The sequence below is a fragment of the Helianthus annuus genome, chromosome 3, assembly GCF_002127325.2.
Source record: "Helianthus annuus cultivar XRQ/B chromosome 3, HanXRQr2.0-SUNRISE, whole genome shotgun sequence".
Classification (NCBI taxonomy): domain Eukaryota; kingdom Viridiplantae; phylum Streptophyta; class Magnoliopsida; order Asterales; family Asteraceae; genus Helianthus; species Helianthus annuus.
In genome coordinates this window covers 167,285,379-167,357,467 of record NC_035435.2, presented here as the reverse complement: position 1 = coordinate 167,357,467, position 72,089 = coordinate 167,285,379, and the positions used below count along the sequence as shown (strand labels likewise).

Here is a 72,089-nt window from a genome sequence, read left to right as displayed (position 1 = left end):
ATTAATTTGGTGAATTAGGTGGTTAAAAAAAGTAAAACAAAAGTTTGTGTGCACATTACGTATAGAAAATGATGAAAATTTGGATGTAATCTTTCATTGCATGGCTTTTTTTCCCTGACGGGGAATGAGAATTTATTTATGAATTAAGAAGAAGCCAGAATATACAAATAATACATTGGCATGGCCAAGCCAGACCCTTACAAACGGAAATTAACACCAACCCGTCAAATTCCGGAAAGAGAGATTGTAATCAAACCTGAACAAAAGCACAAACCCGAAACCCCAAAACATTTGGAACATGTATTCAGGTATGACTAGTTTTAAATTGCTGCAGGTATAAGATTAGATGATAACTGACCCAATTATCCGAAAACAAATACATGATAACCCGAAACATACACTTAGAAACTTTTTAGTTTTAAATTCTGTTTAATTTTCCTTTAACCATGGTATAGTAATAGTATATTTACGTAGTTTAGTTTTGTGAAAAATAAAAATAAAAAACTTCTCTTTAAAAATATGTATTTAGTAATATTATTTGTATTGAAGTAAACTCATCTTTTTGAATTAATATCATAATGCATTTTATATATTTTTAGATATTTATAGTGATGATGACACATAAGTAATTTATCTTATTTCAGATTTTGTAATTCTTACAAAACTTCAAATTGCCCTATGTATTAATAACTAGTTGATGCCCCGCTTGCATTGCGGGGCGATGGCCGAATAATTCTCAATCAATTAAAAAACATTGCGATAATTTTGCTAGGAAAAAAACTAAAACGATAATAAGACCATAATTTTGGGCTCAGGGCAAAACTGTAATTTTTCAGGACTAATGAGTGAGTGTTAGGCAGCACATTCAGACGAAAAAAAAATTAAACTGAGTCAACCAATTAAAACAAAAAACTTTTATCATTTTGCTAGAAAAACTAAAATGATGGGGGAAAACGTAACTTTGAACTGAGGGGAAATCATAATTTTGTTTAAGGGATAAAATCGTAAATTAAATGGACCGATGGGGGAATGTCAGGCAGCTGCCAGCATGACTATAATTTTACAATGGGGGCAAAATTGTAATTTAACCAGAAAAACAAACAAAAACGATGGAGAAAATGTAAATTTAAGTTGAGGGCGAAATTGTAACTTGGCTGTGAGAGAAAAAAACTAACGGCAAAACTGTAAATTTAAACGGGGCAAAATCGTAAATTTAAACCGAGGGCAAACTTAAAATTTTTAGCTGAGAGCGAAAGCGTAAATTTATTTTTAAATGGGGAAAACATAATTTTGAACAGATGGCAAGATCATTATTATAAGGAAATTGAAGGCAAAATTGTAACTTGGCTGCGAGAGGGAATAACTAATGGCAAAAATGTAAATTTAAACGGGACCAAATCGAAATTTTGAACCGAGGGCAAAATTGAAAATTTTTAGCTGGGAGGAAAAGCGTAAATTTATTTTTAAGTGGGGGTAAAAGCATAATTTTGAATTAATGGTAAAAACGTAATTTTAAAATGGGATAAAATCGTAAATTTGTTGAGCCAATAGGAGAGTGTAATGCATGATTATAAATAGGCAAATTGGATTTAAATAATCCCAACTCACTGTTATTGGCCAATAATAATCCCAACTCATTTAATCACCAATAATAATCCGAACTATTCACTTTTGTTTGTAAAATACTCCCAGTTAAAAAAACACTAATTAGGTTAAAAATTAGCTGATATGGCTTGCCACGTCACCTGCCACATCAGTTGCCACGTCATCAAAAAATGTCACATCAACTGCACATCAGCTGTCACGTCATCAAAAATGCCACGTAGACTGCCACATCAGCTGCCACGTCATCAAAAAATACCACATCAACTGCCACGTCATATGACACATCAGCTAAAAGGGCCATATCAGATGCCAGATCAGCAAATTTTTAACCTAGTTAGTGTTTTTTTAACTGGGAGTATTTTACAAAGAAAAATGAATAGTTCGAATTATTATTGGTGATTAAATGACTTGAGATTATTATTGGCCAATAACAGTGAGTTGAGATTATTTAAATATAATTTGCCTTATAAATATAAACGGGGCAAAATCATAATTTAGAAAAAAAATAAAAAAATTGTGGGTGACAGTGGCCGCCCAACTCAGCCAGTCCCACAAAAACACTATTCCTGGCCACCCCTTTTTGTATATGTTTGAATGAATTGAATAATACAATCATTTGAACAGTAAAGTTATAACAATATATATGTTGTTTAATAGTTTTATTATCTTCTTTACTTTTTAAGTTAGATAAGTTTTTGTCAACCGGTACTGGTATAAAAGATATCAGTATGGTTATCAGTACATAAAGGTAAAAACCTACACCAGCCTGGTACAAAAAATACCAAAAGTCGGTATCGAATTGATTTTGAGAATTCTTTAGTTCGGGAAATTCGGTACTACTACCCGATACCATTTACGTATCCCTGATCACGAGTGTCGTATGAATAACAACGGTATCGTGCAACTTTTTTTTTTATTTTCTTCAACTTTTAATGATTTCTTTTTTTAGTTTCAGGGGGTAGGGATGAGCTTGGTGACAACCAATACCGAATCGGTACTGGTACCGAAAATACCAATTACGGTACCTATATATGAAGGTAAAGAACGGCAGCGAATCAGTACCAGGAATGCCAAAAGTCGTACCGAATTGGTACTTAAGATCTTTCGGTTCGGGAAATTTGGTACCGGTACCCAGTATCATTTGCTCATTTCTGACCACAGGTTTCATACGAACAACATTATTACCATACAACTTTTTTGGTTGATTTTCTTTTAGTGTTTTTTTCTATATTTTCTTTTTATTCTTGTCAGCGGTTTCCGTGCGCAACGCGCTCGTAGTGATTTCAAAACACATGTAAACACATACTAAACAACAAAATACGTTCGTCGGAACGCAACGATAGTAAAAAACTAGTTATATGAAAACTATAATGTTAAGAATAAACAATGAATCTAGAAATTCTCACGGGTAGATTTTAACAAACTAACCGGTATATACCTAATCTCTACAGGTATGCATGTTACTTGACGAGTAACTCCTACATATACCCAACAAGTATCGGGTGCCGGCCCAAAGGGCTTTAGACCCTAGGCCCAGGTCTAGGCCACCCAAATTAAAAGATCTGTTAAATTTGGTGTGCTTTCTTTATACTAGACTCAGTTATTACAGAGATGATACATTAAACAACCCACTAAAAATGCTTACAACTGAAACAACCCATTAGTCCATTACCCAAATTGAAAGACCTACTCATTAGCTAGCTATTATATCAATCGAAAAACTATTTTTAGAATAGCTTGATTACGATAATTTCATCAAACAATTTGCCTGAATGAAAGTTAGAAAAATATTTTTTATTTGAACATATACTACGCCAATTATTATATCTATAAAACATGTAACTTAAAAAAAATTTAACTACACCAATTATAATTTTTTTTTTGTTTTTAATTGCTTGTCCCAAGTCCGGGTAAAGAAGGTGGAATTTTTTACTAAATATGTTGAAAATGATAATTTTGCAAAAGGGCTTTCACTTTTTAGTTCGCTTAGGGCCTCAGAAAACCTAGGAATGAACCGGAATTTGGGCTGGTTTTACAACACAATATGGGACCTGGATATATGCCCATTCAAATCTCGTCTGACTTTTATCGCTACCAGGGAAAAGGATTTAGTCCTATTCTTTATCCAAATAAAGAATGAGTTATTATCTCCTTTGTCACCTTATTCGTTGATGATGTTTTGTGTTGAATATTTATCATTACGTGGTCGCCGTACACAGTTACACACAAGAAGAGGACCTGAAAATTCTTAACAATAGCCTTTTGTTTGAGTTAGCGCCTGCAGGCTCAAACATCATCATCATACTCAGTAAATCCCACCAATAGCAAAGCAAAGATAGGGTATGAGGAGGGTAAGATGTAGACAGCCTTACCTCTACCCCGTAGGAATAGAGAGACTGTGCTTCCAGTGAGACCCCATGCTCGATTTGTAGGCTCAAACAAATATCTTTAAAAGTAACCAAGTTTCTATGAGCAATAACAATTGTGATCAGTGGTAAATGGTTATTAACAATAACTTTGGTGATCAAAAGTAACCAACTTTATACTAGCAATTTCTTGATGATGTAAACGAATATATAGCTGATTATAGTTTAACCGCGAACTGACATACACATTCATGTAAAGCTATGACGGTTCAACAAAATGTTGTGATGATTCTCTATCTATGTAAGGAAGGTCTTTGGTAATTAAAAAAACATGTTTTATGATACTGGCGGACCCAGGATTTTTGGACAATGGGGTCCCATTTTTTCGATGTTCAAATTTTTTGGATCGGTCGTTGTTCGGGTCGGGTCGAGAAACATAATAGAAAACAATATCATAACTAAACTACACGTTTCATTTACTACACATTCATTTACTACACATTCAGCTGTTAGAATACCCATTTTTAAAGTCAAGTTTAAAAAAAACGAAAGAAACAAGTATTGAACCCAGGACCTTTTGTATGAAAACAAGGGGGTTTTACCAATGCACCAGCTCACTCTTATTGTTATGGGGTCCAACTAAATTACTTTATGGGGTCCATAGAAAATTTTATATACCGTTTCTACTACTTTTTATAAAAAGATTGGGGTCCGAGGACCCCGTTCCGCTTAACGTGGGTCCGCCCCTGCTCGTTCTTGCTTTCTATCAGAGTTTTCCGATCAAAGATTTGGAGTACAGAGTACCACAAATATGTATTAAGCTAACAGTGATACAAACACAATTCTAAAAGATATTCATGTATTTACAAACTATAAAACCTACAAATACTCGAATTCACAATGAAATCAGTGATGATTACCAAGAAAAGTTTATACAAATATCGAGCCAGTTTTTTAAACAATGGAAATTTGGTAAAATATGATATATAATCCTCTTCATTATTATGTTTCTAGAACGTATAATAATTAAGTTAACCTGTAAACTAACTTGACATCTACATGCACTTTAACTTTAGTTAGTTAAAAAGTCCACTTAGTGAAGTATGTATTCTACTCACTGTTTTAGCTCTAGAAAGCAAAAAAATTGAGTAGCGCTTTAGTTTGTCCAATTAATAGCATGCACATACATATGGAAAACTAGCCAACTGTGCCATGTTTTAATTGTTGCCTTCTCTCAAGAGTTCCTTTGGGTTGGGGTGGGGTTTACATGCACCTAAGCTTTTAAGCTCTTTCAAATGGAACCTTTTAACTGAGCACGTTTTACCTAACCGCACTGTCGTGTCTTCAGATGGGTGTTTACGGGCTTTGGCCCTATGTGAGGGTTTTCCCCGGTTCGGAGGCAAGTGTATCCCGATGTGGTGAATTTCGCCACTAGCCAATTTGAAAGATTTGTTGGCCGTTCAAAAAAAAAAAAAAAAAATAGTTGAAACATGAAAGATTGTCTGAAAGGTCTATACATGATTTGCAATGACTTTATATATTGTCCCACAAAGAGATCTTATTAAGGTATGGGCATGAGTATTACTTCTAATGTGTTTGCCTCATAATGAAATTCCATTCACATTGATTTATTTAAAAAGGGTATCAATCTATTCACATATAACAAACCAATCCTGAATTTCAACGACATTTTTATTATTCATACGATTTTTAGGACCCAGCACTAATTCTTTCAATAATCAGCTATATATGACATCTGTTTAATAATGTATTTGAAATTGATTATATTTCACACCTTGAAAAAGTGTTACTTATTTTATAAGATTTTTTAACAAAGATTTTATTAAAGATGGGCGCCTAGAATCTAAAGACAAACCAGTAAAGCTACAATTGATGATTGCATGAAATATCTGGGTTAATTACAAACCCATTCATTCCCACCAGCCCAAATTCACCATCAATTGACTATCAGAGTATTTCACCTTCCTAAACACAGCAAATTTCTATATGAATCACCCAGTCTATATTGGATTAGGACTGGTAGCGATCTGAATCAGTTGAATCAGCCAAACTCTTAACAATAACTTACATGAGGAATTGACAAAGTCAATTCCCACTTGGTGTAGAGTGAGACATTGGTGCCTTGGTGGACAATGATAGGAGACCCAGGGAAACCTGAGTTGGATCCTTGAGCCAAATGGGTTTTCCCCCGAATTGGTGGTGGACCCGGGTTACACTTAGAGTACTCCGTTTGGTCTAGTGGGTGCCCCGAGAGTGCTCGGCATTGATTCTGTTGGCCGTTAAAAAAAACAATATCTACAATCAACCCCCTTGTATTCAAGAGTGGCACAAGATGCACCAAAAATTGACATTACTGAACAAATTAGATAGAAGCAAGTGGTCTATGAAATGGCACAAGTAAATTCGCCATAGTTTTCACTACAGTTGAAGTTATGGGCTCATAACACATATATGGACAAAAATGTCTTAAGGGGGCACACGTTTGGACAAATAGAGGTGGGTTACCTCTGGTTCAAATTAATTCCTCTATTTTTGTGATTTGTTTGCAATCTGTAATTGTAAAAACACACACATCGATTTTGTTAGTTTAGGCTTTTAGTTAGTTATCTACTTGTAATTGTATATTAAACTAGTTGGTATGTGCGAGAATTTTGTATATATATATATATATATATATATATATATCTACAATCGAAACTTTCAAAACACGTGTAAAAACCGTTTACAATACTTAAAAATGCTTTATTTTTTACAACTCTATTTTCAATAAAATTTATGGTGAAATACCAAAAAAACATAGTTAAAGTTGTCTCGCGCAATACATTGGGAATTTTATATATGTGTATCTACAATTAGATCTACCAAAGTACCAAACTCGTTTACGGTACCAAGAAAAGCTTTATTTTATATACAACTCTATTTCAATCAAATTTATATTGAAATGTTAAGAAAAAAAGGTTAAACATATGTATGTATTTAAAAAAAATAAATAGTTAAAGAAGAAAAGCTGTTAAAAAAATAAAATAAATGAAATATGAAATAATATTAAAAAAATAAATGGGTTAAAAATTTATATTATTTATACCCACATTGTTTTTCGGGCTTGCAAAATATTTTAATACGAGAAAATATATTATCCATGACCTCAAATTTGTTATTAAGATTTTAAATTTCTGGGTTTTATATAATGTTACCATTGTTATTGCAAATGTAAAGGTCATAAGTTTAATTAAACAACCATTTCTTTATTCCTCAAATCTACCACTGGTTTTCTCATTTTTGGATCAAGAACTATAGCCGACGATCAGAGGATCCCATTGCCCCATTTTAATCGAGCTACACGACTTCTTTGAAGCTTCATTCATGGCCTTCTTTGTAACACCACTGTTGCATATGTTTGCAAATGTTCGAGTATGTTTCAAGCCATACTGAGTCAAGGATCCACAGTGTGTCTCAAATGTTCGAACCTGAAGATTGTAACAATTCACTTCAAGAAATTAGCAACCCACTAAAAGACTCAACAAATAAGATTATTGTACAATAAATAAATGAGAAATTGTAAGTTTTCTTCACCATAAATTTCAGACAGTCCCAATCATCCACAAGGGCCGATCTGTCACCTCTCACTGGTCCATCTCCACTGCCTAATAAATACCGTTTGATCATATCGACACTGCTATCCAAATGTGCCCTATATGCGGTTATTTCCTTGATTTTCTGGAGTAGGTTTTCCTTCTGTTGTGTTTCTTCAGCTGATTTCTTGTACTGTAGATAATAAGAGATAACATTATCCACTATCATATTCAAATGTCATGTATTTTCCTATATATGAGAATACATACCCTTTGCCACATCGAATAAAGATCCGCATCTCTTTGGTCGATAACACCCATGGAGTCACGTGTTTGAAATCGATCCGTAGAGATTGTCCTAGGAGCGGAACCTTGATAATTTGATATAGTCTCTTTGCTTATGCTTAGGGTACCGTATTGCATTGCATGAGATCCGAAGCCTGTCACCTTGTCAATCGCAATCCTCTTCTTTACCTAAAAAATTTGTGTGATTTTTTTTTCAATCAATACTACTAAATTTAAATCAACAAAACTAAACTACAATACCAACATTCAAGTATTGTTGTTCCAAGGTTTCAAGCCTCAAATCTTCCAAGTCACTAAGAACCAAAAGTCAAAAAATATGGCCAAATCAATAACTTGAATAAGAAGTACAAGGAAATGATATTAAGTTGTTAACACAAGAGAAGGTTGCTAAACAAACTGCTAGACAATATACCTGTCTTCCATCCATGAAACACTGTATAAGTCACCTAAGCAAGTGTAAAACTCTGGAGGTACTGTAGGTTCTCCTATATCAGGACAATATGTGGCCCAACTATTCTCGTACGGATTCGCGGCAGTTGTCACATAAATGTTCAGACTTTTTGGTAACAAACCTTGGAAAATACTTCCACTTTCACATGCTTCCACATATATCACCTACGATCACCATCCAAATGATTGTATCGATTCCCACAACTGATAATTAACTATAAGATAAGCAAGAGCAAATGTGTCTCACTCACCATCTCATCATATGTTCCGCTCGCATGCTTTGTTTTCAAAACATTGATGAAATCATTAGCGTAGAGATTAGGCATGTTCGGCATCCCTAATGAAATTAACATAATGTCATCAAGGAAATGAACAAATTAAATTCAAAGTGTTGATCTTGCTTGAAAATAACAAAGCATGGAAACACAATACCAAGTACTCCAGGGCCGCCATGATCGGCGTAAAACACAAAGATCCTGTCTTTAGGTTCGCTAGCCAGCACTTTCCCGCTTCCACCTTTCACCGCGGTTTTGTTGCCAAGAAGCACAGCATAGAAATTCGAGGTGGTCACACTTTTTCCTGTATAATCCTAACACAATATATATATATATAAAGTTTTTTTATATTAAACATTATTCCTAACAAGAGGCTAGAAGTACAAAGTGAGACCGTCAAAAAAAGTTTGCCAGCCATACTAGATCGCTAGAAAACTATTTCAATTAACTTAGTGACCTTTGAAACATTTATTAAACTTGAAATTGATGTAAACTTGTAAGGGTGGGGGGTATAATGTTCGGTGAGTTAAGCGGGGAATGGGAGTCACCGATCGGTGACCATACCCACTTGATTAACTTGATCGGTGAGTGGGTGAGAGTATACCAACATCGGTGTATAGTCACCGAATGGATTGAAGAGTGATGGAGGAGAGAGAGAGAGAGAGAGAGGAGAGAGGAGAGAAAAACCAATCAAAAAATATATAACTCAAACACCCTAGGGTGATTAACCATACCCCTGATTGAGTGCAAAATGAGGAGTGGAATGGGAAGTTGACATAGCATAATATTATTGGGTAGGATTTCACTCAATCATTTTAAAGTGATTAACTATACCCTCCACCCTAAAGGATACACTTTAATTTGGGAAATCCAATTCAATTGAAATGATACAGAGAAGATTCGCATAAGTAACGACTGACATGTTTGAGCCTAGAATATCTAAACTACCACTCTAAATTATTTATGCCCATCAATATCTGGGTGTCGATTTGTTTCTGTTTTTTTTTAACTATAAATTTTGATCACTGACGGACCACTGGAGTATTATCATGTCATTAGTGGAACCACTCGATCATATCCATCTCCACTAGGCATAATGCCTATACACCAATTCAGGAGGAAACCCAATATGGGAAAACCCCCTTGTGTGAATCGAACTCAACACCTATTGGTCTTAAATCCTTATCTCACCCCTAAAATGTCACTAGGCTATAAAGCCATAGACAAATGTCTATTTGTTAAAATTTTGAATCAAATTAATCATAAAAGTAACTATTAATTAATTTATTAAATCTGAATGGTTTGTAAATAACTTTCTCTTTTACTTTGAACAAAGTGTATCGCACAAAATGCCTTAACGTAGGAAGCGTATGCTATGGCAAGTTCACATGTTATAACCCCAGAAAGGAAATCTCGCATGTTAAAAAAAAATCGCATGTTAAAAAAAATCGCATGTTGCTGAAAAAAACCAAAATCGCATGTTAAAAAAATCGCATGTTGATACTGCATCTCGTACACAGCATACATTAAGACAATTTATACAATAACCGGCATCTAAATATTAGATAATAATATAACTTTTTTTTAAAAGTCCTTAAAAAAGATAGTATAACACGCTTATTTGACACATCATGTCCAATATAAGGTCAATATTCATTGCTAATAGAATGAACGAGAGAATGCAACGAATAAAGAAACGTAATGGAGAACGGAATGAAATGAATCATTTCATTGCATTGTGATGTTTGGTTACTTATGTATGTCAATAGAATGAATAGAATGAATAATTACTTTATACAGTTTGATAAACAAAAAAAGACGATATAAAGTAACATAATTTATTAAAATCCACAAAATATAATTGTCTAATAATAACAATAATCATAATCATAATATATTAATGGTAAAAAATTAATAATAAAAATATTGATATTAATATTAATAATTAATATCACTAACAATAATAACTAGTTTTTTATATCGCGCGTTGCAGCGAAACCGAGCAAATGATAATGTAAAACAAACGTGATTTTAAAATAAAGCATGTCGTTTAGAAAGTCAAACCATTAAAACGATTTAGTTTATTATTGCACCGTTTTTTAATACCAAATAAATACTTTATTATGAGTATAACCTCGTTTTTAATAAAACTTATAACGGAATGTCAGGGAAAAAATCAAGCACAACTATGTACTTAAGTTTTCTTAGAAAAAAGTTATAAACGTAGCTTATTAAAGAAGTATCAAATTAATCGATAAATTATTATATGTTCAAAAAAAGAAAAAAAACAATTATTAAAAAAATGTAAAGGAAATATATGTTTTAAAAAAATAAAAATATGTTATTAAAAGTAAATATAATAATAAACTATTATATTATAATATATTAAACAATAAAATAATAAAAATATATATTATTATAAAAATAAAGTTACTATTCATCATCCCTCGAAAACAATACATATATAATATAATACTAATAATAATATATTTCTTTCTATTTATTAAATGAATGAAAAAAATCACTCCCTTACCAAAGAATGAAAATTGTTATATTTGGAAGTAGTTACATTCGTTGTGGAATGCTGTATTCCATTACCACATGATAACCAAACATGTTTTTTATTCCATTAGAATGATCCATTCCATTTCGTGTTCTTTTCCTTCGTATCAAACGCAGCCTACCTAATTAATTAGCAATTCTCATTCAACTATAACTAATAATACTTGTGACAGTGTTCTTGTACCTTTGGCACACCAGCGTACACATCTGACCCTTGGGGGCTGTTAATTATGGTACCATGCCTAGGATTTTCTGGATGGTTTGCAATATCATCATACATAAACACAATTATGTTTTCATCCTTTAACCCGCCTTTTCTAAGGATTTGATACGCATGACAAACGTCTGCCTGAAATATTCATAACAAACACAAGACGTTAGCTTCTATTTACTTGAATATTTTATACAAATACACCGTGAAATGACAAACGAAAATATGAGTAAATGTTCACCTGATGACGATAGTTTTCGTATCCATTTGAACCGGCAACCAGAACGGCCCATGTCGTGCTATTGGCTTTTGGTTTGAAAACTGATTTAAAGGTGTTGAACAAGTTTAGATGGTTAGCATTTGAGCATCCTATAACAAACACAATGAATAGTAACAATGTGAGTTGGAAACCCATGATATGACTCACGGTATTATACATAAAGATTGATAGGTTTCATGAGTTTCTAACAGTTTTATACATATATTTATATACACACATACATACATAGTATTATATATGATATGTAATTAATATTATACGATACAATATGGTTACATATATATTCTCTATGTTCAAAATATTTCCTACATATACAAAAGCAACTTAGGGGCCGTTTTATTATTTTATATTTGTTTTAAAATTATGGTTTCGTCCTTAATTTAAAATAAAATTACGTTTTTGCCCGGTTCAAAATAAATTTATTTTTTAGTCCCTCGCTCAAAACTACGATTTTGTCCTCGGTTCAAAATTACGATTTTATCCCCAGATTACAATTACAATATTGGCCCCAGTTCAAAATGAATTTTTGCTTTTGCCACAAACTAAAAATGACGATTTTGCATTTCCACCCCGCTTTAAAAATTATGATTTCGCCTTCGCTCAAAATTACGACTTTGTCCTCGGTTCAAAATTATGATTTTATCCCCAGATTACAATTACAATATTGGCCCCAGTTCAAAATAATTTTTTTGCTTTTGCCCCAAACTAAAAATGACGATTTTGCATTTCCACCTCGTTTTAAAAATTATGATTTCGCCTTCAGTTTAAAATTATGTTTTTGCCCGGTTTAAAATAAAAGTATGCTTTTACCCCCTAATTCAAAATTACGATTTTGCTCTCAGTCCTACATATACAAAAGCAACTTAGGGGAATAGTGCCACGCAGCTGCGTGGCACTTCCCTATTAGACCAACCGTTTTATTATTTTATATTCGTTTTAAAATTACGGTTTCGTCCTTAATTTAAAATAAAATTACGTTTTTGCCTCCAGTTCAAAATAAATTTATTTTTTAGTCCCTCGCTCAAAATTACAACTTTGTCCTCGGTTCAAAATTATGATTTTATCCTCAGATTACAATTACAATATTGACCCAGTTCAAAATAAATTTTTGCTTTTGTCCCAAACTAAAAATGACGATTTTGCATTTCCACCCCGTTTTAAAAATTATGATTTCGCCTTCAGTTTAAAATTTTGTTTTTGCCCGGTTCAAAATAAAAGTATTCTTTTACCCCCCTAATTCAAAATTACGATTTTGCTCTTAGTTCAAAATTTTGATTTGCTCCGGTTCAAATTAAAAATATAGTTTTGTCCCCAGCTTAAAATTACGATTTTGTCTCTGGTTCAAATTTATAGTATTGCCATCACTTTAACTTTTGCCAAATTACGATTTTAGCCAAGTCAAGAAATACAACTTTGCCCTCAGTTCAAATTACAGTATTGCTATCCTTTTAGTTTTTTTAGCAAAACTATAAAAATGTTTTTTTAATTGGTTGACTGGATTTAATTTTTTTTCATGTCAAAGAGTTGCCTAACACTCGCTCATTAATCCTTAGTTCCTTACAAACTACAGTTTTGTCCTGAGCTCAGACCTACGGTCTTATCATCGTTACAAAACTATAATAGTGTTTTTTTAATTGATTGAGAATTATTCGGCCATCGCCCCGCAACGCAGACGGGGGCATCAACTAGTTATATACATATTATATATATACCCATACATAAGATATAAACCCATACATTATCTATGTAATATGATATGATCAGATTACCAGTCATTGATATAATCAAATACATTCATTTCGAGCATCCACAACAATAAACCACGTCTAAAATCCAGATCTGTCACATCAGCTTGCCACATCATTTTAAACCTACTTTTCTCTCCAACAAAAAATCATTCAAAATATCCGTCTCATTATCTACCTTATTACCTATGTTTACTTTTATTTAACCTATTAATAATTTATTTATCTAATCTATGATTTATTTAAATAATATTATTATTTCTTTTTTATTTAATAAGTTTTATTTCTTTATACATAAAATATATTAAAATAATTAAAAATAAGGGAAAAAATAAAATAAAAACTTATTAAAAAGATGAATTAAGTGCTATTTACGTCCCTGTGTTTGTCCACATTGTCATTTCCGGTCAAATTTCAACCACCCAATGAGGTCTCAGATGAACTTGTATTCATCCTCATCGAACTTGTATTCATCCTCATCAACTATAAAGCAAGTCCAAACTATTAAACCTAGTGAAGAGTCTCAGAAAAATGTCAAATATAAGATTTCAAAACCATAAGTCATTACCAAAAACACATTAGATACCGTGTCATATATTCTTAGCGAAAATGAAAATCACCAAATAAACATAATAACATCTTGGATGACCCAATCGACTTTTCAAAACAAAAAATTGACAATAGAGATGTGTTGGCTTAACATACATGACATACACAACATCAAGCCATCAAACACCGGAAATCAAAAGCGTTAAATAAAGAGGTTAACATCTCGGATAAGACCAATATCATCGCCATCGACCTTTTAAAACCAAAAACAGAAAACAAATGCGTGCTGGGAAACGATACACCACTACGACAACATCTAAATGCCAATGGTCGGCCGTTACATTAGAAACCAAACTAGAGGTAAAACTGTAAAAGCAACAGACCAAAAAAAAAAAAAAACCAAATCAACAACTGTCTAAAGCAAAACGTCACAAAGCTTTAACCAAAAACCCCAAAGAAGCACCGGTGTGTAGAAAACAACAAGCCCATGTGTTTTAAAACGGTGACAAAGCCCATTACCAAATATAATATCCATCAAGAATATGGTAAAACTAATTAAAGCTCAACATAGTAATAAAGCATGAGGTACAACACCATAATGGACAACCCTTACAAATTAATACCATGTAAATATAATTTGTAATAAAATTTTAAAAGATAAAAAGTATAGAAGTTAAAAGTAAAACAAATAAAAAACATAAAAAAATAGTAACAAACTACAAGGTACAATAATTAATGCATAAAGAAGTTGGTAATTACTATTACTATATATAACATTTTGCGTATGATGTTATCTACAGTATATCACTTGCGTGTATTTTTATCATTGGTGTACAATTTAAACAGCACAAGTTGCAACATCAAGTAACATGGCACAAAGGACAACATGGAATGTGCAGGAGAAAGAGGACCGGAGATACCAAGTCAGACCATCTCCGCCTTTTTTTGGCGACCTTTCCACCACCGGCGGGAATAGGGATTCCCTATGATTGGAGGAATGTAGAGATATAATAGTATAATACAAAGAGAGTGTCCGTTTGAAGAGGCGAGTTGTTGACGGTTTTCGATGGAGGAAGACGGTGCTGAAGACGCTGGCAAGAGAAGATAAACGCAGAGAGAAAAAAATAACCGACATGATGACGGTAATTAGGCGGTGGTGCTGTGGTGGCGGTGGCGATGGCGGTGGCGGTGTTGTCTTGTGGTGGTGGCTACGTGGTTTTGTTGTGGTGGCAGTTTTGTGACGGTGGACATGGTGGTTTTGTGACAGATTAACGGGAAAAGTTGTTGATAGGGAAAGGATAGCACCTTGGCTGAAGACTAAACCTTGATTGTGGATTATGATGTTCCATTTTGGTGATAAATCTCTTGGTTGATCAACATCATTTGTAATCCGCTAAAAAAATCCATACTTAATGAAGAAGCCAATTTCGTATTGTTTAATTTAGAACACTCAAAAGAGATTTACAAACCTTTTGTTTTCTTACAACTTTCTTTTAAAACTTTTTTGAACTTTAAAAGTATTATTAACATGAAAAATAACTATATCAATTATGACAAAGAAAATACATTAGTATACACATGTAGACAAAAGATCAAATACAAATAATCTTAACATACTAAACATACAAATTGAAGGAAAACCCAAAAAGACAAGGTGGCATTTTTGTAATTACCACCAACTATTAAGGTTACAACCAAAAATACCTAAAAAAACACAAATTTTTTTTTAACATTTTTTATTAAAAAATCGCTACATTTCGTTAGCAAAAAAAAAAATATTTTTTTTTGGCTGCTACTAAAAGTAGCGATTTTTTAATAAAAATGTTAAAAAATAAAATAAAATAATTTGTGTGTTTTTTTTTATTTTTTTAGATTTTTTTAGGTTTTTTTGGGGGTTTAGTTTTTAGAATTTTAGCTTGGGTGGGGGGGGGGTTAGGTTTTTTTAGGTTTTTTTTTTTTTTTTTTTTGGGGGGGGGGTTAGGTTTTTTTTTTGGGGGGGGGGGTTTAGGTTTTTTTTGGGGGTGGGGGGAGTGGTTAGGTTTTTTTAGGTATATTTGTAGAGTGTAACTTTGGTAGTTATTGATAATTACAAAAATGTCACCTTGTCTTTTTGAGTTTTCCTTCAATTTGTATGTTTAGTATGTTAAGATTATTTGTACAAGAACTTTACCCTACACATGTAAACACTAAAAGAAAAGTAAATATACACGACCTGATAGTTTTATGATTCGACTAACTTAACAATATTTTTGGGTTATCTATTTCCTTTCTTGTAGCGGGTGCATCGAAATCGATTAAGTTTCTATTCACCATGACGCCGGTACCGGTACATTTCGATCAATTCGATGTAAATCACATGTTGATTGCTATACCGAGTGCCAGGTACCGGTACATTTCGATCAATTCGATGTAAATCACATGTCAGTTGTTATACAGAGTGCCAGTATCGTACTAATATTGTAATGAACCGAATCGATACTGACCGAAAACCCGCAGCAAAGCTCGATGGAATCCCACTAGTTAATACATATGTAATGTAATATCACATAGAATGTCATCATTTATAATATGATATGATCATATACAGATGACCACTCAACGATATAACTATATTGATTATATACAAAGGACCAGTCGACACTTTTCTATTGCTCTTTTTTTAACGGCTAATAATACACTACTCTAATTTACACCAAATAATACAAAATACTCTCAACTATAAGGCAAGTGTCTCTACTGAATGAGCTATCCCACATTGAGTTCTGTTGCTATAAATTAATGGCATAATACTTGTAAATTCATATACATTTTCCCTTATTTTTTTCATAAAACTAAGGGTCCTTTTGGTTCACAAAATTTTAACAAGGAAATGAAATGTTTCAAAAGAATTGGAATTTGTGGGAAATTCAATTGATTCCTTTGAAAATTTTTATGATGTTTGGTTGGTAAATTTGTAAAAGGGAATTGGTACGTAAAAAGTTAAAATTACACAACCACCCTTAATAAATCTTCCTTCAACCATTCATCTTGTCCCATCTACATCCAAACCGTCTTTTGCTCCTCCTACGTATTCATAAGGGTGTATGGGGTGGTCACGGCAAAGCCTGCGGGGAAGACTTGCCGCACGGAAGAATCACCACCATCACCAAGATTGCCGCGCGGGAAGAGAATTGCGGTGAACTGTTGCCGCTTGCGGGGACTTGAGGGAGAGGGGTAAGTGGTGGGGCCCATTATCTTATCAACCAATCATGTTTTGGCTTTTTTTAATAGTTTGGGGGAAACCGTCCCTTGTGTTTTTGGGCAAAAGAGGAGAATGAGGGAAGAAATGACATGACACAATATGATTGGGTGGGTGGAAATTTCCCCTCATCTCATTAGGCATGCACCCCTTATACCCTAAGAGCGACTAAGAAAATTTAAACACTACTACAAAAAGGTACCGATAATCAACATGTTGGTCTTTATCCTCGTCTTCGTTCACGAAATACCAATCAACCACCGTACCCAGTATAATCCCACCTATAGCCAAGCTATAGGTAGGGTCTGGGGAGGGTGAGATGTAGACAAGCCTTACCTCTATCCTAGGAGATAGAGACCGCTTCTAGTGAGACCCCCGACTCGTAAACCAAAACCAGATATAAGAGTCAAATAAACATACAAAAAGTACAACAACAACCATACCCAGTGAATCCCACAAATAGCAAAGCTACTTATAGGGTCTGGGGAGGGTGGGATGTAGACAGACCTTGCCTCTATCCCTAGGAATAGAGAGACTACTTCTCGGGAGACCCTCGACTCCAAAACGAATAGCATACCAACATACCAAGTCAAAGAATATAGAAAAAAAAAAGAAGTCACCAACACCAAGAAAGTGATCGGAGTGACACAATATAATGTAAATCATGTATAATAGTGTCACACCCCGATTTCCACGTGTCTCACCGGTGGGCCCGGTGGGGGATTATCGTGACGTAGTTGGCAACAATATAGTCAAACCACACAATATATGAATGCACAGCGGAAGCATAAAGATAATTATATTTCAACCATTGTTTTCAATATCAAAGTATTACGAATAGTCGAAAATGTATCCACAGGGGATCAAATAAAAATATAAGTTTTATTCAACAGACGAAGGCATCTTAAGCTTGCGAGACTCTTTATGATGCTAAGGAGAATATCCAGCCAATTACGCATAGTACCTGCATTTAGTCTTTTTGGGAAAATACGTCAGTTTACACTGGTAAATACATTCAACCGACACTTTTGTAAAATGTTTATTAAAATTGATTTGAATGCACAAGGCACAAACTCTTTTATAACTTGGGAGAACTATTTAAATATATAATCTTGTGAACGAATTACATGTTCCTTATGCATTCAGTAGCCCGGATCAAGTCCGGGTTAAAGATCAATAGACACACCACAGCGACTATTTATGCACTGACGAGTGTACGCCTACACTCCGCGCCTAGGTCGTGGCCATTTCGTAAAATGATGTCAGGGATATCCGGGACATGGTCATTAACCCCCTAAAGGCTTTTAAGTAACAAGACTGTTTAAACGAGCCGATCAAATTTATTCAATTACCCACTCAATCGGTGGAGAATTTGATGCCCGATAAAGCGGTATACTATGTACCGTAACCCAAGCCCGTATAACGGAAAATAAGTTAAAAGTATTTACCTTTGCAAGTATAAATCCTTAATCGAAATAAATTGCAGATAGCTTTTACTGGTCTCCTAATCTGGAACGAAGGTTTAAATTAACCTATTAGAATCCTAACGGGTCTTTAATTTAGCCGTAGCTTAGACCGGTCAGTTTCAGCGGATAGTTACGGTTTAATCGCGTGAAAGGCGAAAACCGGGAATGGAATGTGATTTTGACCCAACAAGTTTGAAGACTTGTTTTATATGGGTGTAATAATCACACTCTGGGTTTTGGGGTCAAAACAATATGGTTTGACCCGTTTCGGCTATTTTATGTAAACTAGTTACATAAGCCGAACCGTGCGCGCAAAAGGCGTAACGGGTAACCGTAAGAGTCCTACACTGGTTTCCTAAGTCAATATGCTTTAAAGAGGTTGTGGTATTAGTAGGATACCTTCCATAATGCCCGAAACGAGTTTAAGTTCATATTATGCCCCGTAGGGGTATTTCGGTCTTTTTAAAGATTATAAAAGAGGTTTCTGAGTTCTACAGGAAATCTGAGTTTCCCGAACAGTTTATAAAGTCTAAAATACTTTATTTATTATTTAAAATCAGTAGCAACTGGAATCGGGTCAAAAGACCTTGTAGAACTCAAGCTATGGCCGAAAAGGGTATATTCGGTATTTACCGAACCGTTGCCATAACCGCAGGTTATGAGCAGGTTAAAAATAATTAAAAATCTTTAAAAATCCCAAAATATTATTTTACATCATTGAGTAAAAGGTTTGGTGTCGAAATCCGGGTTTAGATAGGCGTTATGCTAATTGCGCTATTAAATTACTAAAGTTTCCGTAATTTGCGCTATTTAGCATAACTCCTATTCTGGACCTCGGATTGATTGAAATTTTAGGGACATGCTTAGAAATCAGTAAGTAAGGTTATGGTTCTTTCACATGTCCAAAATTCTCGTTTTAAATTAAAAAGGGCGTTACGGTCAACTTTTAAGCATTTAACGGAAATGTGTAAAAGACTCGGACAAACAACGAACCGGTCACAGAGGGTTATACCATCATGTAACCTGGTCCTAAGAGAGTCCTAGGGTATATCTAAATCAAACTTTATCGGGTCAGAACTGAAGTCAAAGCAGAAGTCAAAGCTTTTGCGACTTTCGGCTCCGAACCGGGTCAAAACAGTAAATGGTCAGATCAAACAAGCTTAGACTAGTTAATATACTTATTATCATGTTTTATGAGTGTTTAAACAGGTTACATATCATCTACATTACCGATTATGCAAGAAATCGCAAAATAGCATTTCTGTTGACTTTTTCTAAGCACGTTTGACTCGATATTCGGACTAGTTAGAGTGGGAATCAGTGGGTGCCCTTTTAGAGGTTTAAAGCCCACATGATTACCAACATATAACTATCTTTGATTCGACAAACCACTGGACCATTTGTGATTTATCGCAAAGTCAATCGTTAATTACGACGGATTGACTTTTAAGCTAAACTATGCATAAACTAAGCCACAAAAGGGTAGACACACTTACAGAAGCTTGGTGCACGACAAAGAATGTTAGGAGAAGGCTTGAGAGCTCCAGGAATGATCAGAAGGCAGGTTTGAGGTGTGTTTCACAATGGAACACTACCATGCCTTTTATAGTGAATTTCCATGCTCAAGATCATTACAACTCACTCTAGGATTGCTCATGGATGATCAGCAGGTGTCCTAAGGTGCTAGGGGACATGTAGAGGGCGCCCATGCTTCAATTAATGCCTCAATGCTCGTTTACAAGCTCAAACAAAATTCTGCATCTGGGACCTTCACGCGGCCCGCATTAGGATCAGGCAACCTTTACGCGGGCCGCCTGAATCCTAATGTCAGAAAACGAATCAGCAGGTGGCTCGCGGCCCGCATTAGACCTGATTTCCAAGATTTTCAAATCTTTTGTAATGATTAACCTGACCTTTCGGTTTCGAAGGGGTAACTTTGCGATTTGGCCCTCGATTATTTACCACTAAGGGCCTCGTGCCTTTTTCCCGCATTGTTAAGTCCCTGGTTAGTTTAATAACTATCCGAAAAGCCTTAACTTTTATTGTTGACGCTTTTAACCCTTCTCATACGAATTTGATCATAACTTTCTCGTATTAAAACGGAACTTCGCGAAATTTATATCGTATATTCTAGTGAGCGTATTTTACTGTTACAAAGCCTCGGGTTCGTCAAAGGGTCACTCAGAGGTATAAATTAAACATGTTGACACAATTAATCCCTGTAGCTTGTAATCTCTCACTTTCTTCCGCGTTTCGCTCCGTACGATCCATGATTTATTCGTTTGAAGGTACGAGCATCATTCAGGGTTACTATACAGTATATTTACCCTTCGTTGACATTTTTAACCATCGAATTTACATACTTTCAAGGTTTGTCAACTTTAGTCCTTTATTTAGTATTTAAATACCACGTGTAAACTCAAGACACGTGTCTATACATCATTGGACACAAAATTTCGAGGTGTTACATCCTCACCCCCTTAAAATAAATCTCGACCCGAGATTTACTGAAATAAATAAGGGTATTTCTATTTCATCGTGGATTCAACCTCCCACGTGAATTGGGGACTTCTACGGGCATCCCATTTGACCTTAACAATAGGTACATGCTTCCTTCGAAGCTTCTTTACCTGTCGATCTTCAATCGACAAAGGTTTCTCCACAAATTTCAAGCTCTCATCTATATGCACATCTGTACGGGGTATTACCAGTGATTCGTCAGCAAAGCACTTTTTCAGATTGCAGATGTGGAACACATTGTGAATTCCATTGAGCTCCTCCGGTAAGTTTAACTTATAGGCAACTAACCCGACACGTTCGATAACCTCGAAAGGTCCTATGTATCTCGGGCTTAGTTTGCCTTTCTTACTGAAACGCATCACCCCCTTCCAGGGTGATACTTTAAGTAACACTTTTTCACCTACTTCGAAGTGAAAATCCTTACGCTTTGGATCCGCGTAACTCTTCTGCCTATCTCGGGTAGCTTTGAGACGGTCTCGAATTTGGACAATCTTGTCCGTCGTCTCGAAGACTATCTCTGGTCCTGATAATTGGACATCTCCAACTTCCGCCCAACAGACAGGTGATCTACACTTTCTACCGTATAATGCCTCGAAAGGCGCAGCCTTTATGCTGGTATGGTAGCTATTGTTGTAGGAGAATTCGATTAATGGTAGGTTCTTATCCCAACTCCCACCCAAATCGATAGCACATGCACGTAGCATGTCTTCCAACGTTTGAATAGTATGCTCACTCTGACCGTCCGTCTGAGGATGGTAAGCCGTACTAAAATTCAAACGTGTGCCAAAGATTGCTAGAAACTTTTCCAGAAATGTGACGTGTATCTAGTATCTCTGACAGAGATAATAGACACAGGTATGCCATGTAAGGCTACAATCTTATCGACGTATAACTGGGCTAACATGTCGGAGCTATACGACTCCTTGATGGGTAAGAAATGCGCTGATTTAGTCAGTCTATCGACTATAACCCATATTGTATCATTTCCTTTCCTCGTCTTGGGTAACTTGGTAATAAAATCCATAGTTACACATTCCCACTTCCATTCGGGAAGTTCAGGCTGTTGTAGCAAGCCCGACGGCTTTTGATGCTCAGCTTTGACTTGCGCACAAGTCAAGCATTTGGCTACATAAGCGGCTACAGACTTTTTCAAGCCTATCCACCAATAATTTGCCTTTAGATCCTGATACATCTTATCAGCTCCCGGGTGAACAGAATATTTGGAACTATGGGCTTCCTGGAGGATAACATCTCGTAGTCCTCCATAAATTGGAACCCATATTCGTCCATTTAATCGTAAAATTCCGTCCTTGCTAAGAGTCAACTGCTCCTCAGTTACTCCTAGCTTTTCTTTAGGATAGTTAGCTTCCAACACAGCTTCTCTCTGTGCAGCTAACAACCTTTCAATCAAATTATTCTTCACTTCAATGCTCTTGGCATTGATTCGGATGGGTTTCACCCTTTCCTTTCTACTCAGGGCATCAGCGACTACATTCGCCTTGCCGGGATGATATCTGATTTCACAATCTTAATGTCAGCAAACGAATCTGCAGGTGGCTCGCGGCCCGCATCAGCTTGATGGTTTCACTCACGCGGCCCGCCTGAGGTCTGATTTCCAAGATTTTCAAATCTTTTGTAATCATTAACCTGGCCTTTCGGTTTCGAAGGGGTAACTTTGCGATTTGGCCCTCGATTATTTACAATTAAGGACCTCGTGACTTTTACCCGTATTGTTAAGTCCCCGGTTAGTTTAATTACTATCCGAAAAGCCTTAACTTTTATTGTTGACGCTCTTAACCCCTCGCATACGAATTTGATCATAACTTTCTTGTTTTAAAACGGAACTTCGCGAAATTTATATCGTATATTCTAGTGAGCTTATTTTACTGTTACAAAGCCTTGGGTTCGTCAAAGGGTCACTCAGAGGTATACATTAAACATGTTGACACAATTAACCCCTGTAGCTTGTAATCTCTCACTTTCTCTCGCGTTTCGCTCCGTACGATCCATGATTTATTCGTTTGAAGGTACGAGCATCATTTAGGGTTACTATACAGTATATTTACCCCTCTTTGACATTTTTAACCCTCGAATTTACATACTTTCAAGGTTTGTCAACTTTAGTCCTTTATTTAATGTTTAATACCCCGTGTAAACTTATGACACGTGTCAACGCATTATTGGACACAAAATTTCGAGGTGTTACATGGATTGACTACAATTTCCTTACACAATGCACACGCCTCTTTTATTCTCTTCAATTTCTCTCATTTAATCTTAGCCCTTGATTAAATCAATTAATGGTCAAGATTACTTCCTAGCCTTCCTAGCAAAAAAAACTTCCTATTATATCCTAACCCGTTATGGGAGAGAAATATTTGGCTTAGTGTCAGGACCGGTCCTCAGAATTCATGTACCCTATTCGAGCTCGAAAAAATGTGCCTTTAGGCCTTAATGATATTGGGTATTTGGCTCATCAAAGATATAAACCTAATGTTAAAGGGGTTAATAACGAATCTAAACCATAAGAATAGTTTTGTAAGGGGGCCTTTGTTGGTGTTTGTATGGATGTACACGATTAAAAAAATATTTTACATATACATATCGGGTTTTTTTCATAAAAAACGTGCCTTCCGAAATATCGGACCCTGGCCGGTGGTCCTCATCGCCCACCCCAGGGCCGGCCATGCTTAGTGCCTCGCAACGGGGGCGAGGCAAAAACTAGTTAATTACAAATTTGTTATACTAAGACATATAAGATTCAATACATATAGATCATTAAATATAGGCATAGATTACGTATTTAAAATTCGTTTTCTGCACAACTGCATATTGTCTCTTGATATTTTATTTAAAATCCAAATTACAAGTTTTGTCCTTTATATTTACATCAAATTGCAGGCGTTGTCCTTTTGACCAAAAGTTTACAGGCGGTGTCCTTAACCTTTCAAAATCTTGCACGTTTTGTCCTTTAGGCCAAACCTGGTTAGAAATCTCAGTTAAAAATTGTCATGTGCAATGCACATGAGGGTAAAATGGTAATTTCCCTCACAAGATAATTTTTATATTAAAAAAGAGATCCCAAAAAAGGTATAACAGAATCTGAATCATTGGGCTAGCTGTTTCAAGAAAATCTTGCAGCTTCCATCAAGAACATTAACACCCAAATATCAACTAAACATTTCTCACCAGAAAAATAAAGATTCTTAAAGATCAAAGAAAACAACAAAAAGATTATCAAGAATTCAACAAATTTTGTCTTAACACCCAAACATTAAAAAAATTTCCCACAAAAAAAAATTAAAAAGAATCAAGATTTTTAAAGATCAAAGAAAACAACAAAACAAAGATCAAAACTTTATCACTTTCTCAAACACCCAAACATCAAAACAAAGATCAAAATTTCCCAAAAAAACTGCCATGGACGACCTTCAAACAACCTACAAAGACGAACTGAAATCGACGAAAATTCGATCATCAGTCTTTGTAAACATGAACTGAACCACCATCACCTCCCACCTCCCCACAACCTTCACTATCACCACCCACCCCACCCACTGCAGGACTGAACCACCATCACCTCCCTGTTCCCGGTTATAGATGAGGAAGGCGCATTATCAATAGCACTCCATTTCCATACGAGGAAGGTGGGGGATTAGGGTTCGCAGAGGTAACATGGCGGCTGGGGATGACCAAGGGGGCAAATTGAGACGAATTAGTGAGGTGTGGAGGATCTGGAGATTTAGATGGTGGGAGAATTCCACCAACTGATGGCTTCATTGGACGAATTTGAAAGGAAAACGACATATTAGGGATCTCCTGATGATGAGTTTAGAGAACAGAGAGAGATGAGTTTAGAGAGAGATTAAAGGTTTTTATTTTTTTATATTTTACACAAAAGTCCCTTGTTATATTTAATTTACTCAATAGTCCCTGGGAATATAAAATGACAAGAATACCCTCATGTGCCTTGCACATGACCATATTTAACCAAAAAATCTAATTGGGATTGGCTTAAAGGACATAACGTGCAATATTTTGAAATGTTAAGAACAAAACTCGTAAACTTTTGTGCTAAAGGACAGCGCCTGCAATTTGATGTAAACATAAATGACAAAACTTGTAATTTACTCTATATTTATACATAATTCAAATTTTCTGCAATTTAATATTACCAACAGCCTGCATATTAGATTTGGTCTTGAACAAAAATTAAAAATCCAACCCAACCAAAAGCGAGCTTAATTATCTACATGTGGCTGGTCAAGTCAACCTTTGAAATTCTAATCATGATTAATTTGGTGAATTAGGTGGTTAAAAAAAGTAAAACAAAAGTTTGTGTGCACATTACGTATAGAAAATGATGAAAATTTGGATGTAATCTTTCATTGCATGGCTTTTTTTCCCTGACGGGGAATGAGAATTTATTTATGAATTAAGAAGAAGCCAGAATATACAAATAATACATTGGCATGGCCAAGCCAGACCCTTACAAACGGAAATTAACACCAACCCGTCAAATTCCGGAAAGAGAGATTGTAATCAAACCTGAACAAAAGCACAAACCCGAAACCCCAAAACATTTGGAACATGTATTCAGGTATGACTAGTTTTAAATTGCTGCAGGTATAAGATTAGATGATAACTGACCCAATTATCCGAAAACAAATACATCATAACCCGAAACATACACTTAGAAACTTTTTAGTTTTAAATTATGTTTAATTTTCCTTTAACCATGGTATAGTAATAGTATATTTACGTAGTTTAGTTTTGTGAAAAATAAAAATAAAAAACTTCTCTTTAAAAATATGTATTTAGTAATATTATTTGTATTGAAGTAAACTCATCTTTTTGAATTAATATCATAATGCATTTTATATATTTTTAGATATTTATAGTGATGATGACACATAAGTAATTTATCTTATTTCAGATTTTGTAATTCTTACAAAACTTCAAATTGCCCTATGTATTAATAACTAGTTGATGCCCCGCTTGCATTGCGGGGCGATGACCGAATAATTCTCAATCAATTAAAAAACATTGCGATAATTTTGCTAGGAAAAAAACTAAAACGATAATAAGACCATAATTTTGGGCTCAGGGCAAAACTGTAATTTTTCAGGACTAATGAGTGAGTGTTAGGCAGCACATTCAGACGAAAAAAAAATTAAACTGAGTCAACCAATTAAAACAAAAAACTTTTATCATTTTGCTAGAAAAACTAAAATGATGGGGGAAAACGTAACTTTGAACAGAGGGGAAATCATAATTTTGTTTAAGGGATAAAATCGTAAATTAAATGGACCGATGGGGGAATGTCAGGCAGCTGCCAGCATGACTATAATTTTACAATGGGGGCAAAATTGTAATTTAACCAGAAAAACAAACAAAAACGATGGAGAAAATGTAAATTTAAGTTGAGGGCGAAATTGTAACTTAGCTGTGAGAGAAAAAAACTAACGGCAAAACTGTAAATTTAAACGGGGCAAAATCGTAAATTTAAACCGAGGGCAAACTTAAAATTTTTAGCTGAGAGCGAAAGCGTAAATTTATTTTTAAATGGGGAAAACATAATTTTGAACAGATGGCAAGATCATTATTATAAGGAAATTGAAGGCAAAATTGTAACTTGGCTGCGAGAGGGAATAACTAATGGCAAAAATGTAAATTTAAACGGGACCAAATCGAAATTTTGAACCGAGGGCAAAATTGAAAATTTTTAGCTGGGAGGAAAAGCGTAAATTTATTTTTAAGTGGGGGTAAAAGCATAATTTTGAATTAATGGTAAAATCGTAATTTTAAAATGGGATAAAATCGTAAATTTGTTGAGCCAATAGGAGAGTGTAATGCATGATTATAAATAGGCAAATTGGATTTAAATAATCCCAACTCACTGTTATTGGCCAATAATAATCCCAACTCATTTAATCACCAATAATAATCCGAACTATTCACTTTTGTTTGTAAAATACTCCCAGTTAAAAAAACACTAATTAGGTTAAAAATTAGCTGATATGGCTTGCCACGTCACCTGCCACATCAGTTGCCACGTCATCAAAAAATGTCACATCAACTGCACATCAGCTGTCACGTCATCAAAAATGCCACGTAGACTGCCACATCAGCTGCCACGTCATCAAAAAATACCACATCAACTGCCACGTCATATGACACATCAGCTAAAAGGGCCATATCAGATGCCAGATCAGCAAATTTTTAACCTAGTTAGTGTTTTTTTAACTGGGAGTATTTTACAAAGAAAAATGAATAGTTCGAATTATTATTGGTGATTAAATGACTTGAGATTATTATTGGCCAATAACAGTGAGTTGAGATTATTTAAATATAATTTGCCTTATAAATATAAACGGGGCAAAATCATAATTTAGAAAAAAAATAAAAAAATTGTGGGTGACAGTGGCCGCCCAACTCAGCCAGTCCCACAAAAACACTATTCCTGGCCACCCCTTTTTGTATATGTTTGAATGAATTGAATAATACAATCATTTGAACATTAAAGTTATAACAATATATATGTTGTTTAATAGTTTTATTATCTTCTTTACTTTTTAAGTTAGATAAGTTTTTGTCAACCGGTACTGGTATAAAAGATATCAGTATGGTTATCAGTACATAAAGGTAAAAACCTACACCAGCCTGGTACAAAAAATACCAAAAGTCGGTATCGAATTGATTTTGAGAATTCTTTAGTTCGGGAAATTCGGTACTACTACCCGATACCATTTACGTATCCCTGATCACGAGTGTCGTATGAATAACAACGGTATCGTGCAACTTTTTTTTTTTATTTTCTTCAACTTTTAATGATTTCTTTTTTTAGTTTCAGGGGGTAGGGATGAGCTTGGTGACAACCAATACCGAATCGGTACTGGTACCGAAAATACCAATTACGGTACCTATATATGAAGGTAAAGAACGGCAGCGAATCAGTACCAGGAATGCCAAAAGTCGTACCGAATTGGTACTTAAGATCTTTCGGTTCGGGAAATTTGGTACCGGTACCCAGTATCATTTGCTCATTTCTGACCACAGGTTTCATACGAACAACATTATTACCATACAACTTTTTTGGTTGATTTTCTTTTAGTGTTTTTTTCTATATTTTCTTTTTATTCTTGTCAGCGGTTTCCGTGCGCAACGCGCTCGTAGTGATTTCAAAACACATGTAAACACATACTAAACAACAAAATACGTTCGTCGGAACGCAACGATAGTAAAAAAACTAGTTATATGAAAACTATAATGTTAAGAATAAACAATGAATCTAGAAATTCTCACGGGTAGATTTTAACAAACTAACCGGTATATACCTAATCTCTACAGGTATGCATGTTACTTGACGAGTAACTCCTACATATACCCAACAAGTATCGGGTGCCGGCCCAAAGGGCTTTAGACCCTAGGCCCAGGTCTAGGCCACCCAAATTAAAAGATCTGTTAAATTTGGTGTGCTTTCTTTATACTAGACTCAGTTATTACAGAGATGATACATTAAACAACCCACTAAAAATGCTTACAACTGAAACAACCCATTAGTCCATTACCCAAATTGAAAGACCTACTCATTAGCTAGCTATTATATCAATCGAAAAACTATTTTTAGAATAGCTTGATTACGATAATTTCATCAAACAATTTGCCTGAATGAAAGTTAGAAAAATATTTTTTATTTGAACATATACTACGCCAATTATTATATCTATAAAACATGTAACTTAAAAAAAATTTAACTACACCAATTATAATTTTTTTTTTGTTTTTAATTGCTTGTCCCAAGTCCGGGTAAAGAAGGTGGAATTTTTTACTAAATATGTTGAAAATGATAATTTTGCAAAAGGGCTTTCACTTTTTAGTTCGCTTAGGGCCTCAGAAAACCTAGGAATGAACCGGAATTTGGGCTGGTTTTACAACACAATATGGGACCTGGATATATGCCCATTCAAATCTCGTCTGACTTTTATCGCTACCAGGGAAAAGGATTTAGTCCTATTCTTTATCCAAATAAAGAATGAGTTATTATCTCCTTTGTCACCTTATTCGTTGATGATGTTTTGTGTTGAATATTTATCATTACGTGGTCGCCGTACACAGTTACACACAAGAAGAGGACCTGAAAATTCTTAACAATAGCCTTTTGTTTGAGTTAGCGCCTGCAGGCTCAAACATCATCATCATACTCAGTAAATCCCACCAATAGCAAAGCAAAGATAGGGTATGAGGAGGGTAAGATGTAGACAGCCTTACCTCTACCCCGTAGGAATAGAGAGACTGTGCTTCCAGTGAGACCCCATGCTCGATTTGTAGGCTCAAACAAATATCTTTAAAAGTAACCAAGTTTCTATGAGCAATAACAATTGTGATCAGTGGTAAATGGTTATTAACAATAACTTTGGTGATCAAAAGTAACCAACTTTATACTAGCAATTTCTTGATGATGTAAACGAATATATAGCTGATTATAGTTTAACCGCGAACTGACATACACATTCATGTAAAGCTATGACGGTTCAACAAAATGTTGTGATGATTCTCTATCTATATAAGGAAGGTCTTTGGTAATTAAAAAAACATGTTTTATGATACTCGTTCTTGCTTTCTATAAGAATTTTCCGATCAAAGATTTGGAGTACAGAGAACCACAAATATGTATTAAGCTAACAGTGTATACATACACAATTCTAAAAGATATTCATGTATTTATAACAAACTATAAAACCTACAAATACTCGACTTCACAATGAAATCGGTGATGATTACCAAGAAAAGTTTATACAAATATCGAGCCAGTTTTTTAAACAATGGAAATTTGGTAAAATATGATATATAATCATCTTCATTATTGTGTTTCTAGAACGTATAATAATTAAGTTAACCTGTAAACTAACTTGACATCTACATGCACTTTAACTTTAGTTAGTTAAAAAGTCCACTTAGTGAAGTATGTATTCTACTCACTGTTTTAGCTCTAGAAAGCAAAAAATTGAGTAGCGCTTTAGTTTGTCCAATTAATAGCAAGCACATACATGTGGAGAACTAGCCAACTGTGCCATGTTTTAATTGTTGCTTTCTCTCAAGAGTTCCTTTGGGTTGGGGGTGGGGTTTACATGCACCTAAGCTCTTTAAGCTCTTCCAAATGGAACCTTTTAACTGAGCGGGTTTCACGGGCTTCGGCCCTAGGTGAGGGTTTTCCCCGGTTCAGAGGCGAGTGTATCCCGATGTGGTGAATTTCACCACTAGCCAATTTGAAAGATTTGTTGACCGTTCAAAAAAAAAAAGTTCAAACATGAAAGATTGTCTGAAAGGTCTATACATGATTTGCAATGACTTTATATACTGTCCCACAAAGAGATCTTATTAAGGTGTGGTCATGAGTATTACTTCTAATTATGTATTTGCCCCATAATGAAATTCCATTCACATTGATTTATTTTAAAAAGGGTATCAATCTATTCACATATAACAAACCAATCCTGAATTTCAACGGCATTTTTATTATTCATATGATTTTTAGGACCCGGCACTAATTCTTTCAATAATCAGCTATATATGACATCTGTTTAATAATGTATTTGAAATTGATTATACTTCACACCTTGAAAAAGTGTTACTTATTTTATAAGATTTTTTAACAAAGATTTTATTAAAGATGGGCGCCTAGAATCTAAAGACAAACCAGTAAAGCTACAATTGATGATTGCATGAAATATCTGGGTTAATTACAAACCCATTCATTCCCACCAGCCCAAATTCACCATCAATTGACTATCAGAGTATTTCACCTTCCTAAACACAGCAAATTTCTATATGAATCACCCAGTCTATATTGGATTAGGACTGGTAGCGATCTGAATCAGTTGAATCAGCCAAACTCTTAACAATAACTTACATGAGGAATTGACAAAGTCAATTCCCACTTGGTGTAGAGTGAGACATTGGTGCCTTGGTGGACAATGATAGGAGACCCAGGGAAACCTGAGTTGGATCCTTGAGCCAAATGGGTTTTCCCCCGAATTGGTGGTGGACCCGGGTTACACTTAGAGTACTCCGTTTGGTCTAGTGGGTGCCCCGAGAGTGCTCGGCATTGATTCTGTTGGCCGTTAAAAAAAACAATATCTACAATCAACCCCCTTGTATTCAAGAGTGGCACAAGATGCACCAAAAATTGACATTACTGAACAAATTAGATAGAAGCAAGTGGTCTATGAAATGGCACAAGTAAATTCGCCATAGTTTTCACTACAGTTGAAGTTATGGGCTCATAACACATATATGGACAAAAATGTCTTAAGGGGGCACACGTTTGGACAAATAGAGGTGGGTTACCTCTGGTTCAAATTAATTCCTCTATTTTTGTGATTTGTTTGCAATCTGTAATTGTAAAAACACACACATCGATTTTGTTAGTTTAGGCTTTTAGTTAGTTATCTACTTGTAATTGTATATTAAACTAGTTGGTATGTGCGAGAATTTTGTATATATATATATATATATATATATATATATCTACAATCGAAACTTTCAAAACACGTGTAAAAACCGTTTACAATACTTAAAAATGCTTTATTTTTTACAACTCTATTTTCAATAAAATTTATGGTGAAATACCAAAAAAACATAGTTAAAGTTGTCTCGCGCAATACATTGGGAATTTTATATATGTGTATCTACAATTAGATCTACCAAAGTACCAAACTCGTTTACGGTACCAAGAAAAGCTTTATTTTATATACAACTCTATTTCAATCAAATTTATATTGAAATGTTAAGAAAAAAAGGTTAAACATATGTATGTATTTAAAAAAAATAAATAGTTAAAGAAGAAAAGCTGTTAAAAAAATAAAATAAATGAAATATGAAATAATATTAAAAAAATAAATGGGTTAAAAATTTATATTATTTATACCCACATTGTTTTTCGGGCTTGCAAAATATTTTAATACGAGAAAATATATTATCCATGACCTCAAATTTGTTATTAAGATTTTAAATTTCTGGGTTTTATATAATGTTACCATTGTTATTGCAAATGTAAAGGTCATAAGTTTAATTAAACAACCATTTCTTTATTCCTCAAATCTACCACTGGTTTTCTCATTTTTGGATCAAGAACTATAGCCGACGATCAGAGGATCCCATTGCCCCATTTTAATCGAGCTACACGACTTCTTTGAAGCTTCATTCATGGCCTTCTTTGTAACACCACTGTTGCATATGTTTGCAAATGTTCGAGTATGTTTCAAGCCATACTGAGTCAAGGATCCACAGTGTGTCTCAAATGTTCGAACCTGAAGATTGTAACAATTCACTTCAAGAAATTAGCAACCCACTAAAAGACTCAACAAATAAGATTATTGTACAATAAATAAATGAGAAATTGTAAGTTTTCTTCACCATAAATTTCAGACAGTCCCAATCATCCACAAGGGCCGATCTGTCACCTCTCACTGGTCCATCTCCACTGCCTAATAAATACCGTTTGATCATATCGACACTGCTATCCAAATGTGCCCTATATGCGGTTATTTCCTTGATTTTCTGGAGTAGGTTTTCCTTCTGTTGTGTTTCTTCAGCTGATTTCTTGTACTGTAGATAATAAGAGATAACATTATCCACTATCATATTCAAATGTCATGTATTTTCCTATATATGAGAATACATACCCTTTGCCACATCGAATAAAGATCCGCATCTCTTTGGTCGATAACACCCATGGAGTCACGTGTTTGAAATCGATCCGTAGAGATTGTCCTAGGAGCGGAACCTTGATAATTTGATATAGTCTCTTTGCTTATGCTTAGGGTACCGTATTGCATTGCATGAGATCCGAAGCCTGTCACCTTGTCAATCGCAATCCTCTTCTTTACCTAAAAAATTTGTGTGATTTTTTTTTCAATCAATACTACTAAATTTAAATCAACAAAACTAAACTACAATACCAACATTCAAGTATTGTTGTTCCAAGGTTTCAAGCCTCAAATCTTCCAAGTCACTAAGAACCAAAAGTCAAAAAATATGGCCAAATCAATAACTTGAATAAGAAGTACAAGGAAATGATATTAAGTTGTTAACACAAGAGAAGGTTGCTAAACAAACTGCTAGACAATATACCTGTCTTCCATCCATGAAACACTGTATAAGTCACCTAAGCAAGTGTAAAACTCTGGAGGTACTGTAGGTTCTCCTATATCAGGACAATATGTGGCCCAACTATTCTCGTACGGATTCGCGGCAGTTGTCACATAAATGTTCAGACTTTTTGGTAACAAACCTTGGAAAATACTTCCACTTTCACATGCTTCCACATATATCACCTACGATCACCATCCAAATGATTGTATCGATTCCCACAACTGATAATTAACTATAAGATAAGCAAGAGCAAATGTGTCTCACTCACCATCTCATCATATGTTCCGCTCGCATGCTTTGTTTTCAAAACATTGATGAAATCATTAGCGTAGAGATTAGGCATGTTCGGCATCCCTAATGAAATTAACATAATGTCATCAAGGAAATGAACAAATTAAATTCAAAGTGTTGATCTTGCTTGAAAATAACAAAGCATGGAAACACAATACCAAGTACTCCAGGGCCGCCATGATCGGCGTAAAACACAAAGATCCTGTCTTTAGGTTCGCTAGCCAGCACTTTCCCGCTTCCACCTTTCACCGCGGTTTTGTTGCCAAGAAGCACAGCATAGAAATTCGAGGTGGTCACACTTTTTCCTGTATAATCCTAACACAATATATATATATATAAAGTTTTTTTATATTAAACATTATTCCTAACAAGAGGCTAGAAGTACAAAGTGAGACCGTCAAAAAAAGTTTGCCAGCCATACTAGATCGCTAGAAAACTATTTCAATTAACTTAGTGACCTTTGAAACATTTATTAAACTTGAAATTGATGTAAACTTGTAAGGGTGGGGGGTATAATGTTCGGTGAGTTAAGCGGGGAATGGGAGTCACCGATCGGTGACCATACCCACTTGATTAACTTGATCGGTGAGTGGGTGAGAGTATACCAACATCGGTGTATAGTCACCGAATGGATTGAAGAGTGATGGAGGAGAGAGAGAGAGAGAGAGAGGAGAGAGGAGAGAAAAACCAATCAAAAAATATATAACTCAAACACCCTAGGGTGATTAACCATACCCCTGATTGAGTGCAAAATGAGGAGTGGAATGGGAAGTTGACATAGCATAATATTATTGGGTAGGATTTCACTCAATCATTTTAAAGTGATTAACTATACCCTCCACCCTAAAGGATACACTTTAATTTGGGAAATCCAATTCAATTGAAATGATACAGAGAAGATTCGCATAAGTAACGACTGACATGTTTGAGCCTAGAATATCTAAACTACCACTCTAAATTATTTATGCCCATCAATATCTGGGTGTCGATTTGTTTCTGTTTTTTTTTAACTATAAATTTTGATCACTGACGGACCACTGGAGTATTATCATGTCATTAGTGGAACCACTCGATCATATCCATCTCCACTAGGCATAATGCCTATACACCAATTCAGGAGGAAACCCAATATGGGAAAACCCCCTTGTGTGAATCGAACTCAACACCTATTGGTCTTAAATCCTTATCTCACCCCTAAAATGTCACTAGGCTATAAAGCCATAGACAAATGTCTATTTGTTAAAATTTTGAATCAAATTAATCATAAAAGTAACTATTAATTAATTTATTAAATCTGAATGGTTTGTAAATAACTTTCTCTTTTACTTTGAACAAAGTGTATCGCACAAAATGCCTTAACGTAGGAAGCGTATGCTATGGCAAGTTCACATGTTATAACCCCAGAAAGGAAATCTCGCATGTTAAAAAAAAATCGCATGTTAAAAAAAATCGCATGTTGCTGAAAAAAACCAAAATCGCATGTTAAAAAAATCGCATGTTGATACTGCATCTCGTACACAGCATACATTAAGACAATTTATACAATAACCGGCATCTAAATATTAGATAATAATATAACTTTTTTTTAAAAGTCCTTAAAAAAGATAGTATAACACGCTTATTTGACACATCATGTCCAATATAAGGTCAATATTCATTGCTAATAGAATGAACGAGAGAATGCAACGAATAAAGAAACGTAATGGAGAACGGAATGAAATGAATCATTTCATTGCATTGTGATGTTTGGTTACTTATGTATGTCAATAGAATGAATAGAATGAATAATTACTTTATACAGTTTGATAAACAAAAAAAGACGATATAAAGTAACATAATTTATTAAAATCCACAAAATATAATTGTCTAATAATAACAATAATCATAATCATAATATATTAATGGTAAAAAATTAATAATAAAAATATTGATATTAATATTAATAATTAATATCACTAACAATAATAACTAGTTTTTTATATCGCGCGTTGCAGCGAAACCGAGCAAATGATAATGTAAAACAAACGTGATTTTAAAATAAAGCATGTCGTTTAGAAAGTCAAACCATTAAAACGATTTAGTTTATTATTGCACCGTTTTTTAATACCAAATAAATACTTTATTATGAGTATAACCTCGTTTTTAATAAAACTTATAACGGAATGTCAGGGAAAAAATCAAGCACAACTATGTACTTAAGTTTTCTTAGAAAAAAGTTATAAACGTAGCTTATTAAAGAAGTATCAAATTAATCGATAAATTATTATATGTTCAAAAAAAGAAAAAAAACAATTATTAAAAAATGTAAAGGAAATATATGTTTTAAAAAAATAAAAATATGTTATTAAAAGTAAATATAATAATAAACTATTATATTATAATATATTAAACAATAAAATAATAAAAAATATATATTATTATAAAAATAAAGTTACTATTCATCATCCCTCGAAAACAATACATATATAATATAATACTAATAATAATATATTTCTTTCTATTTATTAAATGAATGAAAAAAATCACTCCCTTACCAAAGAATGAAAATTGTTATATTTGGAAGTAGTTACATTCGTTGTGGAATGCTGTATTCCATTACCACATGATAACCAAACATGTTTTTTATTCCATTAGAATGATCCATTCCATTTCGTGTTCTTTTCCTTCGTATCAAACGCAGCCTACCTAATTAATTAGCAATTCTCATTCAACTATAACTAATAATACTTGTGACAGTGTTCTTGTACCTTTGGCACACCAGCGTACACATCTGACCCTTGGGGGCTGTTAATTATGGTACCATGCCTAGGATTTTCTGGATGGTTTGCAATATCATCATACATAAACACAATTATGTTTTCATCCTTTAACCCGCCTTTTCTAAGGATTTGATACGCATGACAAACGTCTGCCTGAAATATTCATAACAAACACAAGACGTTAGCTTCTATTTACTTGAATATTTTATACAAATACACCGTGAAATGACAAACGAAAATATGAGTAAATGTTCACCTGATGACGATAGTTTTCGTATCCATTTGAACCGGCAACCAGAACGGCCCATGTCGTGCTATTGGCTTTTGGTTTGAAAACTGATTTAAAGGTGTTGAACAAGTTTAGATGGTTAGCATTTGAGCATCCTATAACAAACACAATGAATAGTAACAATGTGAGTTGGAAACCCATGATATGACTCACGGTATTATACATAAAGATTGATAGGTTTCATGAGTTTCTAACAGTTTTATACATATATTTATATACACACATACATACATAGTATTATATATGATATGTAATTAATATTATACGATACAATATGGTTACATATATATTCTCTATGTTCAAAATATTTCCTACATATACAAAAGCAACTTAGGGGCCGTTTTATTATTTTATATTTGTTTTAAAATTATGGTTTCGTCCTTAATTTAAAATAAAATTACGTTTTTGCCCGGTTCAAAATAAATTTATTTTTTAGTCCCTCGCTCAAAACTACGATTTTGTCCTCGGTTCAAAATTACGATTTTATCCCCAGATTACAATTACAATATTGGCCCCAGTTCAAAATGAATTTTTGCTTTTGCCACAAACTAAAAATGACGATTTTGCATTTCCACCCCGCTTTAAAAATTATGATTTCGCCTTCGCTCAAAATTACGACTTTGTCCTCGGTTCAAAATTATGATTTTATCCCCAGATTACAATTACAATATTGGCCCCAGTTCAAAATAATTTTTTTGCTTTTGCCCCAAACTAAAAATGACGATTTTGCATTTCCACCTCGTTTTAAAAATTATGATTTCGCCTTCAGTTTAAAATTATGTTTTTGCCCGGTTTAAAATAAAAGTATGCTTTTACCCCCTAATTCAAAATTACGATTTTGCTCTCAGTCCTACATATACAAAAGCAACTTAGGGGAATAGTGCCACGCAGCTGCGTGGCACTTCCCTATTAGACCAACCGTTTTATTATTTTATATTCGTTTTAAAATTACGGTTTCGTCCTTAATTTAAAATAAAATTACGTTTTTGCCTCCAGTTCAAAATAAATTTATTTTTTAGTCCCTCGCTCAAAATTACAACTTTGTCCTCGGTTCAAAATTATGATTTTATCCTCAGATTACAATTACAATATTGACCCAGTTCAAAATAAATTTTTGCTTTTGTCCCAAACTAAAAATGACGATTTTGCATTTCCACCCCGTTTTAAAAATTATGATTTCGCCTTCAGTTTAAAATTTTGTTTTTGCCCGGTTCAAAATAAAAGTATTCTTTTACCCCCCTAATTCAAAATTACGATTTTGCTCTTAGTTCAAAATTTTGATTTGCTCCGGTTCAAATTAAAAATATAGTTTTGTCCCCAGCTTAAAATTACGATTTTGTCTCTGGTTCAAATTTATAGTATTGCCATCACTTTAACTTTTGCCAAATTACGATTTTAGCCAAGTCAAGAAATACAACTTTGCCCTCAGTTCAAATTACAGTATTGCTATCCTTTTAGTTTTTTTAGCAAAACTATAAAAATGTTTTTTTAATTGGTTGACTGGATTTAATTTTTTTTCATGTCAAAGAGTTGCCTAACACTCGCTCATTAATCCTTAGTTCCTTACAAACTACAGTTTTGTCCTGAGCTCAGACCTACGGTCTTATCATCGTTACAAAACTATAATAGTGTTTTTTTAATTGATTGAGAATTATTCGGCCATCGCCCCGCAACGCAGACGGGGGCATCAACTAGTTATATACATATTATATATATACCCATACATAAGATATAAACCCATACATTATCTATGTAATATGATATGATCAGATTACCAGTCATTGATATAATCAAATACATTCATTTCGAGCATCCACAACAATAAACCACGTCTAAAATCCAGATCTGTCACATCAGCTTGCCACATCATTTTAAACCTACTTTTCTCTCCAACAAAAAATCATTCAAAATATCCGTCTCATTATCTACCTTATTACCTATGTTTACTTTTATTTAACCTATTAATAATTTATTTATCTAATCTATGATTTATTTAAATAATATTATTATTTCTTTTTTATTTAATAAGTTTTATTTCTTTATACATAAAATATATTAAAATAATTAAAAATAAGGGAAAAAATAAAATAAAAACTTATTAAAAAGATGAATTAAGTGCTATTTACGTCCCTGTGTTTGTCCACATTGTCATTTCCGGTCAAATTTCAACCACCCAATGAGGTCTCAGATGAACTTGTATTCATCCTCATCGAACTTGTATTCATCCTCATCAACTATAAAGCAAGTCCAAACTATTAAACCTAGTGAAGAGTCTCAGAAAAATGTCAAATATAAGATTTCAAAACCATAAGTCATTACCAAAAACACATTAGATACCGTGTCATATATTCTTAGCGAAAATGAAAATCACCAAATAAACATAATAACATCTTGGATGACCCAATCGACTTTTCAAAACAAAAAATTGACAATAGAGATGTGTTGGCTTAACATACATGACATACACAACATCAAGCCATCAAACACCGGAAATCAAAAGCGTTAAATAAAGAGGTTAACATCTCGGATAAGACCAATATCATCGCCATCGACCTTTTAAAACCAAAAACAGAAAACAAATGCGTGCTGGGAAACGATACACCACTACGACAACATCTAAATGCCAATGGTCGGCCGTTACATTAGAAACCAAACTAGAGGTAAAACTGTAAAAGCAACAGACCAAAAAAAAAAAAAAAACCAAATCAACAACTGTCTAAAGCAAAACGTCACAAAGCTTTAACCAAAAACCCCAAAGAAGCACCGGTGTGTAGAAAACAACAAGCCCATGTGTTTTAAAACGGTGACAAAGCCCATTACCAAATATAATATCCATCAAGAATATGGTAAAACTAATTAAAGCTCAACATAGTAATAAAGCATGAGGTACAACACCATAATGGACAACCCTTACAAATTAATACCATGTAAATATAATTTGTAATAAAATTTTAAAAGATAAAAAGTATAGAAGTTAAAAGTAAAACAAATAAAAACATAAAAAAATAGTAACAAACTACAAGGTACAATAATTAATGCATAAAGAAGTTGGTAATTACTATTACTATATATAACATTTTGCGTATGATGTTATCTACAGTATATCACTTGCGTGTATTTTTATCATTGGTGTACAATTTAAACAGCACAAGTTGCAACATCAAGTAACATGGCACAAAGGACAACATGGAATGTGCAGGAGAAAGAGGACCGGAGATACCAAGTCAGACCATCTCCGCCTTTTTTTGGCGACCTTTCCACCACCGGCGGGAATAGGGATTCCCTATGATTGGAGGAATGTAGAGATATAATAGTATAATACAAAGAGAGTGTCCGTTTGAAGAGGCGAGTTGTTGACGGTTTTCGATGGAGGAAGACGGTGCTGAAGACGCTGGCAAGAGAAGATAAACGCAGAGAGAAAAAAATAACCGACATGATGACGGTAATTAGGCGGTGGTGCTGTGGTGGCGGTGGCGATGGCGGTGGCGGTGTTGTCTTGTGGTGGTGGCTACGTGGTTTTGTTGTGGTGGCAGTTTTGTGACGGTGGACATGGTGGTTTTGTGACAGATTAACGGGAAAAGTTGTTGATAGGGAAAGGATAGCACCTTGGCTGAAGACTAAACCTTGATTGTGGATTATGATGTTCCATTTTGGTGATAAATCTCTTGGTTGATCAACATCATTTGTAATCCGCTAAAAAAATCCATACTTAATGAAGAAGCCAATTTCGTATTGTTTAATTTAGAACACTCAAAAGAGATTTACAAACCTTTTGTTTTCTTACAACTTTCTTTTAAAACTTTTTTGAACTTTAAAAGTATTATTAACATGAAAAATAACTATATCAATTATGACAAAGAAAATACATTAGTATACACATGTAGACAAAAGATCAAATACAAATAATCTTAACATACTAAACATACAAATTGAAGGAAAACCCAAAAAGACAAGGTGGCATTTTTGTAATTACCACCAACTATTAAGGTTACAACCAAAAATACCTAAAAAAACACAAATTTTTTTTTAACATTTTTTATTAAAAAATCGCTACATTTCGTTAGCAAAAAAAAAATATTTTTTTTTGGCTGCTACTAAAAGTAGCGATTTTTTAATAAAAAATGTTAAAAAAATAAAATAAAATAATTTGTGTGTTTTTTTTTATTTTTTTAGATTTTTTTAGGTTTTTTGGGGTTTAGTTTTTAGAATTTTAGCTTGGGTGGGGGGGGGGGTTAGGTTTTTTTAGGTTTTTTTTTTTTTTTTTTTGGGGGGGGGGTTAGGTTTTTTTTTTGGGGGGGGGGGTTTAGGTTTTTTTTGGGGGTGGGGGGAGTGGTTAGGTTTTTTTAGGTATATTTGTAGAGTGTAACTTTGGTAGTTATTGATAATTACAAAAATGTCACCTTGTCTTTTTGAGTTTTCCTTCAATTTGTATGTTTAGTATGTTAAGATTATTTGTACAAGAACTTTACCCTACACATGTAAACACTAAAAGAAAAGTAAATATACACGACCTGATAGTTTTATGATTCGACTAACTTAACAATATTTTTGGGTTATCTATTTCCTTTCTTGTAGCGGGTGCATCGAAATCGATTAAGTTTCTATTCACCATGACGCCGGTACCGGTACATTTCGATCAATTCGATGTAAATCACATGTTGATTGCTATACCGAGTGCCAGGTACCGGTACATTTCGATCAATTCGATGTAAATCACATGTCAGTTGTTATACAGAGTGCCAGTATCGTACTAATATTGTAATGAACCGAATCGATACTGACCGAAAACCCGCAGCAAAGCTCGATGGAATCCCACTAGTTAATACATATGTAATGTAATATCACATAGAATGTCATCATTTATAATATGATATGATCATATACAGATGACCACTCAACGATATAACTATATTGATTATATACAAAGGACCAGTCGACACTTTTCTATTGCTCTTTTTTTAACGGCTAATAATACACTACTCTAATTTACACCAAATAATACAAAATACTCTCAACTATAAGGCAAGTGTCTCTACTGAATGAGCTATCCCACATTGAGTTCTGTTGCTATAAATTAATGGCATAATACTTGTAAATTCATATACATTTTCCCTTATTTTTTTCATAAAACTAAGGGTCCTTTTGGTTCACAAAATTTTAACAAGGAAATGAAATGTTTCAAAAGAATTGGAATTTGTGGGAAATTCAATTGATTCCTTTGAAAATTTTTATGATGTTTGGTTGGTAAATTTGTAAAAGGGAATTGGTACGTAAAAAGTTAAAATTACACAACCACCCTTAATAAATCTTCCTTCAACCATTCATCTTGTCCCATCTACATCCAAACCGTCTTTTGCTCCTCCTACGTATTCATAAGGGTGTATGGGGTGGTCACGGCAAAGCCTGCGGGGAAGACTTGCCGCACGGAAGAATCACCACCATCACCAAGATTGCCGCGCGGGAAGAGAATTGCGGTGAACTGTTGCCGCTTGCGGGGACTTGAGGGAGAGGGGTAAGTGGTGGGGCCCATTATCTTATCAACCAATCATGTTTTGGCTTTTTTTAATAGTTTGGGGGAAACCGTCCCTTGTGTTTTTGGGCAAAAGAGGAGAATGAGGGAAGAAATGACATGACACAATATGATTGGGTGGGTGGAAATTTCCCCTCATCTCATTAGGCATGCACCCCTTATACCCTAAGAGCGACTAAGAAAATTTAAACACTACTACAAAAAGGTACCGATAATCAACATGTTGGTCTTTATCCTCGTCTTCGTTCACGAAATACCAATCAACCACCGTACCCAGTATAATCCCACCTATAGCCAAGCTATAGGTAGGGTCTGGGGAGGGTGAGATGTAGACAAGCCTTACCTCTATCCTAGGAGATAGAGACCGCTTCTAGTGAGACCCCCGACTCGTAAACCAAAACCAGATATAAGAGTCAAATAAACATACAAAAAGTACAACAACAACCATACCCAGTGAATCCCACAAATAGCAAAGCTACTTATAGGGTCTGGGGAGGGTGGGATGTAGACAGACCTTGCCTCTATCCCTAGGAATAGAGAGACTACTTCTCGGGAGACCCTCGACTCCAAAACGAATAGCATACCAACATACCAAGTCAAAGAATATAGAAAAAAAAAAGAAGTCACCAACACCAAGAAAGTGATCGGAGTGACACAATATAATGTAAATCATGTATAATAGTGTCACACCCCGATTTCCACGTGTCTCACCGGTGGGCCCGGTGGGGGATTATCGTGACGTAGTTGGCAACAATATAGTCAAACCACACAATATATGAATGCACAGCGGAAGCATAAAGATAATTATATTTCAACCATTGTTTTCAATATCAAAGTATTACGAATAGTCGAAAATGTATCCACAGGGGATCAAATAAAAATATAAGTTTTATTCAACAGACGAAGGCATCTTAAGCTTGCGAGACTCTTTATGATGCTAAGGAGAATATCCAGCCAATTACGCATAGTACCTGCATTTAGTCTTTTTGGGAAAATACGTCAGTTTACACTGGTAAATACATTCAACCGACACTTTTGTAAAATGTTTATTAAAATTGATTTGAATGCACAAGGCACAAACTCTTTTATAACTTGGGAGAACTATTTAAATATATAATCTTGTGAACGAATTACATGTTCCTTATGCATTCAGTAGCCCGGATCAAGTCCGGGTTAAAGATCAATAGACACACCACAGCGACTATTTATGCACTGACGAGTGTACGCCTACACTCCGCGCCTAGGTCGTGGCCATTTCGTAAAATGATGTCAGGGATATCCGGGACATGGTCATTAACCCCCTAAAGGCTTTTAAGTAACAAGACTGTTTAAACGAGCCGATCAAATTTATTCAATTACCCACTCAATCGGTGGAGAATTTGATGCCCGATAAAGCGGTATACTATGTACCGTAACCCAAGCCCGTATAACGGAAAATAAGTTAAAAGTATTTACCTTTGCAAGTATAAATCCTTAATCGAAATAAATTGCAGATAGCTTTTACTGGTCTCCTAATCTGGAACGAAGGTTTAAATTAACCTATTAGAATCCTAACGGGTCTTTAATTTAGCCGTAGCTTAGACCGGTCAGTTTCAGCGGATAGTTACGGTTTAATCGCGTGAAAGGCGAAAACCGGGAATGGAATGTGATTTTGACCCAACAAGTTTGAAGACTTGTTTTATATGGGTGTAATAATCACACTCTGGGTTTTGGGGTCAAAACAATATGGTTTGACCCGTTTCGGCTATTTTATGTAAACTAGTTACATAAGCCGAACCGTGCGCGCAAAAGGCGTAACGGGTAACCGTAAGAGTCCTACACTGGTTTCCTAAGTCAATATGCTTTAAAGAGGTTGTGGTATTAGTAGGATACCTTCCATAATGCCCGAAACGAGTTTAAGTTCATATTATGCCCCGTAGGGGTATTTCGGTCTTTTTAAAGATTATAAAAGAGGTTTCTGAGTTCTACAGGAAATCTGAGTTTCCCGAACAGTTTATAAAGTCTAAAATACTTTATTTATTATTTAAAATCAGTAGCAACTGGAATCGGGTCAAAAGACCTTGTAGAACTCAAGCTATGGCCGAAAAGGGTATATTCGGTATTTACCGAACCGTTGCCATAACCGCAGGTTATGAGCAGGTTAAAAATAATTAAAAATCTTTAAAAATCCCAAAATATTATTTTACATCATTGAGTAAAAGGTTTGGTGTCGAAATCCGGGTTTAGATAGGCGTTATGCTAATTGCGCTATTAAATTACTAAAGTTTCCGTAATTTGCGCTATTTAGCATAACTCCTATTCTGGACCTCGGATTGATTGAAATTTTAGGGACATGCTTAGAAATCAGTAAGTAAGGTTATGGTTCTTTCACATGTCCAAAATTCTCGTTTTAAATTAAAAAGGGCGTTACGGTCAACTTTTAAGCATTTAACGGAAATGTGTAAAAGACTCGGACAAACAACGAACCGGTCACAGAGGGTTATACCATCATGTAACCTGGTCCTAAGAGAGTCCTAGGGTATATCTAAATCAAACTTTATCGGGTCAGAACTGAAGTCAAAGCAGAAGTCAAAGCTTTTGCGACTTTCGGCTCCGAACCGGGTCAAAACAGTAAATGGTCAGATCAAACAAGCTTAGACTAGTTAATATACTTATTATCATGTTTTATGAGTGTTTAAACAGGTTACATATCATCTACATTACCGATTATGCAAGAAATCGCAAAATAGCATTTCTGTTGACTTTTTCTAAGCACGTTTGACTCGATATTCGGACTAGTTAGAGTGGGAATCAGTGGGTGCCCTTTTAGAGGTTTAAAGCCCACATGATTACCAACATATAACTATCTTTGATTCGACAAACCACTGGACCATTTGTGATTTATCGCAAAGTCAATCGTTAATTACGACGGATTGACTTTTAAGCTAAACTATGCATAAACTAAGCCACAAAAGGGTAGACACACTTACAGAAGCTTGGTGCACGACAAAGAATGTTAGGAGAAGGCTTGAGAGCTCCAGGAATGATCAGAAGGCAGGTTTGAGGTGTGTTTCACAATGGAACACTACCATGCCTTTTATAGTGAATTTCCATGCTCAAGATCATTACAACTCACTCTAGGATTGCTCATGGATGATCAGCAGGTGTCCTAAGGTGCTAGGGGACATGTAGAGGGCGCCCATGCTTCAATTAATGCCTCAATGCTCGTTTACAAGCTCAAACAAAATTCTGCATCTGGGACCTTCACGCGGCCCGCATTAGGATCAGGCAACCTTTACGCGGGCCGCCTGAATCCTAATGTCAGAAAACGAATCAGCAGGTGGCTCGCGGCCCGCATTAGACCTGATTTCCAAGATTTTCAAATCTTTTGTAATGATTAACCTGACCTTTCGGTTTCGAAGGGGTAACTTTGCGATTTGGCCCTCGATTATTTACCACTAAGGGCCTCGTGCCTTTTTCCCGCATTGTTAAGTCCCTGGTTAGTTTAATAACTATCCGAAAAGCCTTAACTTTTATTGTTGACGCTTTTAACCCTTCTCATACGAATTTGATCATAACTTTCTCGTATTAAAACGGAACTTCGCGAAATTTATATCGTATATTCTAGTGAGCGTATTTTACTGTTACAAAGCCTCGGGTTCGTCAAAGGGTCACTCAGAGGTATAAATTAAACATGTTGACACAATTAATCCCTGTAGCTTGTAATCTCTCACTTTCTTCCGCGTTTCGCTCCGTACGATCCATGATTTATTCGTTTGAAGGTACGAGCATCATTCAGGGTTACTATACAGTATATTTACCCTTCGTTGACATTTTTAACCATCGAATTTACATACTTTCAAGGTTTGTCAACTTTAGTCCTTTATTTAGTATTTAAATACCACGTGTAAACTCAAGACACGTGTCTATACATCATTGGACACAAAATTTCGAGGTGTTACATCCTCACCCCCTTAAAATAAATCTCGACCCGAGATTTACTGAAATAAATAAGGGTATTTCTATTTCATCGTGGATTCAACCTCCCACGTGAATTGGGGACTTCTACGGGCATCCCATTTGACCTTAACAATAGGTACATGCTTCCTTCGAAGCTTCTTTACCTGTCGATCTTCAATCGACAAAGGTTTCTCCACAAATTTCAAGCTCTCATCTATATGCACATCTGTACGGGGTATTACCAGTGATTCGTCAGCAAAGCACTTTTTCAGATTGCAGATGTGGAACACATTGTGAATTCCATTGAGCTCCTCCGGTAAGTTTAACTTATAGGCAACTAACCCGACACGTTCGATAACCTCGAAAGGTCCTATGTATCTCGGGCTTAGTTTGCCTTTCTTACTGAAACGCATCACCCCCTTCCAGGGTGATACTTTAAGTAACACTTTTTCACCTACTTCGAAGTGAAAATCCTTACGCTTTGGATCCGCGTAACTCTTCTGCCTATCTCGGGTAGCTTTGAGACGGTCTCGAATTTGGACAATCTTGTCCGTCGTCTCGAAGACTATCTCTGGTCCTGATAATTGGACATCTCCAACTTCCGCCCAACAGACAGGTGATCTACACTTTCTACCGTATAATGCCTCGAAAGGCGCAGCCTTTATGCTGGTATGGTAGCTATTGTTGTAGGAGAATTCGATTAATGGTAGGTTCTTATCCCAACTCCCACCCAAATCGATAGCACATGCACGTAGCATGTCTTCCAACGTTTGAATAGTATGCTCACTCTGACCGTCCGTCTGAGGATGGTAAGCCGTACTAAAATTCAAACGTGTGCCAAAGATTGCTAGAAACTTTTCCAGAAATGTGACGTGTATCTAGTATCTCTGACAGAGATAATAGACACAGGTATGCCATGTAAGGCTACAATCTTATCGACGTATAACTGGGCTAACATGTCGGAGCTATACGACTCCTTGATGGGTAAGAAATGCGCTGATTTAGTCAGTCTATCGACTATAACCCATATTGTATCATTTCCTTTCCTCGTCTTGGGTAACTTGGTAATAAAATCCATAGTTACACATTCCCACTTCCATTCGGGAAGTTCAGGCTGTTGTAGCAAGCCCGACGGCTTTTGATGCTCAGCTTTGACTTGCGCACAAGTCAAGCATTTGGCTACATAAGCGGCTACAGACTTTTTCAAGCCTATCCACCAATAATTTGCCTTTAGATCCTGATACATCTTATCAGCTCCCGGGTGAACAGAATATTTGGAACTATGGGCTTCCTGGAGGATAACATCTCGTAGTCCTCCATAAATTGGAACCCATATTCGTCCATTTAATCGTAAAATTCCGTCCTTGCTAAGAGTCAACTGCTCCTCAGTTACTCCTAGCTTTTCTTTAGGATAGTTAGCTTCCAACACAGCTTCTCTCTGTGCAGCTAACAACCTTTCAATCAAATTATTCTTCACTTCAATGCTCTTGGCATTGATTCGGATGGGTTTCACCCTTTCCTTTCTACTCAGGGCATCAGCGACTACATTCGCCTTGCCGGGATGATATCTGATTTCACAATCTTAATGTCAGCAAACGAATCTGCAGGTGGCTCGCGGCCCGCATCAGCTTGATGGTTTCACTCACGCGGCCCGCCTGAGGTCTGATTTCCAAGATTTTCAAATCTTTTGTAATCATTAACCTGGCCTTTCGGTTTCGAAGGGGTAACTTTGCGATTTGGCCCTCGATTATTTACAATTAAGGACCTCGTGACTTTTACCCGTATTGTTAAGTCCCCGGTTAGTTTAATTACTATCCGAAAAGCCTTAACTTTTATTGTTGACGCTCTTAACCCCTCGCATACGAATTTGATCATAACTTTCTTGTTTTAAAACGGAACTTCGCGAAATTTATATCGTATATTCTAGTGAGCTTATTTTACTGTTACAAAGCCTTGGGTTCGTCAAAGGGTCACTCAGAGGTATACATTAAACATGTTGACACAATTAACCCCTGTAGCTTGTAATCTCTCACTTTCTCTCGCGTTTCGCTCCGTACGATCCATGATTTATTCGTTTGAAGGTACGAGCATCATTTAGGGTTACTATACAGTATATTTACCCCTCTTTGACATTTTTAACCCTCGAATTTACATACTTTCAAGGTTTGTCAACTTTAGTCCTTTATTTAATGTTTAATACCCCGTGTAAACTTATGACACGTGTCAACGCATTATTGGACACAAAATTTCGAGGTGTTACATGGATTGACTACAATTTCCTTACACAATGCACACGCCTCTTTTATTCTCTTCAATTTCTCTCATTTAATCTTAGCCCTTGATTAAATCAATTAATGGTCAAGATTACTTCCTAGCCTTCCTAGCAAAAAAAACTTCCTATTATATCCTAACCCGTTATGGGAGAGAAATATTTGGCTTAGTGTCAGGACCGGTCCTCAGAATTCATGTACCCTATTCGAGCTCGAAAAAATGTGCCTTTAGGCCTTAATGATATTGGGTATTTGGCTCATCAAAGATATAAACCTAATGTTAAAGGGGTTAATAACGAATCTAAACCATAAGAATAGTTTTGTAAGGGGGCCTTTGTTGGTGTTTGTATGGATGTACACGATTAAAAAAATATTTTACATATACATATCGGGTTTTTTTCATAAAAAACGTGCCTTCCGAAATATCGGACCCTGGCCGGTGGTCCTCATCGCCCACCCCAGGGCCGGCCATGCTTAGTGCCTCGCAACGGGGGCGAGGCAAAAACTAGTTAATTACAAATTTGTTATACTAAGACATATAAGATTCAATACATATAGATCATTAAATATAGGCATAGATTACGTATTTAAAATTCGTTTTCTGCACAACTGCATATTGTCTCTTGATATTTTATTTAAAATCCAAATTACAAGTTTTGTCCTTTATATTTACATCAAATTGCAGGCGTTGTCCTTTTGACCAAAAGTTTACAGGCGGTGTCCTTAACCTTTCAAAATCTTGCACGTTTTGTCCTTTAGGCCAAACCTGGTTAGAAATCTCAGTTAAAAATTGTCATGTGCAATGCACATGAGGGTAAAATGGTAATTTCCCTCACAAGATAATTTTTATATTAAAAAAGAGATCCCAAAAAAGGTATAACAGAATCTGAATCATTGGGCTAGCTGTTTCAAGAAAATCTTGCAGCTTCCATCAAGAACATTAACACCCAAATATCAACTAAACATTTCTCACCAGAAAAATAAAGATTCTTAAAGATCAAAGAAAACAACAAAAAGATTATCAAGAATTCAACAAATTTTGTCTTAACACCCAAACATTAAAAAAATTTCCCACAAAAAAAAAATTAAAAAGAATCAAGATTTTTAAAGATCAAAGAAAACAACAAAACAAAGATCAAAACTTTATCACTTTCTCAAACACCCAAACATCAAAACAAAGATCAAAATTTCCCAAAAAAACTGCCATGGACGACCTTCAAACAACCTACAAAGACGAACTGAAATCGACGAAAATTCGATCATCAGTCTTTGTAAACATGAACTGAACCACCATCACCTCCCACCTCCCCACAACCTTCACTATCACCACCCACCCCACCCACTGCAGGACTGAACCACCATCACCTCCCTGTTCCCGGTTATAGATGAGGAAGGCGCATTATCAATAGCACTCCATTTCCATACGAGGAAGGTGGGGGATTAGGGTTCGCAGAGGTAACATGGCGGCTGGGGATGACCAAGGGGGCAAATTGAGACGAATTAGTGAGGTGTGGAGGATCTGGAGATTTAGATGGTGGGAGAATTCCACCAACTGATGGCTTCATTGGACGAATTTGAAAGGAAAACGACATATTAGGGATCTCCTGATGATGAGTTTAGAGAACAGAGAGAGATGAGTTTAGAGAGAGATTAAAGGTTTTTATTTTTTTATATTTTACACAAAAGTCCCTTGTTATATTTAATTTACTCAATAGTCCCTGGGAATATAAAATGACAAGAATACCCTCATGTGCCTTGCACATGACCATATTTAACCAAAAAATCTAATTGGGATTGGCTTAAAGGACATAACGTGCAATATTTTGAAATGTTAAGAACAAAACTCGTAAACTTTTGTGCTAAAGGACAGCGCCTGCAATTTGATGTAAACATAAATGACAAAACTTGTAATTTACTCTATATTTATACATAATTCAAATTTTCTGCAATTTAATATTACCAACAGCCTGCATATTAGATTTGGTCTTGAACAAAAATTAAAAATCCAACCCAACCAAAAGCGAGCTTAATTATCTACATGTGGCTGGTCAAGTCAACCTTTGAAATTCTAATCATGATTAATTTGGTGAATTAGGTGGTTAAAAAAAGTAAAACAAAAGTTTGTGTGCACATTACGTATAGAAAATGATGAAAATTTGGATGTAATCTTTCATTGCATGGCTTTTTTTCCCTGACGGGGAATGAGAATTTATTTATGAATTAAGAAGAAGCCAGAATATACAAATAATACATTGGCATGGCCAAGCCAGACCCTTACAAACGGAAATTAACACCAACCCGTCAAATTCCGGAAAGAGAGATTGTAATCAAACCTGAACAAAAGCACAAACCCGAAACCCCAAAACATTTGGAACATGTATTCAGGTATGACTAGTTTTAAATTGCTGCAGGTATAAGATTAGATGATAACTGACCCAATTATCCGAAAACAAATACATCATAACCCGAAACATACACTTAGAAACTTTTTAGTTTTAAATTATGTTTAATTTTCCTTTAACCATGGTATAGTAATAGTATATTTACGTAGTTTAGTTTTGTGAAAAATAAAAATAAAAAACTTCTCTTTAAAAATATGTATTTAGTAATATTATTTGTATTGAAGTAAACTCATCTTTTTGAATTAATATCATAATGCATTTTATATATTTTTAGATATTTATAGTGATGATGACACATAAGTAATTTATCTTATTTCAGATTTTGTAATTCTTACAAAACTTCAAATTGCCCTATGTATTAATAACTAGTTGATGCCCCGCTTGCATTGCGGGGCGATGACCGAATAATTCTCAATCAATTAAAAAACATTGCGATAATTTTGCTAGGAAAAAAACTAAAACGATAATAAGACCATAATTTTGGGCTCAGGGCAAAACTGTAATTTTTCAGGACTAATGAGTGAGTGTTAGGCAGCACATTCAGACGAAAAAAAAATTAAACTGAGTCAACCAATTAAAACAAAAAACTTTTATCATTTTGCTAGAAAAACTAAAATGATGGGGGAAAACGTAACTTTGAACAGAGGGGAAATCATAATTTTGTTTAAGGGATAAAATCGTAAATTAAATGGACCGATGGGGGAATGTCAGGCAGCTGCCAGCATGACTATAATTTTACAATGGGGGCAAAATTGTAATTTAACCAGAAAAACAAACAAAAACGATGGAGAAAATGTAAATTTAAGTTGAGGGCGAAATTGTAACTTAGCTGTGAGAGAAAAAAACTAACGGCAAAACTGTAAATTTAAACGGGGCAAAATCGTAAATTTAAACCGAGGGCAAACTTAAAATTTTTAGCTGAGAGCGAAAGCGTAAATTTATTTTTAAATGGGGAAAACATAATTTTGAACAGATGGCAAGATCATTATTATAAGGAAATTGAAGGCAAAATTGTAACTTGGCTGCGAGAGGGAATAACTAATGGCAAAAATGTAAATTTAAACGGGACCAAATCGAAATTTTGAACCGAGGGCAAAATTGAAAATTTTTAGCTGGGAGGAAAAGCGTAAATTTATTTTTAAGTGGGGGTAAAAGCATAATTTTGAATTAATGGTAAAATCGTAATTTTAAAATGGGATAAAATCGTAAATTTGTTGAGCCAATAGGAGAGTGTAATGCATGATTATAAATAGGCAAATTGGATTTAAATAATCCCAACTCACTGTTATTGGCCAATAATAATCCCAACTCATTTAATCACCAATAATAATCCGAACTATTCACTTTTGTTTGTAAAATACTCCCAGTTAAAAAAACACTAATTAGGTTAAAAATTAGCTGATATGGCTTGCCACGTCACCTGCCACATCAGTTGCCACGTCATCAAAAAATGTCACATCAACTGCACATCAGCTGTCACGTCATCAAAAATGCCACGTAGACTGCCACATCAGCTGCCACGTCATCAAAAAATACCACATCAACTGCCACGTCATATGACACATCAGCTAAAAGGGCCATATCAGATGCCAGATCAGCAAATTTTTAACCTAGTTAGTGTTTTTTTAACTGGGAGTATTTTACAAAGAAAAATGAATAGTTCGAATTATTATTGGTGATTAAATGACTTGAGATTATTATTGGCCAATAACAGTGAGTTGAGATTATTTAAATATAATTTGCCTTATAAATATAAACGGGGCAAAATCATAATTTAGAAAAAAAATAAAAAAATTGTGGGTGACAGTGGCCGCCCAACTCAGCCAGTCCCACAAAAACACTATTCCTGGCCACCCCTTTTTGTATATGTTTGAATGAATTGAATAATACAATCATTTGAACATTAAAGTTATAACAATATATATGTTGTTTAATAGTTTTATTATCTTCTTTACTTTTTAAGTTAGATAAGTTTTTGTCAACCGGTACTGGTATAAAAGATATCAGTATGGTTATCAGTACATAAAGGTAAAAACCTACACCAGCCTGGTACAAAAAATACCAAAAGTCGGTATCGAATTGATTTTGAGAATTCTTTAGTTCGGGAAATTCGGTACTACTACCCGATACCATTTACGTATCCCTGATCACGAGTGTCGTATGAATAACAACGGTATCGTGCAACTTTTTTTTTTTATTTTCTTCAACTTTTAATGATTTCTTTTTTTAGTTTCAGGGGGTAGGGATGAGCTTGGTGACAACCAATACCGAATCGGTACTGGTACCGAAAATACCAATTACGGTACCTATATATGAAGGTAAAGAACGGCAGCGAATCAGTACCAGGAATGCCAAAAGTCGTACCGAATTGGTACTTAAGATCTTTCGGTTCGGGAAATTTGGTACCGGTACCCAGTATCATTTGCTCATTTCTGACCACAGGTTTCATACGAACAACATTATTACCATACAACTTTTTTGGTTGATTTTCTTTTAGTGTTTTTTTCTATATTTTCTTTTTATTCTTGTCAGCGGTTTCCGTGCGCAACGCGCTCGTAGTGATTTCAAAACACATGTAAACACATACTAAACAACAAAATACGTTCGTCGGAACGCAACGATAGTAAAAAAACTAGTTATATGAAAACTATAATGTTAAGAATAAACAATGAATCTAGAAATTCTCACGGGTAGATTTTAACAAACTAACCGGTATATACCTAATCTCTACAGGTATGCATGTTACTTGACGAGTAACTCCTACATATACCCAACAAGTATCGGGTGCCGGCCCAAAGGGCTTTAGACCCTAGGCCCAGGTCTAGGCCACCCAAATTAAAAGATCTGTTAAATTTGGTGTGCTTTCTTTATACTAGACTCAGTTATTACAGAGATGATACATTAAACAACCCACTAAAAATGCTTACAACTGAAACAACCCATTAGTCCATTACCCAAATTGAAAGACCTACTCATTAGCTAGCTATTATATCAATCGAAAAACTATTTTTAGAATAGCTTGATTACGATAATTTCATCAAACAATTTGCCTGAATGAAAGTTAGAAAAATATTTTTTATTTGAACATATACTACGCCAATTATTATATCTATAAAACATGTAACTTAAAAAAAATTTAACTACACCAATTATAATTTTTTTTTTGTTTTTAATTGCTTGTCCCAAGTCCGGGTAAAGAAGGTGGAATTTTTTACTAAATATGTTGAAAATGATAATTTTGCAAAAGGGCTTTCACTTTTTAGTTCGCTTAGGGCCTCAGAAAACCTAGGAATGAACCGGAATTTGGGCTGGTTTTACAACACAATATGGGACCTGGATATATGCCCATTCAAATCTCGTCTGACTTTTATCGCTACCAGGGAAAAGGATTTAGTCCTATTCTTTATCCAAATAAAGAATGAGTTATTATCTCCTTTGTCACCTTATTCGTTGATGATGTTTTGTGTTGAATATTTATCATTACGTGGTCGCCGTACACAGTTACACACAAGAAGAGGACCTGAAAATTCTTAACAATAGCCTTTTGTTTGAGTTAGCGCCTGCAGGCTCAAACATCATCATCATACTCAGTAAATCCCACCAATAGCAAAGCAAAGATAGGGTATGAGGAGGGTAAGATGTAGACAGCCTTACCTCTACCCCGTAGGAATAGAGAGACTGTGCTTCCAGTGAGACCCCATGCTCGATTTGTAGGCTCAAACAAATATCTTTAAAAGTAACCAAGTTTCTATGAGCAATAACAATTGTGATCAGTGGTAAATGGTTATTAACAATAACTTTGGTGATCAAAAGTAACCAACTTTATACTAGCAATTTCTTGATGATGTAAACGAATATATAGCTGATTATAGTTTAACCGCGAACTGACATACACATTCATGTAAAGCTATGACGGTTCAACAAAATGTTGTGATGATTCTCTATCTATATAAGGAAGGTCTTTGGTAATTAAAAAAACATGTTTTATGATACTCGTTCTTGCTTTCTATAAGAATTTTCCGATCAAAGATTTGGAGTACAGAGAACCACAAATATGTATTAAGCTAACAGTGTATACATACACAATTCTAAAAGATATTCATGTATTTATAACAAACTATAAAACCTACAAATACTCGACTTCACAATGAAATCGGTGATGATTACCAAGAAAAGTTTATACAAATATCGAGCCAGTTTTTTAAACAATGGAAATTTGGTAAAATATGATATATAATCATCTTCATTATTGTGTTTCTAGAACGTATAATAATTAAGTTAACCTGTAAACTAACTTGACATCTACATGCACTTTAACTTTAGTTAGTTAAAAAGTCCACTTAGTGAAGTATGTATTCTACTCACTGTTTTAGCTCTAGAAAGCAAAAAATTGAGTAGCGCTTTAGTTTGTCCAATTAATAGCAAGCACATACATGTGGAGAACTAGCCAACTGTGCCATGTTTTAATTGTTGCTTTCTCTCAAGAGTTCCTTTGGGTTGGGGGTGGGGTTTACATGCACCTAAGCTCTTTAAGCTCTTCCAAATGGAACCTTTTAACTGAGCGGGTTTCACGGGCTTCGGCCCTAGGTGAGGGTTTTCCCCGGTTCAGAGGCGAGTGTATCCCGATGTGGTGAATTTCACCACTAGCCAATTTGAAAGATTTGTTGACCGTTCAAAAAAAAAAAGTTCAAACATGAAAGATTGTCTGAAAGGTCTATACATGATTTGCAATGACTTTATATACTGTCCCACAAAGAGATCTTATTAAGGTGTGGTCATGAGTATTACTTCTAATTATGTATTTGCCCCATAATGAAATTCCATTCACATTGATTTATTTTAAAAAGGGTATCAATCTATTCACATATAACAAACCAATCCTGAATTTCAACGGCATTTTTATTATTCATATGATTTTTAGGACCCGGCACTAATTCTTTCAATAATCAGCTATATATGACATCTGTTTAATAATGTATTTGAAATTGATTATACTTCACACCTTGAAAAAGTGTTACTTATTTTATAAGATTTTTTAACAAAGATTTTATTAAAGATGGGCGCCTAGAATCTAAAGACAAACCAGTAAAGCTACAATTGATGATTGCATGAAATATCTGGGTTAATTACAAACCCATTCATTCCCACCAGCCCAAATTCACCATCAATTGACTATCAGAGTATTTCACCTTCCTAAACACAGCAAATTTCTATATGAATCACCCAGTCTATATTGGATTAGGACTGGTAGCGATCTGAATCAGTTGAATCAGCCAAACTCTTAACAATAACTTACATGAGGAATTGACAAAGTCAATTCCCACTTGGTGCAGAGTGAGACATTGGTGCCTTGGTGGACAATGATAGGAGACCCAGGGAAACCTGAGTTGGATCCTTGAGCCAAATGGGTTTTCCCCGGAATTGGTGGTGGACCCGGGTTACACTTAGAGTACTCCGTTTGGTCTAGTGGGTGCCCTGAGAGTGCTCGGCATTGATTCTGTTGGCCGTTAAAAAAAACAATATCTACAATCAACCCCCTTGTATTCAAGAGTGGCACAAGATGCACCAAAAATTGAGATTACTGAACAAATTAGATAGAAGCAAGTGGTCTATGAAATGGCACAAGTAAATTCGCCATAGTTTTCACTACAGTTGAAGTTATGGGCTCATAACACATATATGGACAAAAATGTCTTAAGGGGGCACACGTTTGGACAAATAGAGGTGGGTTACCTCTGGTTCAAATTAATTCCTCTATTTTTGTGATTTGTTTGCAATCTGTAATTGTAAAAACACACACATCGATTTTGTTAGTTTAGGCTTTTAGTTAGTTATCTACTTGTAATTGTATATTAAACTAGTTGGTATGTGCGAGAATTTTGTATATATATATATATATATATATATATATATATATATATATATATATATATATATATATATATATATATATCTACAATCGAAACTTTCAAAACACGTGTAAAAACCGTTTACAATACTTAAAAATGCTTTATTTTGAATACAACTCTATTTTCAATAAAATTTATGGTGAAATACCAAAAAAACATAGTTAAAGTTGTCTCGCGCGATACATTGGGAATTTTATATATGTGTATCTACAATTAGATCTACCAAAGTACCAAACTCGTTTACGGTACCAAGAAAAGCTTTATTTTATATACAACTCTATTTCAATCAAATTTATATTGAAATGTTAAGAAAAAAAGGTTAAACATAACTATGTATTTAAAAAAAATAAATAGTTAAAGAAGAAAAGCTGTTAAAAAAATAAAATAAATGAAATATGAAATAATATTAAAAAAATAAACTTAAAAATTTATATTATTTATACCCACATTGTTTTTCGGGCTTGCAAAATATTTTAATACGAGAAAATATATTATCCATGACCTCAAATTTGTTATTAAGATTTTAAATTTCTGGGTTTTATATAATGTTACCATTGTTATTGCAAATGTAAAGGTCATAAGTTTAATTAAACAACCATTTCTTTATTCCTCAAATCTACCACTGGTTTTCTCATTTTTGGATCAAGAACTATAGCCGACGATCAAAGGATCCCATTGTCCCATTTTAATCGAGCTACACGATTTCTTTGAAGCTTCATCCATGGCCTTCTTCGTAACACCATTGTTGCATATGTTTGCAAATGTTCGAGTATGTTTCAAGCCATACTGAGTCAAGGATCCACAGTGTGTCTCAAATGTTCGAACCTGAATCAATTAACAACTTCAAGAAATTAACAACCCACCAAAAGACTCAACAAATAAGATTATTGTACAATAATTAAATGAGAAATTGCAAGTTTTCTTCACCATAAATTTCAGACAGTCCCAATCATCCACAAGGGCCGATCTGTCACCTCTCACTGGTCCATCTCCACTGCCTAATAAATACCGTTTGATCATATCGACACTGCTATCCAAATGTGCCCTATATGCCGTTATTTCCTTGATTTTCTGGAGTAGGTTTTCCTTCTGTTGTGTTTCTTCAGCTGATTTCTTGTACTGTAGATAATAAGAGATAACATTATCCACTATCATATTCAAATGTCATGTATTTTCCTATATATTGAGAATACATACCCTTTGCCACATCGAATAAAGATCCGCATCTCTTTGGTCGATAACACCCATGGAGTCACGTGTTTGAAATCGATCCGTAGAGATTGTCCTAGGAGCGGAACCTTGATAATTTGATATAGTCTCTTTGCTTATGCTTAGGGTACCGTATTGCATTGCATGAGATCCGAAGCCTGTCACCTTGTCAATCGCAATCCTCTTCTTTACCTAAAAAATTTGTGTGATTTTTTTTTCAATCAATACTACTAAATTTAAATCAACAAAACTAAACTACAATACCAACATTCAAGTATTGTTGTTCCAAGGTTTCAAGCCTCAAATCTTCCAAGTCACTAAGAACCAAAAGTAAAAAATATGGCCAAATCAATAACTTTAATAAGAAGTACAAGGAAATGATGTTAAGTTGTTAACACAAGAGAAGGTTGCTAAACAAACTGCTAGACAATATACCTGTCTTCCATCCATGAAACACTGTATAAGTCACCTAAGCAAGTGTAAAACTCTGGAGGTACTGTAGGTTCTCCTATATCAGGACAATATGTGGCCCAACTATTCTCGTACGGATTCGCGGCAGTTGTCACATAAATGTTCAGATTTTTTGGTAACAAACCTTGGAAAATACTTCCACTTTCACATGCTTCCACATATATCACCTACGATCACCATCCAAATGATTGTATCGATTCCCACAACTGATAATTAACTATAAGATAAGCAAGAGCAAATGTGTCTCACTCACCATCTCATCATATGTTCCGCTCGCATGCTTTGTTTTTAAAACATTGATGAAATCATTAGCGTAGAGATTAGGCATGTTCGGCATCCCTAATGAAATTAACATAATGTCATCAAGGAAATGAACAAATTAAATTCAAAGTGTTGATCTTGCTCGAAAATAACAAAGCATGGAAACACAATACCAAGTACTCCAGGGCCGCCATGATCGGCGTAAAACACAAAGATCCTGTCTTTAGGTTTGCTAGCCAGCACTTTCCCGCTTCCACCTTTCACCGCGGTTTTGTTGCCAAGAAGCACAGCATAGAAATTCGAGGTGGTCACACTTTTTCCTGTATAATCCTAACACAATATATATAAAGTTTTTTTATATTAAACATTATTCCTAACAAGAGGCTAGAAGTACAAAGTGAGACCGTCAAAAAAAAGTTTGCCAGCCATACTAGATCGCTTGAAATTGATGTAAACTTGTAAGGGTGGGGGGTATAATGTTCGGTGAGTTAAGCGGGGAATGGGAGTCACCGATCGGTGACCATACCCACTTGATTAACTTGATCGGTGAGTGGGTGAGAGTATACCAAAATCGGTGTATAGTCACCGAATGGATTGAAGAGTGATGGAGGAGAGAGAGAGAGAGAGGAGAGAGGAGAGAAGAGCCAATCAAAAAATATATAACTCAAACACCCTAGGTGATTAACCATACCCCTGATTGAGTACAAAATGAGGAATGGAATGGGAAGTTGACATGACATAATATTATTGGGTAGGATTTCACTTAATCATTTTAGAATGATTAACTATACCCTCTACCCTAAAGAATACACTTTAATTTGGGAAATCCAATTCAATTGAAATGATACAGAGAAGATTCGCATAAGTAACGACTGACATGTTTGAGCCTAGAATATCTAAACTACCACTCTAAATTATTTATGCCCATCAATATCTGGGTGTCTATTTGTTTCTGTTTTTTTTTAACTATAAATTTTGATCACTGACGGACCACTGGAGTATTATCATGCCATTAGTGGAACCACTCGATCATATCCATCTCCACTAGGCATAATGTCTATACACCAATTCAGGAGGAAACCCAATATGGGAAAACCCCCTTGTGTGAATCGAACTCAATACCTATTGGTCTCAAAGCCTTATCTCACCCTTAAAATGTCACTAGGCTATAAAGCCATAGACAGATGTCTATTTGTTAAAATTTTGAATCAAATTAATCATAAAAGTAACTATTAATTAATTTATTAAATCTGAATGGTTTGTAAATAACTTTCTCTTTTACTTTGAACAAAGTGTATCGCACAAAATGCCTTAACGTAGGAAGCGTATGCTATGGCAAGTTCACATGTTATAACCCCAGAAAGGAAATCTCGCATGTTAAAAAAAATATCGCATGTTAAAAAAAAATCGCATGTTGCTGAAAAAAACCAAAATCGCATGTTAAAAAAATCGCATGTTGATACTGCATCTCGTACACAGCATACATTAAGACAATTTATACAATAACGGGCATCTAAATATTAGATAATAATATAACTTTTTTTCAAAATTCCTTAAAAAAGATAGTATAACACGCTTATTTGACACATCATGTCCAATATAAGGTCAATATTCATTGCTAATAGAATGAACGAGAGAATGCAACGAATAAAGAAACGTAATGGAGAACGGAATGAAATGAATCATTTCATTGCATTGTGATGTTTGGTTACTTATGTATGTCAATAGAATGAATAGAATGAATAATTACTTTATACAGTTTGATAAACAAAAAAAGACGACATAAAGTAACATAATTTATTAAAATCCACAAAATATAATTGTCTAATAATAACAATAATCATAATCATAATATATTAATGGTAAAAAATTAATAATAAAAATATTGATATTAATATTAATAATTAATATCACTAACAATAATAACTAGTTTTTTATATCGCGCGTTGCAGCGAAACCGAGCAAATGATAATGTAAAACAAACGTGATTTTAAAATAAAGCATGTTGTTTAGAAAGTCAAACCATTAAAACGATTTAGTTTATTATTGCACCGTTTTTTAATACCAAATAAATACTTTATTATGAGTATAACCTCGTTTTTAATAAAACTTATAACGGAATGTCAGGGAAAAAATCAAGCACAACTATGTACTTAAGTTTTCTTAGAAAAAAGTTATAAACGTAGCTTATTAAAGAAGTATCAAATTGATCGATAAATTATTATATGTTCAAAAAAAGAAAAGAAAAACAATTATTAAAAAAATGTAAAGGAAATATATGTTTTAAAAAAATAAAAATATGTTACTAAAAGTAAATATAATAATAAACTATTATATTATAATATATTAAACAATAAAATAATAAAAAATATATATTATTATAAAAATAAAGTTACTATTCATCATCCCTCGAAAACAATACATATATAATATAATACTAATAATAATATATTTCTTTCTATTTATTAAATGAATGAAAAAAATCACTCCCTTACCAAAGAATGAAAATTGTTATATTTGGAAGTAGTTACATTCGTTGTGGAATGCTGTATTCCATTACCACATGATAACCAAACATGTTTTTTTATTCCATTAGAATGATCCATTCCATTTCGTGTTCTTTTCCTTCGTATCAAACGCAGCCTACCTAATTAATTAGCAATTCTCATTCAACTATAACTAATAATACTTGTGACAGTGTTCTTGTACCTTTGGCACACCAGCGTACACATCTGACCCTTGGGGGCTGTTAATTATGGTACCATGCCTAGGATTTTCTGGATGGTTTGCAATATCATCATACATAAACACAATTATGTTTTCATCCTTTAACCCGCCTTTTTTAAGGATTTGATACGCATGACAAACGTCTGCCTGAAATATTCATAACAAACACAAGACGTTAGCTTCTATTTACTTGAATATTTTATACAAATACACCGTGAAATGACAAACGAAAATATGAGTAAATGTTCACCTGATGACGATAGTTTTCGTATCCATTTGAACCGGCAACCAGAACGGCCCATGTCGTGTTATTGGCTTTTGGTTTGAAAACTGATTTAAAGGTGTTGAACAAGTTTAGATGGTTAGCATTTGAGAATCCTATAACAAACACAATGAATAGTAACAATGTGAGTTGGAAACCCATGATATGACTCACGGTATTATACATAAAGATTGATAGGTTTCATGAGTTTCTAACAGTTTTATACATATATTTATATACACACATACATACATAGTATTATATATGATATGTAATTAATATTATATGATACAATATGGTTACATATATGTTCTCTATGTTCAAAATATTTCCTACATATACAAAAGCAACTTAGGGGCCGTTTTATTATTTTATATTTGTTTTAAAATTATGGTTTCGTCCTTAATTTAAAATAAAATTACGTTTTTGCCCGGTTCAAAATAAATTTATTTTTTAGTCCCTCGCTCAAAATTACGACTTTGTCCTCGGTTCAAAATTACGATTTTATCCCCAAATTACAATTACAATATTGGCCCCAGTTCAAAATGAATTTTTGCTTTTGCCACAAACTAAAAATGACGATTTTGCATTTCCACCCCGCTTTAAAAATTATGATTTCGCCTTCGCTCAAAATTACGACTTTGTCCTCGGTTCAAAATTATGATTTTATCCCCAGATTACAATTACAATATTGGCCCCAGTTCAAAATAATTTTTTTGCTTTTGCCCCAAACTAAAAATGATGATTTTGCATTTCCACCTCGTTTTAAAAATTATGATTTCGCCTTTAGTTTAAACTTATGTTTTTGCCCGGTTTAAAATAAAAGTATGCTTTTACCCCCTAATTCAAAATTACGATTTTGCTCTCAGTCCTACATATACAAAAGCAACTTAGGGGAATAGTGCCACGCAGCTGCGTGGCACTTCCCTATTAGACCAACCGTTTTATTATTTTATATTCGTTTTAAAATTACGGTTTCGTCCTTAATTTAAAATAAAATTACGTTTTTGCCTCCAGTTCAAAATAAATTTATTTTTTAGTCCCTCGCTCAAAATTACAACTTTGTCCTCGGTTCAAAATTATGATTTTATCCTTAGATTACAATTACAATATTGACCCCAGTTCAAAATAAATTTTTGCTTTTGTCCCAAACTAAAAATGACGATTTTGCATTTCCACCCCGTTTTAAAAATTATGATTTCGCCTTCAGTTTAAAATTTTGTTTTTGCCCGGTTCAAAATAAAAGTATTCTTTTGCCCCCCTAATTCAAAATTACGATTTTGCTCTTAGTTCAAAATTTTGATTTGCTCCGGTTCAAATTAAAAATATAGTTTTGTCCCCAGCTTAAAATTACGATTTTGTCTCTGGTTCAAATTTATAGTATTGCCATCACTTTAACTTTTGCCAAATTACGATTTTAGCCAAGTCAAGAAATACAACTTTGCCCTCAGTTCAAATTACAGTATTGCTATTCTTTTAGTTTTTTTTTAGCAAAACTATAAAAATGTTTTTTTAATTGGTTGACTGGATTTAATTTTTTTTCATGTCAAAGAGTTGCCTAACACTCGCTCATTAATCCTTACAAACTACAGTTTTGCCCTGAGCTCAGACCTACGGTCTTATCATCGTTACAAAACTATAATAGTGTTTTTTTAATTGATTGAGAATTATTCGGCCATCGCCCCGCAACGCAGACGGGGGCATCAACTAGTTATATACATATTATATATACCCATACATAAGATATAAACCCATACATTATCTATGTAATATGATATGATCAGATTACCAGTCATTGATATAATCAAATACATTCATTTCGAGCATTCACAACAATAAACCACGTCTAAAATCCAGATCTGTCACATCAGCTTGCCACATCATTTTAAACCCCAACAATTTTAAACCTACTTTTCTCTCCAACAAAAAATCATTCAAAATATCCGTCTCATTATCTACCTTATTACCTATGTTTACTTTTATTTAACCTATTAATAATTTATTTATCTAATCTATGATTTATTTAAATAATATTATTATTTCTTTTTATTTAATAAGTTTTATTTCTTTATACATAAAATATATTAAAATAATTAAAAATAAGGGAAAAAATAAAATAAAAACTTATTAAAAAGATGAATTAAGTGCTATTTACGTCCCTGTGTTTGTCCACATTGTCATTTCAGGTCAAATTTCAACCACCCAATGAGGTCTCAGATGAACTTGTATTCATCCTCATCGAACTTGTATTCATCCTCATCAACTATAAAGCAAGTCCAAACTATTAAACCTAGTGAAGAGTCTCAGAAAAATGTCAAATATAATATTTCAAAACCATAAGTCATTACCAAAAACACATTAGATACCGTGTCATATATTCTTAGCGAAAATGAAAATCACCAAATAAACATAATAACATCTTGGATGACCCAATCGACTTTTCAAAACAAAAAATTGACAATAGAGATGTGTTGGCTTAACATACATGACATACACAACATCAAGCCATCAAACACCGGAAATCAAAAGCGTTAAATAAAGAGGTTAACATCTCGGATAAGACTAATATCATCGCCATCGACCTTTTAAAACCAAAAACAGAAAACAAATGCGTGCTGGGAAACGATACACCACTACGACAACATCTAAATGCCAATGGTCGGCCGTTACATTAGAAACCAAACTAGAGGTAAAACTGTAAAAGCAACAGACCAAAAAAAAAAAAAAAAAAAAAAAAAAAAACCAAATCAACAACTGTCTAAAGCAAAACGTCACAAAGCTTTAACCAAAAACCCCAAAGAAGCACCGGTGTGTAGAAAACAACAAGCCCATGTGTTTTAAAACGGTGACAAAGCCCATTACCAAATATAATACCCATCAAGAATATGGTAAAACTAATTAAAGCTCAACATAGTAATAAAGCATGAGGTACAACACCATAATGGACAACCCTTACAAATTAATACCATGTAAATATAATTTGTAATAAAATTTTAAAAGATAAAAAGTATAGAAGTTAAAAGTAAAACAAATAAAAAACATAAAAAAATAGTAACAAACTACAAGGTACAATAATTAATGCATAAAGAAGTTGGTAATTAATACATATGTAATGTAATGTAATATCACATAGAATGTCATCATTTATAATATGATATGATCATATACAGATGACCACTCAACGATATAACTATATTGATTATATACAAAGGACCAGTCAACACTTTTCTATTGCTCTTTTTTTAACGGCTAATAATACACTACTCTAATTTACACCAAATAATACAAAATACTCTCAACTATAAGGCAAGTGTCTCTACTGACTGAGCTATCCCACATTGAGTTCTGTTGCTATTAATATGTAATTAATGGCATAATACTTGTAAATTCATATACATTTTTCCTTATTTTTTTTCATAAAACTAAGGGTCCTTTTGGTTCACAAAATTTTAACAAGGAAATGAAATGTTTCAAAAGAATTGGAATTTGTGGGAAATTCAATTGATTCCTTTGAAAATTTTTATGATGTTTGGTTGGTAAATTTGTAAAAGGGAATTGGTACGTAAAAAGTTAAAATTACACAACCACCCTTAGTAAATCTTCCTTCAACCATTCATCTTGTCCCATCTACATCCAAACCCTCTTTTGCTCCTCCTTCGTATTCATAAGGGTGTATGGGGTGGTCACGGCAAAGCCTGCGGGGAAGACTTGCCGCACGGAAGAATCACCACCATCACCAAGATTGCCACGCGGGAAGAGAATTGCGGTGAACTGTTGCCGCTTGCGGGGACTTGAGGGAGAGGGGTAAGTGGTGGGGCCCATTATCTTATCAACCAATCATGTTTTGGCTTTTTTTAATAGTTTGGGGGAAACCGTCCCTTGTGTTTTTGGGCAAAAGAGGAGAATGAGGGAAGAAATGACATGACACAATATGATTGGGTGGGTGGAAATTTCCCCTCATCTCATTAGGCATGCACCCCTTATACCCTAAGAGCGACTAAGAAAATTTAAACACTACTACAAAAAGGTACCGATAATCAACATGTTGGTCTTTATCCTCGTCTTCGTTCACGAAATACCAATCAACCACCGTACCCAGTATAATCCCACCTATAGCCAAGCTATAGGTAGGGTCTGGGGAGGGTTGGGGAGGGTGAGATGTAGACAAGCCTTACCTCTATCCCAGGGGATAGAGAGACCGCTTCTAGTGAGACCCCCGACTCGTAAACCAAAACCAAAACTAGATATAAGAGTCAAATAAACATACAAAAAGTACAACAACAACCATACCCAGTGAATCCCACAAATAGCAAAGCTACTTATAGGGTCTGGGGAGGGTGGGATGTAGACAGACCTTGCCTCTATCCCTAGGAATAGAGAGACTACTTCTTGGGAGACCCTCGACTCCAAAACAAAACGAATAGCATACCAACATACCAAGTCAAAGAATATAGAAAAAAAAAAAAAGAAGTCACCAACACCAAGAAAGTGATCAGAGTGACACAATATAATGTAAATCATGTATAATAGTGTCACACCCCGATTTCCACGTGTCTCACCGGTGGGCCCGGTGGGGGATTATCGTGACGTAGTTGGCAACAATATAGTCAAACCACACAATATATGAATGCACAGCGGAAGCATAAAGATAATTATATTTCAACCATTGTTTGCAATATCAAAGTATTACGAATAGTCGAAAATGTATCCACATGGGATCAAATAAAAATATAAGTTTTATTCAACAGACGAAGGCATCTTAAGCTTGCGAGACTCTTTATGATGCTAAGGAGAATATCCAGCCAATTACGCATAGTACCTGCATTTAGTCTTTTTGGGAAAATACGTCAGTTTACACTGGTAAATACATTCAACCGACACTTTTGTAAAATGTTTATTAAAATTGATTTGAATGCACAAGGCACAAACTCTTTTATAACTTAGGAGAATTATTTAAATATATAATCTTGTGAACGAATTACATGTTCCTTATGCGTTCAGTAGCCCGGATCAAGTCCGGGTTAAAGATCAATAGACACACCACAGCGACTATTTATGCACTGACGAGTGTACGCCTACACTCCGCGCTTAGGTCGTGGCCATTTCGTAAAATGATGTCAGGGATATCCGGGACATGGTCATTAACCCCCCAAAGGCTTTTAAGTAACAAGACTGTTTAAACGAGCCGATCAAATTTATTCAATTACCCACTCAATCGGTGGAGAATTTGATGCCCGATCAAGCGGTATACTATGTACCGTAACCCAAGCCCGTATAATGGAAAATAAGTTAAAAGTATTACCTTTGCAAGTATAAATCCTTAATCGAAATAAATTGCAGATAGCTTTTACTGGTCTCCTAATCTGGAACGAAAGTTTAAATTAACCTATTAGAATCGTAACGGGTCTTTAATTTAGTCGTAGCTTAGACCGGTCAGTTTCAACGGATAGTTACGGTTTAATCGCGTGAAAGGCGAAAACCGGGAATGGAATGTGATTTTGACCCAACAAGTTTGAAGACTTGTTTTATATGGGTGTAATAATCACACTCTGGGTTTTGGAGTCAAAACAATATGGTTTGACCCGTTTCGGCTATTTTATGTAAACTAGTTACATAAGCCGAACCGTGCGCGCAAAAGGCGTAACGGGTAACCGTAAGAGTCCTACACTGGTTTCCTAAGTCAATATGCTTTAAAGAGGTTGTGGTATTAGTAGGATACCTTCCATAATGCCCGAAACGAGTTTAAGTTCATATTATGCCCCGTAGGGGTATTTCGGTCTTTTTAAAGATTATAAAAGAGGTTTCTGAGTTCTACAGGAAATCTGAGTTTCCCGAACAGTTTATAAAGTCTAAAATACTTTATTTATTATTTAAAATCAGTAGCAACTGGAATCGGGTCAAAAGACCTTGTAGAACTCAAGCTATGGCCGAAAAGGGTATATTCGGTATTCACCGAACCGTTGCCATAACCGCAGGTTATGAGCAGGTTAAAAATAATTAAAAATCTTTAAAAATCCCAAAATATTATTTTACATCAGTGAGTAAAAGGTTTGGTGTCGAAATCCGGGTTTAGATAGGCGTTATGCTAATTGCGCTATTAAATTACTAAAGTTTCCGTAATTTGCGCTATTTAGCATAACTCCTATTCTGGACCTCGGATTGACGTGAAATTTTAGGGACATGCTTAGAAATCAGTAAGTAAGGTTATGGTTCTTTCACATGTCCAAAATTCTCGTTTTAAATTAAAAAAGGGCGTTACGGTCAACTTTTAAGCATTTAACGGAAATGTGTAAAAGACTCGGACAAACAACGAACCGGTCACAGAGGGTTATACCATCATGTAACCTGGTCCTAAGAGAGTCCTAAGGTATATCTAAATCAAATTTTATCGGGTCAGAACTGAAGTCAAAGCAAAAGTCAAAGCTTTTGCGACTTTCGGCTCCGAACCGGGTCAAAACAGTAAATGGTCGGATCAAACAAGCTTAGACTAGTTAATATACTTATTATCATGTTTTATGAGTGTTTAAACAGGTTACATATCATCTACATTACCGATTATGCAAGAAATCGCAAAATAGCATTTCTGTTGACTTTTTCTAAGCACGTTTGACTCGATATTCGGACTAGTTAGAGTGGGAATCAGTGGGTGCCCTTTTAGAGGTTTAAAGCCCACATGATTACCAACATATAACTATCTTTGATTCGACAAACCACTGGACCATTTGTGATTTATCGCAAAGTCAATCAGTAATTACGGCGGATTGACTTTTAAGCTAAACTATGCATAAACTAAGCCACAAAAGGGTAGACACACTTACAGAAGCTTGGTGCACGACTAAGAATGTTAGGAGAAGGCTTGAGAGCTCCAGAAATGATCAGAAGGCAGGTTTGAGGTGTGTTTCACAATGGAACACTACCATGCCTTTTATAGTGAATTTCCATGCTCAAGATCATTACAACTCACTCTAGGATTGCTCATGGATGATCAGCAGGTGTCCTAAGGTGCTAGGGGACATGTAGAGGGCGCCCATGCTTCAATTAATGCCTCAATGATCGTTTACAAGCTCAAACAATGAATCTGTCCAAGAATTCTGCATCTGGGACCTTCACGCGGCCCGCATTAGGATCAGGCAACCTTTACGCGGGCCGCCTGAATCCTAATGTCAGAAAACGAATCAGCAGGTGGCTCGCGGCCCGCATTAGACCTGATTTCCAAGATTTTCAAATCTTTTGTAATGATTAACCTGACCTTTTGGTTTCGAAGGGGTAACTTTGCGATTTGGCCCTCGATTATTTACCACTAAGGGCCTCGTGCCTTTTTCCGCATTGTTAAGTCCCCGGTTAGTTTAATTACTATCCGAAAAGCCTTAACTTTTATTGTTGACGCTTTTAACCCTTCTCATACGAATTTGATCATAACTTTCTCGTTTTAAAACGGAACTTCGCGAAATTTATATCGTATATTCTAGTGAGCGTATTTTACTGTTACAAAGCCTCGGGTTCGTCAAAGGGTCACTCAGAGGTATAAATTAAACATGTTGACACAATTAACCCCTGTAGCTTGTAATCTCTCACTTTCTTCCGCGTTTCGCTCCGTACGATCCATGATTTATTCGTTTGAAGGTACGAGCATCATTCAGGGTTACTATACAGTATATTTACCCTTCGTTGACATTTTTAACCCTCGAATTTACATACTTTCAAGGTTTGTCAACTTTAGTCCTTTATTTAGTATTTAAATGCCACGTGTAAACTCAAGACACGTGTCTATACATCATTGGACACAAAATTTCGAGGTGTTACATCCTCACCCCCTTAACATAAATCTCGACCCGAGATTTACTGAAATAAATAAGGGTATTTCTCTTTCATCGTGGATTCAACCTCCCACGTGAATTCGGGACCTCTACGGGCATCCCGTTTGACCTTAACAATAGGTACATGCTTCCTTCGAAGCTTCTTTACCTGTCGATCTTCAATCGACAAAGGTTTCTCAGCTAAGTCGTTTCCCTTTTTGTTGTTGTTGTTGTATATTTTTATTTATTTCGTTTGCAGTGTTTATTTTTTAGGTAGTTGTTGAGTCGTATTTTCGTTCTTGCATTAGGGACAATGCAATCTCTAAGTGTGAGGATGGGATACTTGTAAATATTTGAGTCATAAATATGAAAAAACACAAAAAAATTAAAAAAAATTGAAAAATCCAAAAAAATTGAAAAACCAGAAAATATCCTTCGAAATAAAAGAAGTTTGCACTTTTAAACGGAAAATGATAGAAAAGACAAATTTTTGCTCGGGTTCGAATAATAATAATAATGAGTTAAAATAAATCGAGCTTGCGTCTAGTTAGGGATATGTGGATAGGCCCGGGTTTGGTTTTAAGTCCCTTTGAGTTAATATACCTTAATTGTCGGTTTGCTAGTGGGTTTTCGCATGGGAGATATGGGAAATTAAAACTGCCGATAATAGTATAAGGGGCACCGTTATAAGTTAAAACCGTTAGAGTTTGTGATCATGAAAAAAAAAAAGAATAAAAAGTGAGCTAGAAACTAAATGAAAGTAATGCATTCCTATGTAGTCTGAGCTGGGGATAGCGACTCTACAGCAAGATTACCGCTAGGGTGTGTGAAATCGACTGTGCAAAAAGAGAAAAAAGTACCAAAACTTAAGTAATCTGTGGTTGGGGATAGCGACTCTACAGCCGGATTGCCTCTTAGTTAGGGAAAGCATCGTCTAGACTCACGATTGAATGAAAAAAAAAGAAAAGCGAAAAAAATTGGAAAAAGAAAAATATGATTGTAAACTCTTCTGGTTTTGATATAAGACGGTTGGGAATTGGTCCAGTGATCGTTCCTTTAGTCCTATAAGCTTGAGGCGGGAGTAGGTGGACTGTAAATTCTAGCGTGAGACCCTAGGTAAACTGACCGCACTTAAATTAAATTCACATGATAAGGGCTTAGGATTGGATTCGGGTTTAAGGGGACAAATATATTCGCAATCGTTGCTAACGCAAGCCTTGTTTTTAATTAAATATACCTATGCTTTTAACCCGAGTGAAGATTTGTCTATGATTCCGTTGCATAATTCTTTTTCGAGGACGAAAAAAGAGTAAGTGTGGGGATGTTTGATGTATTGAAAAATACATCTTTTATTCGTGTAAAGTTTGTATAGTTTTCGTTATATTTAGTTTTGATTTCCGTTAGAATATGTATCCTATTGATCAAATCGTGTTTCGCAGGTCTTGATGCTCAAATATGCGAGAAACCGAGTTAAAATATTGAAGTGTCAAGTCTTGAAGCATGTTGGAAAGGTCGAGGAGTTGAAATAGAGTTTAAAAGCTGAAAAATCACTTTCTGGCACCCCATCACCCACTAAACAAGTTTCTGGCACCTGGCGAGAGTCTGAAGTTAGTACATGAGCTGAAAAACAAGGTGGCACCCCACCACCCAGTCCCTGATTTTGTGGCGCCCAGCCAGAACGTTCTGGCTGGCAATTATTACGAAAATTAAAAGGGTTTTTTATAAAAAGATATATATAATCATCTTAAAACGTGAAAAAACCCTAATTTTCGATTGTGGGACATCTTGGGCGACTTCTAGAGCATTCTTGGAGCGTTTTTGGAGATTTCGAAGCCTAGGAATCATTGGTACAAGTTCGGAGAAGAAGACTTGAAGATCTAATCGGGTTTTCTAGTTCTTTGTTCTTGACTTTTCTTACGAAACTTGTTACAATGAATTCTTTGTTGAACATCTTTGAATTATTTTCGTTTATGAACATGCTCGGCTAGATTTATTAACCGCCTAGACTTGATGAATGGATTAATTTAAAGTTTTTACCGTTTATGTTATTTGCATGATTATTATGGATTAATTGTGTTTTTTAAGCGGTTTGATTTAATGGTTTGATGTGTATGCGTACTTTGAATTGGTTTATCGTTATTATTTGCTTCATATGATTCTTAGTGACGGTCTATATCACAACATAGAGTCATATTAGGGTTTAGGATTTCGGTGAGTGTCTATATCACATAAGAAAACCTTAACTCTTTAGGGAGAATTGGCCAATAAACCCTAGAAGTAACTAGTAATTATTTACTAAGTCTTAGTGTTCTACTAGTCCTAATACCTGGAAAGTGAGGGGCTATTGGTAGGTCTTACCCGACGAATTGCTTTAGATAGTCCTTGGAAAAGGTCATGTCTTGGTTTACCTGTCGGTCTTATTAGTCTATCAAATCAAATTAATTACTTCAAACTACCCTAGACCTAGGATTGGAAAAGAATAGGTCAACATTAGGGTACTTACACAATAATTAGACAACTGGAAAGGCGTCTAATAACCGGTAGGATTAACGGCCTAGGTAGTTCCACAGGTTTCTCCTTGAGAAGGGTCGAGGGGCCTCGATGGTTCTTAGTAGGTTTAGTATTTTAAGATCCCGGTTCCATAACTCGTGC

General features: G+C 34.8%; 3 protein-coding genes across 3 annotated transcripts; all 3 read right to left on the bottom strand.

Moving 5' to 3' along the window:
* Positions 1-7,276: 7,276 nt before the first annotated feature.
* On the bottom strand, positions 7,277-11,783 carry LOC110932507 (vacuolar-processing enzyme). The gene is made up of 9 exons (XM_022175836.1): positions 11,610-11,783; positions 11,342-11,506; positions 8,753-8,909; positions 8,572-8,657; positions 8,283-8,485; positions 8,115-8,163; positions 7,835-8,038; positions 7,566-7,757; positions 7,277-7,459 (listed from the first exon to the last, which is right to left on the bottom strand). Exons 1-9 carry the CDS (start codon positions 11,781-11,783, stop codon positions 7,277-7,279), a joined length of 1,413 nt encoding a protein of 470 aa, XP_022031528.1.
* Positions 11,784-32,295: 20,512 nt separating this feature from the next.
* LOC110932508 (vacuolar-processing enzyme) lies at positions 32,296-36,802 on the bottom strand. Its single transcript, XM_022175837.1, has 9 exons — positions 36,629-36,802; positions 36,361-36,525; positions 33,772-33,928; positions 33,591-33,676; positions 33,302-33,504; positions 33,134-33,182; positions 32,854-33,057; positions 32,585-32,776; positions 32,296-32,478 (listed from the first exon to the last, which is right to left on the bottom strand). The coding sequence occupies exons 1-9, from the start codon at positions 36,800-36,802 to the stop codon at positions 32,296-32,298; spliced, it is 1,413 nt and encodes a 470-aa protein (XP_022031529.1).
* A 20,551-nt stretch (positions 36,803-57,353) lies between these two features.
* On the bottom strand, positions 57,354-61,803 carry LOC110932509 (vacuolar-processing enzyme). The gene is made up of 9 exons (XM_022175838.1): positions 61,630-61,803; positions 61,362-61,526; positions 58,826-58,982; positions 58,645-58,730; positions 58,356-58,558; positions 58,189-58,237; positions 57,909-58,112; positions 57,639-57,830; positions 57,354-57,536 (listed from the first exon to the last, which is right to left on the bottom strand). The coding sequence occupies exons 1-9, from the start codon at positions 61,801-61,803 to the stop codon at positions 57,354-57,356; spliced, it is 1,413 nt and encodes a 470-aa protein (XP_022031530.1).
* Positions 61,804-72,089: the final 10,286 nt, after the last annotated feature.

Coding starts and splice junctions, on each gene's coding strand:
- LOC110932507 (XM_022175836.1), bottom strand. CDS start 11,783: ATGGGTTTCCAACTCACATTGTTACTATTCATTGTGTTTGTTATAGGA. Junction 8,486..8,571: donor GCGGAACATATGATGAGATG/GTGAGTGAGACA, acceptor TGGTGATCGTAG/GTGATATATGTGGAAGCATG. Junction 7,758..7,834: donor TTTATTCGATGTGGCAAAGG/GTATGTATTCTC, acceptor TATTATCTACAG/TACAAGAAATCAGCTGAAGA.
- LOC110932508 (XM_022175837.1), bottom strand. CDS start 36,802: ATGGGTTTCCAACTCACATTGTTACTATTCATTGTGTTTGTTATAGGA. Junction 33,929..36,360: donor TGTACGCTGGTGTGCCAAAG/GTACAAGAACAC, acceptor ATATTGTGTTAG/GATTATACAGGAAAAAGTGT. Junction 32,479..32,584: donor GGGACTGTCTGAAATTTATG/GTGAAGAAAACT, acceptor TACAATCTTCAG/GTTCGAACATTTGAGACACA.
- LOC110932509 (XM_022175838.1), bottom strand. CDS start 61,803: ATGGGTTTCCAACTCACATTGTTACTATTCATTGTGTTTGTTATAGGA. Junction 61,527..61,629: donor ACGAAAACTATCGTCATCAG/GTGAACATTTAC, acceptor TGAATATTTCAG/GCAGACGTTTGTCATGCGTA. Junction 58,238..58,355: donor GTTTCATGGATGGAAGACAG/GTATATTGTCTA, acceptor TTTGGTTCTTAG/TGACTTGGAAGATTTGAGGC.